The sequence below is a fragment of the Homalodisca vitripennis genome, chromosome 7 (genome assembly GCF_021130785.1).
Source record: "Homalodisca vitripennis isolate AUS2020 chromosome 7, UT_GWSS_2.1, whole genome shotgun sequence".
In the NCBI taxonomy this organism is placed as follows: domain Eukaryota; kingdom Metazoa; phylum Arthropoda; class Insecta; order Hemiptera; family Cicadellidae; genus Homalodisca; species Homalodisca vitripennis.
The window spans coordinates 4,603-76,691 of NC_060213.1; positions in this window are offsets into that span (position 1 = coordinate 4,603).

The following is a 72,089-nucleotide window of genomic DNA, read 5'->3' on the forward strand; positions in this document are numbered from 1 at the left end:
CTCCAAAACTAAAGTTTGCTATAAAGCTGTACGTGACTAAATTCTGTAACAGGACCACAACATTTGAAACATTTATTTTCCAAAACTATTATTCGTTCCTTTATTGTTTATGTGGGAAAAGATTTGCCATATTTTAAAATTATTGTTATTCTTCCTCAAATATAGAAAGGTTCAAAAATTGTCGTAAAGCCGAAAGTAAAGTTTATGAGAGATATTCTACCAGGACCGAAATATCTCTTACAGTTCAATGAGATATTCTTGTGGCTGTGAATTTCGTGCTTAATGGGTACTAAATAGTTCGTTTCAGTTCTCAATTGCGTTGGTGTACTTCAAGTTAATGTCCACTACAGAGCCTAATATCCAATGTTGACGGTTATGTTTTTATTACTTTTGTTAAAAAAAAAAATATATAACAAAAGACTTCTTACAGGCTTGAATCTCCAGAACCCTGCTTGACCTAACAGATAACCGGATAGGAATGTTTAAAACATACTTGTTTGAGTTTCAACTTTGATTTTATACAATCCTTCAAAGTACACACTTTCACACAGAGCCACTTGCACTGGTCAAAGCAAGTTTATAAAGTAAAGGTAAAGGTTTGGAACTTCGAGAAGTTGCTGCGTCATGGTATCCTTATTCCTGTGTTTTGTCACCAGTAATGGAATAAAAAAAGTTTTCTTCCTCTTCTAATTAGTGGATTAGGTCGTGAAAACCTGACACAATCCAACCTAGCCCAGTGGTGTGCTTCGTTTTACTGACGTGAAAGTGATTTTGGTACAAACCTTTGCATAAACCTGTTTCAAATCCAAAAAATGAGTCAAAATGTGATGAACTGACCAACACCAATACCTCAATTTTCACTAATTATTTATGATCTTAATAAATGATCTTAAATGACTACTTGATGCATTTTAAGTGATGCATAAAAATAATATCAGAATGCAATGAAGGAACCTATCTAGACTCCTTCATTGCATGTAAGGATACCAAGGATACCAAATTGTATTGACCTGCAATGTTTATCAGCGCAAATATGTTACTAAACAGCATGGATTTATCATTTTTATATAATATTATTTTTAATATTTTTTTGTAGTTCATTTTCTTTTGTACCTCACTATTTTCTTTTGGATAATGAGAAATGCTCGCGATGAATTTATTTTACCAACAAATTATTTTTATATGTACAAAAAACCTACACAGCCACAAAGGTGGTTTGGACATCTACAGATTTTATTTTGGAACAATTTAGTTTTAGTTGATTACTTTCAGAATGGGGAGCTATATTTTGAGTCTCTTTCGAGGCCAAACCTTCAAAACCTGAAGGGTTCTCAGCCTTCATAGTAAGTACTATTCCATTGGACAGGCCAATTATAACATTGGCAATGGTGCACTTTACGGAAAGTCATAATGAGAAAAAGGAAACATGGGGCAGGGAGTCCAGAACAGGGCCCTTACAGACTCCCATCAAAACGAGCATGAAATGTAATAAATGTCTAAAAATAATTTAAAGTTAAGTAATAATGGTTCTATCTTTATGTTTTAACTCGTAACTGTTTTATAATAAAAAAGTATTTAATATCTGAGGCTCATCTGGCACACATTACCTTATCATCAAGCATTAGCTAGGTAAGATATGTTTAATAGAAGAAATCCCAATCTGGTCGAACTGTATTGTTTTTTCACGTGATATACCTAACATTTGTGGGATCCAATACGGGAGTGATGCACGTAACAAAAATCTAAAGACGGACTTTATTTTCTTTAGTTACTGCAAGAATAAATGTACCTTACAATGTACCTTCATATCCTTCATATAACTAAATCCTCGTGGAATTGCATCGTGCTAATAGGCCCTTATGATTCTAAGAACGGTTTCATCCCTTTAAGAATATATTACTCGTTAAGAACTCAATTTAGACCATATTGGAAATGTTTTAGGTCGTAATGTACAATGCCTCATTCAAAATCTATAGCATTTGTCGAACAATCTATGATCCGCACATTGAAGTTTAATGTACTCATCATAATCTTTTATATTATTCCATTAATTAAATCAAAGCACAGAGGATCAATATACCTGCCAACAAAAGGCACATATTTCAATAACAGCTCTTTGCTTTTGCATAGAAACAGCTGGCTAGAAAGTGACAGGCGGTAACGGTAGGGAGCATGCAACAGCTGCGTCACGTCACGTTACTTTGTGGTTGGCGGTAAGACAGCTGACTGTAAAGTTCCAGCATCAGTCTGGAAGAGGGAAACTTCTTCCAAGTAATGGTTTTGACTTTAACATCAATAGCATATAACAGTGTTGATGTGCATCGTATCTTTAGAATTATAAATTAATATTTAGTGGTGGTTCTAACATTTATAATATTATAATGTTTAAATCCACAATAATGTAAATGCTCTTTACATTTGACACAGAAAGAAATATACTTTACAAAGTATAAAGCTGTTTATTAACGTTAAAGTGGAATAAATATCGAACCATTTAATATCACATAGTATAGTCCACTGGCTCTTTAATGAGAAGCGACCTTTCGCAAAGTAAATAGAGTAGTTATCCAAATGAGGAAGATTTATTGAATTGAAAGCAATATATTTAGTTGAAATATAATGATCTTAAATCCTTAGGTATTGAGTACTTATTAATCGAGGCTAAGATTTGCGCTTGAAAAGTAACAATAATTCTTGATAGAACTTTGACTTCCAATCTCCGAGCAGAAACAAGTTACATAAGATTAACTTAACTCTTCTCTGAAATGCGCATTTTTTATTAGTAAGGGTTTGATTGTTTTTGAAATTTTTAGCATAAAATTTTTACCCATTCGCATTGTTAGGCAAAATCTCAATATATATATATATATATATATATATATATATATATATATATATATATACATTTTTATTATTTGTATATTTTATTGTAAACAACTTAAATTACCTAAGGAAAATATTTCATTCTTTCGCAAATCCTGTCAATATATTGGCATAAATACTTAAAAAAACTACTACATGTTATAACGTGAAGTGATAACTTGCAATTATTTTCTATTAAACTAAAATACTGGCTATTCTTTAATAATAATGTTCAGTTTCACATATATATATATATATATATATATATATATATATATATATATATATATATATATATATATATATAGTATTTTAAGGACTAGATAATTTTAATAATATAAACACAAGTGGTCAAATACTTAGGAACATAAATATATATTTTTAATTCCCTATTTATGGCAACCTATGTTAGTTTTTTCCCTGATTATTGAATTCTCTAGCCTGATATTCATTTGGCTTAATATTAGACGCTTAAATGTAAAATTACTGGTCACACAAGAACTGTAAAACCTGACGCAAGTGCATGTGGCAATATGTTCCTTACCTACCTCGCTGAAGCCGTTGCTACTATGATTGCAATATTCCAACGCCTTACGCAAATCTTTCTCGCGATATTATTCAGACGGAAATGATATTATCAAATTAACTGAATATTTTTACAACTGAACAAGTAGTGCTACTTTCATTACAGCTTAAAAGTAATCATATTGATAAGAACTGAAACCGGGGTTAACTATTTGTGGTTAACGGATAACCTCAAGTTGGTTTGAAAATCGAGGAAAAATATATCTCAGCCATAGTTATATATTACAAAAGTGTAAAACTGGCAATAGTGTTATAGATTTTGTAACATATAACGATGGAAAATATCCAGAATCTTATGAACTTCCAACGTCAATAAAAAAAAATTATGGTTGCCTGTAAAGTCGGTTTTACGGGCGAAGATTTTACGTGACAACGTCTTTTTCTCGGTAGAATATATTTATTGATATGAATATTATTAAATTGCACAATAGGAAACAAGGAATTGGATGAAAATAAGAATTGCACATATTTTAACTATAGAAAATATATTTTGTTTACTAAAACATTGTACATAATTTGACACTTAATTAAAATTTGTTATTGTAAATGGTAAAGTTGAATAAAACATTTACTAAAATTGAAAATTTGAAATTCTTGCTAAACACAGTTAAATTCTAACTCCGCGCGTGGTGATTGGTCGGTTTAGTTCGTTTGTTTGGTCGCACTGTTATGACAGGTTAGAGGTTATAATTTGTTATTTTAAATGTTTGACTAGCAATACGCGCTGTTTCTTCTCAATCGACTGCATTACGATTGATTGCAGAGTGATTTAAACTAATAATTTACTTAACACTATCAACATTTGTCAATAGTATGACATAACCTATAAATTCAGTTTCTCAACTTTTGTGTCAATCTAACAATTAATCAATCAATCATAGTTTCGATAATGAAATATCAGTATACAATTATTTACCTTTATTGTTGTAGTTGTTGTAAATGACGAATCTAAGCACTCCACATTTTCACGAATAAACATAGTTATCTGCTTTATCCCGTGCGGCGGACCACACAGTTATCTGCTTTATCCCGTGCGGATCCCGTGCGGCGGACCCACTGGACGGGCATCGTAACGTTACCAGGCGTTACACTTTTTCATGAGTGACTCAGAGCCGCAACCTAATTTAAGACGTTGTCACGTCAAAAAACTTTAAACAAGGGATGTACCTCAGCTTGTTTTTAATATCCGTTTGATACGTAGCAACAGTTATTAGTTGAATTCTAGAAAATATTGGTTGAGATTTTCACGAGATTTGTGTATTTAGGTAGATGGGTAAAGTCGTGATTTATAGAGGAAAGTGGTGCACTTAAAGCCGAGATAAGAGTAATGTGGGTCAGACTGAGCTTTAGAACGTCACAACTTTGGTTGGGACAATGTATCATGTAAAGTGGAAATTAATCAGTAAGCTTCTAATGAATAGAATCCACATTGAGTGATTTCCCAACTATTTTTGATAAAATAGACGGCAATTTTGAGAATTTCATTGTATGCAAATATTAAAATTCTTGATTCTTTTACCCGTACCCTATAACGTAAAGCTTTTTTGTGCAGTATTTAATATCTGCTATTTATCTATTATAGAATTCGCGGTTTTTGTATTTATAGAGCTCTTAGTATTAAGCACAGATATTAAAAAGTAACTGATTCTATTTATCAGTTAGAAACAAATTTTTACATTCATGCTGGTCCAATGAATTAGAAATATATATATATATATATATATATATATATATATATATATATATATATATATATATATATATATATATATATATATAATTTACCTTCAGAAAAGTAATTAAAACCTGACCTCTCCTAATTATTTTCATATTTATAAATTTGATCTCTTGAAACGGTCTAAAATGACACAGTACAGAACACATTTTTATAATAATGTAGCTCACAATTTGCACTAATATTCTGTACAAAGATTGAATACAATAACTACAGTAACAAAGTTCATAGTTACTGAGATAAAAATATATACATATCTTCATAAAGATTTTTTATTTAGTTTTAGATTTATAGTTCGTAAACATAATATTTCAGGCACCAAGTATCAAGATAGTAACTACATTTCATACATATTCTTAGCCTTATAAATTTCTCCGTACCTTGAAGAGTGTTGTATTTTATTAATAAAAGAATATAAGTGAATTTATAACAGCATTACATAATACATAATAACTATACAATATAAAAAATCGATGCTTTAAGCAGTGATTCTGTAGAAAAATAAATGTTTATCCATTACATGTATTGTAGAACATGGTTAAAACACATAAGCTCCTCATAAACTAATAAGTGATTTGATAAAGAACGGTTTTTTCACTTACATTACACCGGATTTTATTATCTGTTCAGTCTATCTATAGGACAAACGGCTTTTAATAAGAGGGCATTTCTGCATACCGTACGTTCTTTGATCTATGTCGTTCCCAAAATCAATGAAATTGAGTGTTATAAGAATAACCTGCATAAAATCCCCTCGAAAATTCAAGATCTGTCATCCCAATGTAAGTAAACTGATCTTATTAGACATGACACATCTTGTCTTACCTCTGAATACATTTTTAAACAACATTGCCTGTGATGTACTACACATTCATGTTGTAAAGGAACTGATGGAACTCTACAACAATTAAATCTGCTGGAATGGGTTTAGCGATGCTGTCTACAAATAGTGGGTTTACCGCCGCTGTCTACAATAGTAAGTTTAGCGCCGCTGTCTACAATAGTGGGTTTAGCGCCGCTGTCTACAATAGTGGGTGTAGCACTGCTGTCTACAATAGTGGGTTTAGCGCCGCTGTCTACAATAGTGGGTGTAGCACCGCTGTCTACAATAGTGGGTTTAGCGCCGCTGTCTACAATAGTGGGGTGTAGCACTGCTGTCTACAATAGTGGGTTTAGCGCCGCTGTCTACAATAGTGGGTGTAGCACCGCTGTCTACAATAGTGGGTTTAGCGCCGCTGTCTACAATAGTGGGTGTAGCACTGCTGTCTACAATAGTGGGTTTAGCGCCGCTGTCTACAATAGTGGGTGTAGCACCGCTGTCTACAATAGTGGGTGTAGCACTGCTGTCTACAATAGTGGGTTTAGCGCCGCTGTCTACAATAGTGGGTTTAGCGCCGCTGTCCACAATAGTGGGTGTTTAGCGCCGCTGCATTGAAGGTTAGTGGAAACATTGAGGTTAGACTTGGTCTCCACAACCCGTTTCGTGAACAATACTACTCGTTTTAATCACGATTCTTCGTTGAAATACCTGCCGAATACGTCCATTTTGACGTCTTGTCATGATTATTTAACGAATCATCTTTTTACTTTTAATAGTAAATGATCGTTCATAAAAATACAGTAAGTTATTAAATATTTTACTGTCAACAGTATAATTTAATTACTAGACTGTCTATGTTGTGTAGAATTTTTACTTTTTTTGTGACCGCAATTATGGTATTATTTTTACTAAAATTAATTATGTAATTTGGTATTAAAAAGTTCAATTCAGGGACACAAGTACGCGTTGAAAGCACTGTGTTATAACTTAGAGACTAAGTCTTTGGAAATGAAAAAAGCTGGTTGATAATTTTATTGTTGACCCGGCGGACTCTATAGAGTATTAAACTTTTTAAGGAAAAAAATGATCCCTTTTTAAGTTTATTCTGCCTGTCTTTTATGGCCTGTGCGAGAAACTTGTCAAACAGAATAAGTAGGAGACTCCACACAGAATAAGGTCAACCTTACTCATAAGAGGTGAAATTATCAGTCAGGATTTGAATACTGGTATTATTTGTAACTCAACCCTAAACTCCGTCGTCGTATACTGCTTAAAAGCCGTCTCCCACTAAAGTTAGAGAATTTGTTCTATATATTGTATTCCTTCTGTCCGATATAGTTTCCTTATTCATCACTAGACTAATGCTGTGTATGATATTTATTATAAAGACTTACTTAGCCATAAGTCATCCACGTAAGTTCTAAAGTTTTACTTTAGATTGATGACCTAGCATTATTTAATTAGTACAAGAATACACTGAATACTAATCCCGGGGGTACCGTATTCAAAATATAATTCAAATTATATAAAATACTATAACAAATCAATAACGAAATAATTTTAAATCAATACAAAAGTATCATTTAATACAACTAACGTGTGCTATTATTATATAGAGTGACAAAACAATACATTAATTAATATTTTAATGTGTCAAACTTCTTTAGATCCTACACATTTATTAAAATTTTATTAAAAAAGATCTTTGGGTTTTAAGGTATAAAAGGATAACAAAACTAATATCTACCACGATATGCAAAGCATAAATATGCAGGGAAAATAAGGAACTGGAAAATGTAGAGTAAATAAGGCATACATATATAATATTATCAATCGGTTTTATCTGTAACTAAAACAAATAAAAGTGAAAAACACAGAGTAACGTTGTGAGTGATAAAAATACCTCTTTTAACCGGCTGACTTACTTCCCGAGTATAAAAGTAACAAAGCCCGGGTGCACAAGAATCCTTTAAAACTTTGACACTTCATTACACGCTGAAAGAGACAAAGCCGAACAACTTCCGGAGATGATCTTGCATCAGTTTCCGCCTTCCCAGAGACATACTTGTGATCTTGTGTGACATGTTACTTGATACCAACAGCTGTTCACATTTTCCTATATCCTTTGGTGTTTACACAAAAGACCTTCCTCTATACCTATTTTTTGTAAAAAAAGTATTAATTCCTAATCTTTATTGTCGTCAGGGCTTGAGTGATTTGTTCCAATATATGCATTCCAATAAAAATGCAAACTTTTGTTATAACGCAAGTTCCATGATTCAATTTAAAGTGAATAAGCAAATGCAATCCATTACAATATATATGATGCATATTTGTGTAAATACTAGCTAATCTATTGGCTGCTGTGAATTTGTTTTTGTCTTCTACTCGTTATCGAGTGTGGTCAAGTCACTGCATATTGCCTGAAGGACTTATCCTTCTCATGCATTTCTCTTATCGTTGCCTGATCTTATTGTTTTAGGAATCCCAATAGAGATACAGAACTTAAATTCAGTAATAAAAATATTTTAGTTTAATCAAACGTCGTAATAACAATAAGTTGACACTAATTACATCAAGACAATGATTGTACCTTAGAGGTTTTCTTTTGTTTATATTTTTGATAGCAATTACTAGTTTCGATTGCACAAAATTCCATATTCAATCCTTTATTTGTATCTTCACTACTAGACAAATAAGATACCGATACAACAATTTAGAGGTAAACGAAGTTTAAAATAACTTTAGGAGTGAGAGATGTCTTTGTGACGAGTTGTAATATTTTAATATGGGTGTGTTTAGTTATTTTGTTTAATTCTTACCAAAAGATTACTTCTATCCTCGTAATCCTGGAAATGTGAGAAGGTTTATGTTTTCTACACATATTTTTGAATTTTTCACCAAAGGAAGTTCAGGAAATTAAAAAAGGTTAATTAAATATGCTATCATTTGTATGTTTTGTTCAATTTGATTTTGTTCATATCACTAAATATTTAATATGATCGTGTAGGACATTGTAATGAACAATGTAATACTATATTCAGAACTCTATTTCGAGAACTCGAAGTTATAATACTACTCGTAGAAGAATAGACTATTTGCATTCATGTTCTTCTCACTATAAAGCATGTTAAAAATAGAGATAAGAATATTTTAGCATAAAATATACTCGATGTAAACATAGTGTATGGTATATTTGTAGGGTTTGAAGTTGGATTATTAAAATATCATTCAGGTGCGTGTTTTAGTTCGGCCAATGTGTTCAGCGTCTGAATAATAGTTAGTTTGCTGATATGTATAAGTATGAACTTATATAGGTGTATATTATACGTGTATACAAGTATTTTTATACTACTACCAATTTTTCCATGTTTCTGAGCATATATTATGGATAAATTATATTAGTAAAAGTAATGACTACATGTGAGAGGCAATTTAAATAATTTGCAGTTTATTTTACTGGTTTTAAAGGAGTGTGAATTAAACAACAGAACGATTGTAACACAAATATAGCATGACTAAAATTGGCAAAACAAACTGCTTCATCCCATACCCACAAAGAGCTTAACCGTAACCATAGTTGGTAGTGATAATAAACCCATAATTACCCATTGTGGTCTATCAACCATAATGCACCGTACTCATTGACAGCTTACGTCATCACACTATATTTGGTGTTTTACGTGACGTCTATATGTTACAGTCTATACGAAATACTATGCACGGGTTACAATCTTCCTTTGTATATCCAGACGTTAACAGTTTGAATAATTATAAGAATTATTTTAACTTAAATCTAGTAATAGTAAGTAAAGATAACTCTTCTAGTAATCTTTGTTTTAAATACACTTTCAATTATTAAAAGCTCTTTATAATGTATTCCTCCTGGACTGCATAATATAATTGAAACAATTAAAAGTGCTCTCTATATATAATATATATATATTTGTTAAATATAATGTTAGAGTTTCTAACAATTAATTGTTTTTGGTGATATCTTAATGGAACTGATATTTTTTAGAATTATATATATATATGTATATAAATAAATAAATAAATATATATATATATATTTATATATATATATATATATATATATATATATATATATATATATATATATATATATGGCGACAGGTTGTATAGAGTACCTTTTTATGTTGCAATTTTGAAGAAATTAATAGGCAAAATTGCCTATTATAGTAGGTGAGTTACAGTATTTCTCCAATGTAATATTTTCTTTAGAGAGGAAACAAATTGATTAAGACAACGTTTGTCTTCTTATATAAATGTTGTTTCTGGGACTCAAAATGTTCTGCATGAATATTGATGCGCTTAGTTTTAAATTATTACTTATAATTATCTGATTATTTACATCTTATTTTGCCGCTTTTAGAGAAACTATATATTTAAATAAATGCAAACACAATACCCCTATAATATTTTATTCTAATACCTAGTAATTATTATACTGATATAAATCTACGTACATTTTTAACCTTTTCTAATCTGTTTTAACCTATAGTTAAGTTTATTAGGTATTAATGAGTATTAATGCATTATTTATGTTAGAATAATACAAGTACGCCTTAAATTGTCTAAATGTAATGTAAACAGAAAGAAAACTGAGGACTTCAGTTTAGTTTGATTTTAATACCCCTGATTGTGTCTGAAGTGGTATGGGCAATAAAACTACCTAACAAGTCTTAACTGCTTTTATCTGAATCGGAAAATTCGTAAACCTTCAATATGATGAGATTTAAATATTAATCAAATAAAAGTAACATGAGAGTATCTGTTGAAAAAGAATTAAAACAATGACACAGTAGAATGCGTATGAGATGAATATAAACAAAGCAATGAAGAATAATACTCTTGTTATATCAAAGTGGTACAATCCAAACACGCTACATTAAATTAACGCTCTTTGACACGCGTATAAATGGCCAGATTTTAAAACACGCAGTAGGGATTACCCCACGGTCAAAAGGTATTATGACATAAAGGTTAAGGGGACCTGTCAGTGCCTATCTCGCCCATGTTAAATTACACATATTGTGGTACACTTTTCTCAGCAACTAATGCATAAAACCTCATGAAATTTTTAACCTGATGTCGTATAGTTCTTTAAAAAATAATAATAAGGAATATAAATAGTTTTGGTAGCATGGGTTTTTTTTTAATGTCATGTATTTTATATCAAATAAATAAATCAATACAATTAAATTGAAAACTCTTATAAAAACTTCATGTTTATTCAAAATCTTCTAGAAAAAGCTTATTATTGTTGCTAATAATACTATAAATAACTTGTGAAAGTTTCATAAAAAACCAATAAATACTTTAGGAAATATTGGTACCTAAGTAATAAAATACACAACTTTCGGAAATTCAAAAATAAAAAAAAATTATTGATTATAACTCACAATAATCGCACTTATATCCACTAATGAGCACCATATCCATAGTCTGGATCATCGGATACTTGTTCATTGTCTTGAAGTCTTCTTTTTACATTTAGTCTTGCCGCACGAGCCCTTTTTCAATTTCTTTCATAGCCTGTTCAGCTTCGTAGACCCGTTTCAAATCTTGACGTTTTAGTCCCACAATACAGTTTGCACCAGATTTTCCACATACCTTTTTCCATAACTTTTGCCTTTCCTAAAACTCCCTCATTATAAACATATAACAGCATCATACACTCCATTTTTCAATGTTTCTAATCCAACAAAATTATTTTTTGAAACTCGCGTCCAAATCATATTATTGAATGATTCATTCTGATTTTGTGTTTTTCCATGGAACACATTTTTTTAGCAAGGTAGGATTAGCTAAGTCTTGATAGATGGGCTTGATTACTTCCATGATTGTAGATGGTATATTGTTCTTTGGTAATGGTGGTTCAACATTCAATTCTTTACTTCGATTATACTTACACCACGAAGTTGTGCCTGCTGGGCATAGGCCGTGCTGAGGTTTGTCTGCAGTAGACAACTTATGAAAAAAAGTAAGCCCATACTGCTTGTTTCATCTTATCTACATCATCACAGTTCTGTCTAATGGCTGTTCCATAATAAGTTTGTAGCTCTGTTATTATATTATCAGTCAACCTTCCTTTTCCTGATAAAGGCTTGCCATCGGGTAATGTTACACCCTTGTACTTTTCCTTCAGTCTTCGGAGCCTACCACCCATACGTTTCTGGATATGTCCAATACATTCAAGTTTCTGTATTGTAATATCAGGTCCATACGGTTTACTATTGTTTACAAACCTCAAAGGCTTTACTGTCTCCGTTTCGCCTAAGTAATTCACATAACGTGTAGGAATATTAACCTTTGTCAGAGCGCTCATATATTTTGGACAACACCATTTATTTCCATCCCTCCACTGGTTCCTCTATAATTAGCAAGACATCCTTCATGGCTAAGAACTTGCTTACCCTTACAAATATTGCAATACTTAGACATACACTCAACATCAAGTACCTTACTCGTATCTACACTTGTCACGGTGACCCACACCATTCAATGATGAGTGACCTCTCTTCTGCCAGGTTCCGTCGAATATTACGCTAAGATCACTGTTATCGTCATTTTCCAATTTACAGCTTCTCTTTTTTGCAATTTGCATGCTTTCTTTAGCTACTTCAGAAATACATTTACTCAGTTCTGTATTGTAACTATGAAATCTCAAGGGGGGTTGGGGTAAGTTCATTACCGAACAAATGTCTGTGCCGCTGAACGTCCTTTGCCGATACTTCTCATCGCATACACTAACCTAATGTTATTTTCAAAACAACCACTTTCAGTTTTTTCAGAAGTCATAAAATCTACATTAGCATCACAGTTATTGCATATGAGTGATAATCTAGACACTATTCCTTTTCCGTTTTTCTGGATATTCAAACAGTTCTAATGAAAGTTCAGAGAAACCACTGATTACAAACCGCAAATTTTGACAGTTGTTTGTTTAGTATTGAAATATTTACTAAAACATTACCATCCTTGAAAATTATGTCCATAATACTCAGGCTCTTCTGCACATAGTTTTATATTCTTGAGCTTCTTTGCTGAAGAACTTGGTATACTAGGCCTACCTTCATTGACAGGCATAGGCCTATTGCTATGAAAAAGATTCACTGCTAGTAGAGCTACTTACATTATTTGAAGAAGAACAACTATTTACACTATTATTTACAACACTACTATTTACACTATTATTTACAACACTACTATTTGTTTTAGTTTTTGAAATATTACGCCTTTTTCCAAACTTTTTTTTAGTCTAGCCATCTCTCAAAAACACTAAGACAATAAAACAGTAAATATTATTCAAAACAACAATTTGACTTACAATTTTGAGGTTATGTTTGCTAACTGGATTGTAGCTGAAATAAAAACAGCTGATTGCAATGATCCAAAAAATGCTTTATGTAGATTTCATCCATAACACTGTATACTATATGAAGTGGCCAACATATGTTCATTTTCGGCTTCGTGTACTCTTAGTAATATAAACTAATTTTTAATGTGAATAAGTGCACAGAATAACATGTTTTTGGTATCAATGTATTCAGGAAGAGCTACTGAATTAAAATAAGTAAAAAAAATGTTTTGTTTTAAATTTGTTTTTTTTCACTGACAGGTCCCCTTAATCGAATAGTAAATATTTTTTCTGCTATTACACTGTAATGTATGCATCACTATATTTAATATAGTCATTGAAGAAATTAAAAATTACCTAAACAAAATAAATAGAAATTCCAACATATTCTCCGTTACAATTAGTATTGCAACATAACGCGTTGGCGGGGATTCCCTCACATATTTAACACTTTCTAAATTCACAACTCTATCATTAAATTTTGCTCTTTAATACTATAACTACAATTTTAACATAATAAAACATTTTCAGAATCGAAAATCATATAATACGATCGAGGCCTACGATAGTTTTCTAAAGGAAATAGGAATATTGTGTATTTGGTACATTATTATTTCTTTGCTCATAGTTAAGAGGATAGGAAGTCAAGCGAATCGCAAGTCGCTGAATAAAATCGAGGGGATTATAATCCTTAGCTGCATGCTTTAGGACTTTTCGAGACAAGTGTTACCTAGATTAAATCTTACCTCTCGAATCGGTGGCAGTGTGACTGACAAAATGCCTGACTTCAGAATGCTCACTTGTGGTGTACCGCAAGGTTCAATACTGGGATCTCTTTTATTTTTACTTTACGTAATTGACATTTGTACAGTACTTGCATTCAATAGTAATCACATTTACGTAGTCTATTTCAAATTTACGCTCACTGTGAGGTCCATGATCAACATACTACAATACGCAACATTAACTTTGACATTAAAAGGACTTGTAGAAAAGACAAAGAAACAAAGACGGAAGCTTAACGAAAACAAAACGCAAACGATTATCATCTCTCACTAAGGACTTCATAACTGTATAGATACAAATAATACGTCCAAAGTTACTGTAAACAACTTATCTCTTCCGTACTGCGACAAAGTGAAAAAGTTTTGTTTAACTATGATCTCAACTTTTGGATGGCGTGGTGCGTAGAAACCTGTAAGAAGTTGTTTGCTTCAGTACACTCACTCAAGAGGATGTAGAACTTCTTGTCAGAACGTGTGATACTTTTACTGGAAAAACACCGATTTTTCCTAATTTTTCATATTGTAACTCTGTAAAATTAATGACACTATTGTAGATCTGGCTAACAAATTGCAGCGATGCCAAAAGAACTGTTTACGTTTAGTATTTGATCTAAGACGTGACAATCATATCATGCAAATTAATATTCTAAAATTGACCGGTGTGAGATTATTAAAATTCTGAAATTGGTATATTCTTTCTTTCTAGATCTCTGGAGAGGCTAAGTATTATGAGTATCTAATATCACACAGTTATAAAATTTATAAATAAGAACGTACATAATTTTAAGCAGAGTGCAAAATTTCTCTGTTTTTATAAAAATAGTAAAATTTAAATTATCTTCCTATTCAACAGTACCTGTAAAAAGATGTATGGAATTTATATTTAGTTTTTTAGTAGTTTGTATACTATTTATAATTAGTCATAAATTTCTTAAAAACGCTTCTATTATTATACATTCTTATATATTTTAGTATATTGAATTGTATGTATTAGGATTTATAATTGATCATATAAATGTTTTCAATACTGTAGATTTAATTTTTCACAGAAAATAGTTATAAAGCTTCTTTTTTAGCAGTACAAAGTTGTATTACTTGTTAAATTCATGTCTAGTTTGGTAACTAAAGTAAAAAAAATATTATTTTCTTTCACTACAAAACTGTGGGTATGAAATCATAGTAAGTTATGCAACTGTTTGCTTGTATATAGTAAGTTATTTGGTAAACCCACAGAGCAACAAGAGACACAGACCAGTCACAAATCACGAGTATTGAGAGGCCGCGAGAATTCATTTCGGACGTAATTCAATTTCCCTCTTGAGTACTGCAAGCTTTGATTTAACCTTTTCTCCTTTCAATGTGATCATATTGAAATACAGCAGTATTACATAGAAATAAATACATACAGCAATATCAACTGAATGGAACCAAATGATATCTAATGTACATAAAACTAAATCTAGTATATATAAGTACTTAACCTTTTTAAAAAAGATTCAACATATTTATTACCTGTTTCACACACACTTTTGTAAAAAATAAACGTAAGTATCAACTGTGTACAATAATATTAAATATGATTTGTTTCCTCGTAAACACCGATTGATGTCTCTCCACAAGCATGTATACAGGATTATCAACTTGGCCGTTAGTATCGATGATTTAGATATCGAATGTGGCAAGTATTATTTCTCATTAAGATTTGGAAGACTAACAGACTTTCAGTATTGTATTAACAGCCCTAGTTCTTGTTGTTTATTTAAAAACTTTTGTTTACATATTAAATAAAAAATGGTCCATGTCAACTTGTAGTATAGGGAATGAAAATTACCCAACAATGTTTCAGAATAATATATATATATATATAGTTTATATATATATATATATATATATATATATATATATATATATATATATACTAGAACAATGAACATTATTGAATGTTTACGAAGCGGAAAAGATACGTTTGTCAAACGATTTACCAACAACTCTGATTATTTTCAAATTAAAATATATCTTCGCACGGAAAACTTATTTTGAGTTTGTACGATATAGAGAATAAAACTTAAAAATTAAACATGCACTTAAACATATTTAATGCGTAATTGAAAAGAAATAGTTCTTTTACTATAACGTTAAACAATTTAATAAAAAATTTAGAAAAGTTTCAGTAAAAGAGTTATAAATACATACCCTTTAAGAATAACTCATGATTTCATACGAGGCCGTCATCTCTAAATATCAAACTGATGATGAATTACTGGTTTATATAGTTAATTTTCACAACCGTGATAAGACAAAAAGCATTATTGATGGCATTTTAATGTAAAAGTTAGAAATCTATAAATCTTGAAAGTTTGCTAAAAAATTTAAAATATAAGAATTTGAACTTGAACCATTTACAATAATCCGAATATTTCTTAACATTTGAAATTAAAACGGCTCGGTTGAGTACTTGCATAATTTTAAACAGCCACGTCTTGAAAATTTACCGATGTTGATGTTATCGATAAAATAGAAGGAATTTAGACACTGGATTTTAGATTTTAGGATTTTAGACCGCATTTATATATAGAATAAATACTTGTAATAAGGCGGTTGTGCTCGCTTACGCCTTGACGGATTTGGTTGAAACTAGCACAGTTGGAATAGCAATGAAACTTTCCAAATAGTTGGTTTCTAGTAAATGTTTAATAATTATACTGCTTTTCCTATTATTTGACTGTTACAATTTTCAACAGACCCCATTTTGGTAATATTATAGAAAACAACACAATTATGTTATTATTTTCGTCTTAGCTATTCAAACCTATGTGGCAAATTTGGTTTCTTTAGCTTTACTAGTTTTTGAGATAATAATTTGTTGATAATAAATACAAAATGGCGGTTAGCTGCAAAGCGTAGAGGATTGGACAAAAAGTTATTCTTAATTATTAGCATAGAAGTACAGATAATATCTGGCAATGCATAACCAGCTCAACCTCTTTGTTTTACTCTGTATATATATATAATTTATCGAAAATCAAGGAAAAATTAATTACGGAGCCTATAATATAATTTAATCGTTCCAGAAGTGCTCATACAGATAAAAACTCAAAGAAATTGCCTGTGAAACAGCGGGTAACTGCTAGTTAATTTATAAAAAAGCTGTATACAATCTTATTATACTTTAACATGGGACGTAGGAGTCTAATGAAATAAGCTGTGGTTTGAAAATGTGTTTTGTAACTGCAGCGAAGCTAGTTATGCGATACGTGGTGAAGTGTACTTCTACGAACTGGACTAACATGTTTGTATAATATCATAAAGCTGCTTTGTACATATGATGCGTAGTAATGAAATCAGAATATCTTAAATAACATATCTTGAACGAAGAATAAAGCCTGGAAACGATATAAAACAACAGTTATAGTACAAAAAAAGCGATATAAACACAGATGTCGAGCGTTCTCAGCCCTTTGAAAACCTTAATATACTCGTACTACAAAGATACATCAGTCATTGGCTTTGCTGCAAATACAGTTATGTGAGTCCTTTAGGTGAAAGCTAGATTAACCCTTTGAAGTGACACATCTTTCCCAACTATTAACAGTGATTACACAGCTTTAACCGCACCCTGGAATGTGTAATCATTGTAATTACAGAAGCTTGTCTGTAGCACGCTCTGGAACAGCTGTAGGAAGTAAGGTGGATGTAATTAGTAGTAGCTTTGAAATACTGATTATACCAATTATACGTACACTCATGTACCTAATTAGTTCCAGACAATGACTGCTTTGGAAATATTAATACATTTATTAAATGTTAATCACAAAAGGGAAATCTTTCAGGTTGGATAGGGAAGGTGTTGTTGATATGGTGAAAATGTTGTTATAAACAAATCTCAGTTAAAGCGGTAGTTCCACATCCTATGCTGGAATATGAGAAAATAATATACTTTTGGTAGTTTAAAAAAACTTGACCACCACTAAAACTAGCGTGACTTATTTTCAATAAATTTGTTTCCTAAAGGAACTTTCTCTATTGACTTAAAGATCTCTTAAAAGCAAACCTTTTCAAAGAAGTTTACGTCGCCAAATCTCACTAACATGTTTCATTACTTTACAAAAGTCTACTAAACTTGCTTGCAAAAAAGATAGTTTGAACAAAATATGTAACATTGTAGCAGAATAACGCATACGTATTCAAAACCTAAGATACATAATAACAGTGAACACACACACAGATATAATAAGGCAAATTAACAAACTTATAAAGCTATCATTACAAATGTAACTTGTGCTACGTCTCACGCAGTATCATAACCATTTCAGTGATTCCTTTTCCGAAAAATATGCAAATAAATTTATTGGTAACTATTTAATGTTTTCCTACGTCCTACAGTTCTAAAGTATTTTAATTCGTTATGTTTTTAATAAGTGTTTCTGGTTAATAAAATTTAAAACTGTGGACTTTTTAAATCAAACTACATCCAAAATTATAGCCTATAGATCACAACGTATGACACAGGTTTCATATTAAAATATTGTAAATGAAATATACAATAATTTTGTATTGTATGTGAAATAAAGTGTCAGGAAACCGTTTCATTGCATAATACTCAATAAATCATATTTTTGTTTTCTCAAAAAGAGATAAACAGATTATTTATTGGATCTTTTGGAATTACCGTGCAAGGAATGTCATTCTGCAATCCAGATAAGGATTTTATTCCAAAATACTTGCTATGCCGAATATTTTAATTATTGTAGTTTGCTACTAACTAGTAGGTGAAATTGAACATTTTTGCATAACAAAATTTCAGAACTGATGTCTTGTCTAGCAGCACGCATGGTAAAGTAGAACATAGGTACAAGATCCTTTGGAAAACAAGGCTACATAAAAACAGAAGGTTATGGACGTTCATGAATAAATCTTTACCTGGTCTTTATACAGAGAGAAGGAAGTGACTGCGATTTTTACGAATCAATGATGGATGATTTAAAATAAGTCAAAGAAGATGAAAAATATTATCAGCACTAGGTTTTGATTTAAATACATGATATATCTCTTCCTGTTTGAATTACTCTAGCAGCCTACTAAAAGAAACTCACAAAGTACTCTTCCAGCTCAATACATATTATATATATACTAAATATTTATGTGGAATGTTCTTAATGAATACAATATGTTTTTGCAACCTATTTGCAATATTGTTTTTTTAATCTTATGTGTATTTTCAAAATGGCGGCCATTTAAATTATTAAAACCTAAATAACTTGAAAACCAACCGTTCTTTTAATGGCCGCCATTTTGAAAATACACATAAGATTAAAAAAAATTGTTTTACAACTTAAGTTCATGTTTATAATATTTGTGCCAAGTTTCAACAAAAATCGGTAAACCTGTATTAAAAAATAAAATTAATTGTATGTAAAAAACAAAATGGCCGATCTGAGGTAAACGAAGCAAGATAGGACTATACATTATATAACATTTTTCGTTCAGTTTGACCTCCTGAACAATTTGGTGAAGTTTGGTCGTGTCATTTTGGGACACCCAGTATATTGCCTTTAATATTAATTTGTATATAATAGTATTGTATTTCAATATAATCACATGAAAAGAGTATAAATCAAAGCTTTCAGTGCTCAAGAGGGAAATTGGATTACGTCCGAAATGGATTCTCGCTGCCTCTCAATACTCGTGATTTGTGACTGCTCTGTGTCTCTTGTTGCTCTCTGGGTTTACCAAATAACAGTTTCAATATAGTGACACTTGTACATGGCTTTGTTTTATTTTTCAAAATTTATCAATACACAAAGTTGTACGATATCAATACAAAGTTGATAAATTAAATTAAGTAGTATAATGGTTTTGAGAACTGTAGTGTCGTAGCTCAAACTAGATATATACACTGTGTTCACAAAGTCATGCCACACATTTAAATAACTTTATTTGCAAAAGTATATACAGCACAATAATGAGATTAATATAGGAATAAAGAGTGCTTTAAACAGTTTTTGTATGTGAACTCACATGAGCACCATGAATCGGCCTGCAGACGTCCACGCAATCTTTGATCTCCTCTGGTACTTTCAACAGGACGTCTGAGGTTCAATTCAATCGCAACTCTGATTGTTTCCTACAGTGTTCAATACACGAACGTTATTATGATTGATATGAATTTCTAGAAAGGTTAAAGGTAACCTCATTAATAAAAACAATGCGGTTTATAATATTTCAATCCGGTCCATCCTACAGAAAAATCATAAACTTGTTTTATAATTTTATTGTCATTAGATTTTAGAGCATGCAATATTTGAGCTTTATAACTGTATAAATTTAAATACTCTTTCAACATTTATGATATTTAGATGTAGTGATTTAACTCACGACCACGTTTCCACAGAGACTGTTTGGATTTATTATAAAACTGTTTTTAATGTTCTCGACGGTTTCACCTCTTAATTTTTACCCTAACTGTATGTGTTTTGTCCAATAAGCAGCCTGTTTTCTTAAACTTGTGAATTCATCGATACATGCTCCGTCCGTTATCGGGGTTTTCATGAAACATTTGATAATACTCACGATATCACGAAATCACAAAAATTAAATTTTTATATCCACAAAATACAATGGACTTTTATTTGAACAAAATCAATGTTAACTGCTTTTGTAAAAACTAATCACATGTTACTGTCAGGTTTGATTTCTCCTTTCGTTGGTGCATCACAATTAAATAAAAATTTATATAAAAGGTCATACTGTCTGTAAATCAAAACATGCACTGTCTGCTCCCATCACAACAGTCGTATGAAACACAAACAATAGCACAATGTAATCCGGATTCCAAAGACTTCTTACTTTACAGAAATCAGTACTATTTTTAAGGAATGATTAAGGTTATCAATAGTTATCAAAGTATTTTCGTAACATAGTCTAACGAGACAATTTTAGGAATATGAGATTTTCATGGCTTAACAAATCGATTGACAAACTTGATCTCTCGCGCTCAGCTAGCTTTGCTTTCTCGGATTCGTATGCTGTGCAATGCATGATTTCTGGAAGATTTACAATGGATAAACATATTTTTCTATCTGTTTCAATCGTGGTTCTGCCGCTTAGGACCAAATTAATAATAGAGAAAAAAAACTTGAAAGGATTACTTTTATTTTTAATTAAACTTTTAAGCATGTCTTATTAATTATATTGATACGGTTTTTACCTAATTAATTCGCCTTTGTGTAGAATAAAACTGTTCATTGTGCAACATTAAACTATATTTATATGGTCAAAATTATGGTAGAAATAAATTTATATTTACCATTTGTACCGTTATTTAGTCTTACTTCATATAATACATATTTTCGCAACCCAGTTACAGTGTTACTGGTTAGTATAAGTTACATCCGATGTTCTTGGAACTAAATTCTTGGCTGATCGATAACCTAATTGGCACGCGTATTACTTATTTCTCTCATGAACTTCTTAGCTGACGAACCTCGCTACTGAAGCAACACCTCGCGCGCCTTGTCCGTAAGTAAAAATTTATACTTTAGTATCATAAGTTATCCCTTTCATGCGAGACATCTAATTTGAATGTAATGTAAAGTAAAATTATAATTTGTAAAGTAACTTACCTTGAATGTGTTTTATTTGCCAGATCAACTTGGATAATATTTGTGGCGATGTACTTCTGACAAGACTACGTTGTCGTGATTATAATTTGTCTCCATAAATGGCTAATACCGTCGCGATTTTGTTTTTGGCGAGTTGCAGTTCGCTCTTCCAGCTCACTTCTTGAGTTCAGACCCAATTACTTCATGTTTTAAACTTCCAGTCTACTAATCTTCCCCTTTACCGACTACAGCTGCATTGTCGAGCCAAGAATGCTGACGTTCGCGTTTGTGAGACAAGCTCATCGTAAATTGAAGTTAATTTAAAGTTTTAATAATTATTAATTTCGAAGGTACGATCCACAGAACATTGGAATATTTAGGCCCATCCCATGGTATCATATTTTAGTTCATTCATACTCTATTTGGCAGCAACATGGCAATACTTTATTTTATTTTACCAACTTGCTTTTATGTTTATTTGCCAATATTAAACGTATAAACGTATACTTTGAATTTCGAGTATTCATTCCTACGACCTCAGCGGTATCCAACCCCATGTGTATTGTCCATTCGGTACACATTTAATTACATTAATAGGCCATTTATTTGTAAAGTCTTGTATTTATAAGTGTTATCATTTAGTACGCAATCCAAACATTAAACATCTAAACATAATATTATTATTACATAGACGCAATACCTAAATACATTTATTTATATTGATTAAAATATCAACCACATTTACACTTAGAAATTATGAAGTTTGCTCACAAATCAGAAAAATGAAAGTAAATAACAAAATTATTGGGTGGTTGTGGCTGGGTGTTTTTCTCGTACCTATACTAAATTGGGTTGGCTTGACTCCCTTAGCCGAATAATATAATCTTGCCTGCCTTGGTCTTTCCTATTTTGTCCTAGTGTTCCAAGTAGGAGACATAAAAAACGGGATATTTTTTGTAGAACAATATTGATCTAACTCCTTTTAACTATGAGGAGGCAGTGTCAAATACATGTATAATACAGTCTATCCACAACAAAGTCATGTCGCACTTACAATTGTTTATGGCTAGTCTATTATTGATCGCAGGTTTAAGAAAGAGATGTAGATTACTGCGGCTGAGTTTTATTTTCATTAGGTGAGTTATCAATTACTGTCGCAGAGTAATGTGTGGCGCACATATGTGATTATAGCACTTAGCTTAGTTTTTGTTAACATAATAGGCATACAGTCGTCCAAATGTACTTGGTAAATATTTTTCTATCATTTTTTATAAAATTTATATATTTCGATATCAAAAATATAAAACAAGTGATAAATCAAAGCACGGTGGCCTCAGCAAGGAAATTGAAGTAGGTCTGAAATGGGCTGTCTCTTGTTCTTTGCTGTCACGTGATTTGTGACCATGTATTGTGTAGCTATCGAACTTTTGCCATTCTATAGTAATGTTTACTGTTGGAATTTTTATACCTCGTTTTCAAAAATGTATGATTTCACACCAATAGTATGTGACACATTTTAAAGTAATTAAAAAGTCACTTCTATGATAACGTATGATAGTCTTAAATACAATTATTTTGCTTGTATATAATATGCAATAGTAGAACTGGATTTAGTGCAAATTAGTAGGGAACACTTAAATAAGTTTTGAGAGCTTTCCTCGTTTAGATTGTGGAAAATTATATTTTGTTTGACAAAATTAACAGAACACGTAATGAATCAATTAACAGATTTGCTTCAATTTTACAATTGTGTATCCCGGTAAACATTTTAATACTTTATTTCAGTATGTAGCTTTTCGTATTAAAATTAAAGCTCTGGAAACTCTAAAAATGTTGTACCGTTTTACTGGCACACGAGCTTAGAAAATTAAAACAAACTTTTGTGAAGGTTTAAAAATAAAATTAAATCTTCTGAAATAAATAAAGTTCAAACTAAAATAAAACTTCTCCTTAAAATAATTACAGGCAATTAAAATTAAAATAAAAACTTCTTGATGATTTTTAAATTCAAACTTGTAATTTATTCTTCACTCACAAAAATGTACAAAGTTATTACAGCTTTTTTTATTCAATTTTCAAAATTCAAACATTCACACTCTAATCTTATCTGGCAATTCTTCACTTTAATTTATCTTTAAAAATTCAATTTTTATTTTGTTACTAATTTTCTTTACTTTACTTTATAAAATTATTCTTCAGCGTTAGACAATTAAAAATTATTCAGTGTTAGAGATCTAATAAATAAAAAAATTGCTGAAATCATCTGTAACAACCACAAAACCCTTTTAGTATTTTTACATAAAATTTTATATACATGTGCTCACTGCACCAACAAGTTTTATATTGCACAGATCAAAAGTAAAAGTTCCTAAATTCCTATTAAATTTAATTTTTTGCAATATTTATTTCCCAAAATTATTCAAAATAGCTTACAATGAATATTGACTGGACCCTAGTTAAAAAGTTCACTTGCCCGCAGGTTCGATGACGATTAGCAAAAAGATTTACTCTAAACACTATTTAATCTACTCGTTACAATCACTTCCGATGAACTGAGATGGAGGTACGGCACGTCTACCTCACCCCCCACCACTCAATTTCGTTATCAAAAACTGCCATCTGCGATGCGCGCCTCGCCGATAAAAGCCTCTTTGGTATAGTCCAGTCCTTATCATTCATCTGAGCCTACTCCTTCCACCGGTAATCCAGGTACCCCAGAATTATTATTTAATACAATCGGTACAATGTCATTGTACTTATGAATTCTAAGCAATAAAATATCCTACTCATTTTAAAAATAGTATCATAAAACAACATAAATAATGATTAAAAAAGCAAAATTAGTACAAAACCATTTGTAATTATTAAACACATCGGTCTCAAGACATAAATATAAAACATTTGAATTATTTATTACTACATTAAATATGTGTATTGTCTATAAAATGCGCGGAAACTTTAAATAGACACAGTAAAACTTGTTTTCTCACTCTCGGTTCTCAGTGAAGTGAGTTTATCACAATATTGTGTAAAAAGTTTCAGAATGATATATAGTGTAATAAACTGTTATCTGTAAATCTAGTATAAACTGTCTAACAACTAATACAAAATTACTGAAAAATCTTAAAACAAGTTTGATTATCTGGAACAGATTAATATTTTGATAAGATTGGAATAATAAAAATTGATGGAGCGTGGAAGACGCAAAACTAACACGTCTCCTTCACAATCGCTGACAACAGAACAACCTCAATCTACAATAAAAGAAACATCAGCAGCGCGAGAATACCTCAAACACTCCGCCCTCACTTGTTACTTTACATCTGCTGCTTTTACTGCTTTTGCTGACGTTGTTACAGCACACGTCATAGTCTGCTGACTCAGAAATACGTTTTTGTAAGATATTTATAGTGATATATGTTATGCTAAATACAAAAAAAAGAAAAAATGTGGAAAAAAGTAGGATGACGGGCTATGATAGTTATACGAGTTATGTTTTAGGATTATTTGAAGTTGGAAATAATTATTGCCACAATGAAAAGTAAATATACAAAAGCATATAAAGTATACATGGTAACCAAACAAAGGAACGAAAAAGTAGGTATTTTTTTACCCATCAAAAATCATATGCTTTACTTAACACGAATTTTATACATATATTAGTGAGAAATGGGAGATATAACTTAAATAATAGTTTATGTCAGTGTAGAACAACTGTAAAAGCTTGTACATTATTCGTTCGTTACAAGCATTGTGTGTGTGTATATATATATATTTATATATATATATATATATATATATATATATATATATATTATACACACAATGCTTGTAACGAACGAATAATCTATATATAGTCTATATATAGTAATAATCTATATATATATATATTTATATATATACACACATATGTGACAGATACGGCCAAATACAAAATAATTGAATCGGAAAAAAGTAAGCGCTCTGTGGTGTAATGGTAGCACATTCACCGGCAAGTGAGAGATCCGGGTTCGACTCCCGGCGGAGCAAGTACTTTTTTGTGATTCAATGTTTTATTGAAATTAAATAAGGCTATTACCTAAATACCATATAAATATACAGGGTGAATCAGAAATATGGTATACAAATATTCTAAGGCGTGATTTTAGACCTAAAAACAAGAAAAAAATGTTATATAAAAGATAGGTCCGGAAATGCTCCATTAGTGAGTAATGGCTGGCGAAAGATTCTGCTTTGTTTTTCAGTTCAACTGGTGAAATTAAGTGATTCTGACATGTTTTGTTCTTACTTTTTAAATAAAATAAGGTAGATTATAAGTAAAATTACCTGAAAAATCAAATAAAACCACTCTAGAGGTTTGTAGTGTAAACAGTTTTTGAAAAAAACTATGAAATTTGCCAAAAACCTAATAACAAAAATACCGTCTTAAATGTTTGATGTTCAATAACATTGTTAAATGACCAATAAACAAATTGGTTTTTTCTAATACAGATTGTAGAGAATTTAATTTTGAAACAACCATAATAAGCAAAGTTAACTAAATGTGTAAAATAGTTATGAAAATTGACTCCTCACGTATTTACACTACACAGCAAACTTTTGCTGTCTTATAATAAGGAAATGAGTATATGATTGGTAACAACTGGTGAAAAAAAAAACATATTTTTTACAATAGTTCAAAAATTTTATTTTTAAATACAATAAACCTATCTACAATCGCTTTAAAGTCTTACCGCAAGATTAAAGATGATGTTCAAAATGACCTCCGTTGTTCAAAATGCACGCGTTCAGGCGTCTTCTCATCAAGTTTTCGGACCCTTTCAAAAATTCCAGGTGTCTGCTTAATGGTTTCTATTCTATTAGAAATGTTTAATCGGAGTTCTTCAATGGTATCTATTGGGAGAAGAGTAAAAACTAATGTTTTTCAATGTCCCCATAGGTAAAAGTCCAAAGGATTTAAAGTCCGGTGATCTTGCTGGTCATGAAACTGGTCCACCTCGGCCTATACATTGATTTTGTGAAGTTCTCATTTAGGTGTCCACGAACAGCCAGAGAGTAGTGCGCAGGTGCCCCGTCATGCATAAACCACATGTTTTAGCGCAAATGCAGAGGTACATCATCAAGCAGGTTAGGTAGATTGTGTCTTAAAAAGTTCAAGAACACCACGCCATTAAGCCTGGGAGGAAGCATGAATACGACTAAATGATCTGCTACGATTCCAGCCCAAACATTTACTGAAAACTGATGTTGTGGGCGATTAGGTTTGATTACAAGAGGATTTCTGTCTGCCCAAGTGTGGTTGCTATGGAAGTTAATGATAGCATTTCTTGTAAAATGAGCCTCATCGGTAAAACAAATTTGTATTTAAAAAGTTTGGATCAGCACATTTTCCTAGAAGCCATCGACAAAAAGCAACACGTGGAGTGTAAGCCTTGTGGCAAAAGAGTTTTGGACATGCTTGAAGTGGTATGGGTGTAACTCGTACTCGTGTACTATTCTTCGAATACTAGATTGGCTGACATTGAACTGTAGTGACAAATTCTCTAGTGCTCTTTTAAGGATAATCAGAAATTTCATTAAGAACCAACTCTTCTAATGCTCTAATAAATAATTATAAAACGGCAAAAGTTTTGCTGTGTAGTGTAAAACGTGAGGAGTCAATTTCATAACTTTTCCAAACATTTAGATAACTTATTTTATTATGGTTGTTTTCAGAATTAAATTCTCTACAATCTATATTAGGAACAAAAATTTGTTTATTGGTCATTTAACAATGTTTATTGGACATAAAACATTTAAGACGGTAATTTTGTTATTATATTTTTGGCAAATTTCATACTTTTTTCTCAAAAACTGTTCACACTACAACATCTAGAGTGGTTTTATTTGATTTTCAGGTGATTTTACTTATAAATCCAACTTATTTTATTTAAAAAGTAAGAACAAAACATGTCAGAATCACTTAATTTCACCAGTTGAACTGAAAACAAAGCAGAATCTTTCGCCAGCCATTACTCACTAATGGAGCATTTCCTGACTATATCTTTTATATAACATTTTTTTCCTATTTTTAGCTCTACAATCACGTCTTAATATATTTTACCATATTTCTGACTCACCCGTATATATTTATATGATATTGCCTAAACTACAGATTATGTGTAAACAAGAATTTTAGGTGCGAGAATCAAGGCATATCTAAAATAATCCGAAGGTTACAATTTTAATACAGTCAATGCATATGGTCAAATTTCTTTGAGTATGCTATGAGATTTAATGAATCAAATTAATTTGGATTTATTTTGGTATTTATTTTTTGTTATCTAAACTGTAGTTTAGGGAGCTTCAACTCTAATAAGTAAGGTAATAAGTAAGTAAGGACTTTTTAAAGTAAAATAAACAATTATTTGGAAAATTTAAATCTGCCTATCGTGTGTTGTGTGGTATAGAAGTTTAATACTTCGAGAAAGAAAACGATGAAATTAATTTTACATACTTTTATAAAGGTAGAATTTTTAGCTGAAAACATAAACTTTATATATGTATCGGAATATATAGCTCCCTCTACAAGATCTTCTCACTACATTTGTTATTTAAAGACCGATCAGAAAAATCCAGAGAGTATTTTCAAGCAAAAAAGGGGACGTAAGTAGGGGAAGTCAGGACGAAAGAATTAGGATGACAGTGAGATGGTTGATGAAAACAGACGTAGAACAATAGCATAAAACGTGTCCTTAGATTCAAATGTGTCTGTCTGTTCTACTACAGGTACTCCTACTGGTTGAGCCTCATGGAAATTAAAATGAAACCTTACGTTGCGCAGTACTTCATGAAACACCCTCAAAATTAAGACATCTAATTTTTCAAAAAGGCTGTATATTTTTGTAACTAATATTCTATAAAAATAAAACACTTAGATATTTTACACCCTGATAGTCAGTAATAACAAGGGATATATACATTTTGACATAATTCATTACAATAAGAAAGCAAAACAACCGTTTATCTATTGTTATTGTGTTGTGACAGAAAGACTTCTATGTAAGTTTGGATTCTGATGAAAGGTTTACCTAAGAGTGGTTGTTCGCCAACAGAAAGTAAAATTTTAAACTGTTAAACTGATAGAACCAAACCATGCCGTGTTTCGTTCATTGTTTCGTAATGGACTAAATCTTCCAAATATGTTAAATTAAAAAAAAATTGACGCATATCTCTTACATTTATTACTTCTTATAAAATGTAATCTGCAGTTACAGAACAATTACAGTATCACAGCACTGTCCTGCCAGGGAAAACAGGGAGTTTGTTTCAATCTGGCGACAAGATGGAATTGAGATAAATCACTGTGTGGTGGTCGGTAAACAGTTTTAATTTAAAGGCTCCTCCGCTCCTCAGTACACAATCATTACTGTTGTTTGTTCTAGAAGAAACAAAATGTCAATTTTAATGTAACCTGACCGCCATCAACTCTTTGGCGTCTTTTTTTACACAAGGGATATTATATTGATTTAGTGTTATTATGTTTAAACTGAATTTAAAATTTTATTATTGTGGTCATCATTTAATAATAATTGCTTTACTAAAAAATAAATTAATAAATATATTAAAATAATAAATGTATAAATGCGATAGGTAATATTGATCTCGTACAAGTATTTCTATATCCCGTCGAGTTCCCCCCTAACAACTACAGTTGTTTTAAGTCAGAAATTATGAAGTATCTTAACATGAGAAAAGAATATTATAGTAATGTTTCAAAAGAAATGTAAACTGGCCACCTTGCACAAGTGAGTTGATGAAGATTACCAGAACATTGGACATGTGCTTGATCATCACGATGCTTGACGTCTCGTCAACAGGCTAATCTACTTTAGTTCTTTGAGTAATGCTTTAACTCAGTAACGTCACTCCAATTTCAGAGATTTGTAATATATACCAGAAGCATATTACAATTCTAAACCAGTAATAGCCAATTCGTGATATATTTTATTCCTATACAACCAATACGATTTATCTAGTTTTAATTCTAATTTTATTAAATTGGTTATTAAAATTATCTTTATTTTCTACAGTATCGTAAATTTAATAGTATCTATTGCAACAATATAATCTTAACTTATTAACTCATAAGTTCTCATTATCCAATATTGGGGCAGTATAGAACTTTAGAAAGTTGCCGGCTTGTTCTAGGGTCATCTAAGTCTTTGTTATATACAAGTATGAGTTAAAGACAAAGAGGTTTGATAACGTGATTTATAAATGATTTTGAAAATTGAAATTCAAACTGTGTTTCGCTCAAAAATATTAGTAGACATGTATCGTAGTATATAATGACTGGACACTTATCTGTATTGCATTAGATAACTCTTTTCACTTTTATAAACTTTCTGTGTAAAAATCATCTTTCCTGGTATATTTGACTGAGGGAGAGACTCTAGCGAACTTGCAGTTTCATAGGACAGATATTATCACTCAGCTATGTAAAAGGTGGTCAAATACTGCAAACCAATATTCAAGACTTTATTGTTTTATGCGGTTTCAAAACATTTTTTAGTTTAGAAATTATTATCAGTATAAATATAGAACAATATTTATTATTTTATTATAACACCATTTTTATTACAATTTTGGTAATGACGTATTTGTATGCAAATTAAAGCAATATCGACATATTCATTTGAATAACTTTAGCATTTGGAAAGTTGTAATTGTGCATTGCAGTTTTAGTTTTATTGAAGTAGACAGTTATTCTATATCACTTTTAATAGAGCTGCCATCCACTGCAAATGAAAACTTTTGTTAATTGGCTACATAATAATATATTCAAATGTTTTATACCAAAGGTTTGGGTATTACTTGACTGTAGGACTGTATACTATTAGTAATAATCTACGTGAAATCATTAATTTATGTTCTTTTATTCATCTTCTCTCACTTCAACACAGTGTAAGAAATAGGTTAATATGAATGAAGTTTAATCAATGTCTATGTAATCGTAAATTCGCATTAAAAGGAATTCATACATTCAATAGAAGATTATACTGAATCTTCTATTATAATACATTTCTACGTTACAATTTATGCCACCGTAAATGTAATATTCGAAACAAAAGTTTATGCGACACAATTTGTATACGAACCCGGTTTTTATAAAAGAATAAAGAATCAAATTTATTTTTTGAAAATTATTGAAATTGTAATTCGTGTGGTCTTTTAGACTAGATTAATTATTCAACTATTCGATCGTTAATTCGTTAAAAAATTTTTTATAGCAAGCGCAATCGACTCCCTATACATGAGAATGTTCAATAAGCACCGTAGATTAAAATAACAATGGTGGAACATGATGGACACAGAAAAAGAACATAGGAAAGAAAGCTGATCTAGTTAGAAGTATTTGGCTTGATGATACCCGAGATAATATGCAACTCAGTGAATGCCAGCAATATACAAGCAGTTTCTATGATTTTTGATAGTATTTCATATTAAATGGTAATATATTAGACAAGTAGTCTATTTAGTTGAGCCTGGTACGGTAACATTTAGGTGTAAGGTTTAGCACTGGTATGAGCTCTTAGAACAAAGGAAACATACCTACTAAGAAATTTAACAGTCTGAACTAAATTATGCCAGGTTTTTAATTGTAAGGTTAGATAAACACTTTACTACATTATAGCCAATAGCATTCAGAAAATATTATGACTATATAACCCACATGAAACGAATTTAATTCTCACAGAAAGTACCAAAAGTTTCAATAGAGTCTGTGATATTTTCCTTTATGATAGTGTAACTATTCCTATTAATGATTGCACAGGGATATATTTAACACCTCAACTAAACATTATGCACAGAAACATGCTTAAATCGTAGTATTGCATTTTCATACATTAATTGAAGAGTTTCCTATTTAACACTAATACACTATTTACAATGTACTGCATTAAAATATAATACATCTCAAGGTAGAATATTTATGATACCGTACAATGTGACAGTTTAATTATCAACGTTTGCCTGTATAATAAGCTATTCATATATTTATGAATTTTGAGACCTCGTGACTAAATAAATATAATGGTTGTATGCTGTTGCGGCTTTCACAAACATCAGATAGAATATTCTCTATTTACCAACAATCCAATCCTAGATATAGGCATTCCGAGTTCACCTAGTAATGGTATGTACAAAATTCGCACCTGAAAAAATACATTTCAACAACATAACAAACGATCGAGAAAACATAGCAGCTGATCTGGATTGTGGGATTGCGTCACGTCCGGAAAGAATTTCCTCGGTTTCACAGTGATTTGTAAAGCCACGCATCTGTACCTCGAATTTTTACACAAATATTTATTATACATATATTCGTGAATAGCTGTAAACTCCTCTATATAGTCTACTACTAGAGTTATTCAAGATTTAAATACCAGATATAAGTCGAACACCAACAAACGCATATTTAAGGACAACTAAAGCAAAGACGAGAAAAGGTCATTAAAGCCAGGTCAGACAAATTAAACATTAAATGCAACTGGCATGTTGTTCAACTTCAATATAACATTAAAATCAACAGGAGCAGTCTGGAAAAATTAGACTTTAACACCAAAAATGTTTAATTAGTTTTTGTACAAGCTAAGAATACACCTAACAGGTTTTGCCGAGGATGTATGCAAAATAAGTCTATAGCTCCTTTCATTTTCGAGTGTTTTATGAACAGACGATTGTAAGAACAGACGACCGCCAAATGGCAAGAAATTTCTACATCCCCGGAAAAAAAGGAAAGTGTGTCAGCCTACTAAAGTGATAAGGTTCAATAACGATCATCCAAATTCCATGTTTGGACATGCACCATCAGCTATGTAGCAATGAACTTTCATGCTAAACTTCAAGTTTACAGATAAAACCTTTCTTGAGATACCTTGCTAAATTACACATCCACATTTTTGTTCATTGAGTGTTATTGAAATTAATAGAACAGTTTTATTAATAAAAGCCCTGGTGACTTAGGGAGCCGTAAAAAACAAAAGAGTGCACTGAAATCGATTGGTGGTACCGAATATAATATAAAAACTTTACGCTAATAATTCTTCTTTTTTATGTATAAATAAGCTACAAGTGATAATGTATAAGATGTTAAAACCTCATATTAGTGTACTCAGCTTGTTTAAACATGTATGTATGTTTGTCATCATGGCTACCGAGCAAGGAAAATATATTCGCTGATGCTAACCAAATACTATAAAGTGCAACTTAGTTGGATTTTATTTTGCTTATAAACAAATGGAGCTTAATTCCAAAATTGAAATCTATTTGTAGTTTAGTCTTAAGGACAACTTTAGAAAATTAAATTTATCCAGCCCCTCAAATTTAAGTAACGCTCAGCCAGTAATTTTCGCAAGGTAGAATTATTTGGGCTAGTAAAATTTCCAGAACAGCTTACTACACTATACACTGAAGTTACATGCCCGAAGTTACACTGATGAAACGCCAATAAGAACCTAAACGACTAGAAACTGGGAAACGAGAGGAATGCCAAATTAATTCATTAAAATTCACTTCCACAGGTTAAATTCCTTGACTAAAGCAATTGCTTTGCGCACATTACAACTGCGTACGTGAATGGTAATTACAATTACAGCAAGTTGGAGGTGCCTGCGATGTAATTGCTGTGAACTTCTGCGCCCCCTGTACTCCAGTCCTGTTTTCTCGTATTGTAAACCACCTAGAGACAATTGTCATGTAAACGCTATTTATAGCAATACAATTCTTGCAGTTTTCATAGTAAATTACGTGACTCACTTTTCAACACTTCCAAAAGTCTGCGAAGCTCAATAAATTATCCAGTTAGGAAATCATATATAAGAAATAATTTTCTGAAGGTATATGTAGGTCCTACTACAACTAAAAGAACATTTTTAAAATTAGCACTTTAATGTAGGTTGACTCTCTAAATAGATTTTACCATAAATAATTTACTAAATTATTTTATAAATCATCCTTGCCTATTATGGAAGTAAAACTGATCGAAGTATTTTCCTAAATTAATGATAGTATATTTTACATAACTCCATGTAAAAAATATTAGTTTTAAGTGACGAAAATATTCAAGACAATAAGCTTTTATTTCTAGATAATGAGAAAAAACATTAGAACCTTGACTTTTGTAGTTACATATATAGGCTTTCGTAGTTATATATGATTATAATATATATTTTGAAATGTATTTATTTATTTATATATTTCATTAGGTACATTAGCAAAAAGTATATGTTCACTTACTGATATTAAATCAAGAGTTACAGCTAACTCAATTATATACGTCAAAATATTAGTTTTAGTTACCAACTACATACAAATTGGTCTCACACATTTATTACTTAATTATATGTAATTGAAATGTTTTAATTACATGTAGTTTAAATTTTTTTACACTATAAATATGACATGGGTGATATATTTGGTGTATTTATGAAGGAAATGTTAGTGGTTAGTAAAAATTAACAAAAAATAAAATATAAAAACAAATGTTATTCCCCTTTAATGTTTTAAACTGAAGATTAAACAAGTTAGATAACGTTTGAATAAATTCATGCTTTTTCTTCAACTAAATTAGTAAATTAGATTTTTTATATTTGATTGTTTATAGTTTTTAACAAAATATAGTTCATTTTAACGTGTCATTATTATTACAACGTATAAGTGCTGAAATAGAAAATGAATCTATTCCTTTCAAGTGAATAGCCAACCAACTTTTTAGCAGTACACTAACACGTAGGTAGTTCACAAAATTTTATCCCAACTTGGACAGAATTAACTGAAAATCTGGTCTCTTCATACTATATTTCAACAAGGTAGGAATACGCTATACAACGTGTCAGGATTTGCTGGGCTTCTCTATAGCTCATTTCATTCTCCAGATGCCTTAAGGATGAACGTACAACAACACATTATTGTATACCCCCGGTAGACAAAAGATATCTGGCGCCAGCCAATAAGTCTTCAATAACGCTCAGTCAAATTCCATGGTTGGACATGCATCACACAATTTTCATTCTTTTCAAATTCAAAATTAAAAGAAGTTTTATTTAATTAAATAACCTAAGTTACATAGGCACGACTTGCGTTTTTAAATTAAAATACGTGTGTTTATAGACTAATTAGTTATGTAGTTAAAAAAAAAGAAAAATTGAATCAATTCCATGTTGGATTCAATTTTTTTTTAAGTCAATTATGTGCGATAAGGACTGGATTAAAATGGGTAGATTTTGTTTTTCAGTTATTCAAGAAATTCCATCTATACCTGTAGATATTGATAACACGATATATTAGTCAGCACCAAGCAAACCAACTATGTCGTGACCAAAAGTTTCTTCTACCAGGTGACGTATTGATCAAATTCGTTAGCAATAAGGTTTTATACTCTGACCACTGAAGCCTGATTGTTATCAGTAAAGAAATAGCTAGATTTCTTCACATCCTTACTCAAAAATTTTCCAATATATACAAGATTTGCCTGTCGCTCTACTTTTATATTTATTTAACTTATATGGTTAATTAAGGAAAGAATATTTTATTGATATATGCTTATATTTGGTTTCAAACTCAGTAGCTTGTACAATTTGTTTTTGGAAATGTTCTTATTAAATGATCAGATGTACATGGAATTTTATTTTTATCGTTTCAATATTTCTATTAAGTGACTAATATAAAGATAAATTGAAATTATTATAAACATTTCAATGATAAACATTAACATACCGAATCCGTTACCGATGCCTAGTCCTTATCAGCCAGCCGTGTCCTTAGTATTGAATAATCTATAACTTTGATATCTTCGGCCTTGGTTGTGTTAACATTTATGTATTTGAAATTTATAAAAATACCTAAATTGTCAGTTATGTGCAATATTTCTAATGAAAAAAAAAAAAACAAAGCAGATTATATAAAGTAAATTGTAATTATATTTTGAACCGACTTATGAGATGAATTAAAGACGACTGTTATGGCAGATGATCAAGTTCTGGTTGTGGTTTATGAATGCGATTTTTCTGGATAATTTATGCAGACACAAAACGTAGAATTGGAAAATTAAATTATTCTCTGATAATTAAAAAAAAACGTGGTCCTATGTGAGAAATTAAGGGTGGTCATAATAATAACATATTAAAAATTAAGATAAAATTAATAATGCTTTTTTGGTATTTCAGAGTAAGATCTTCAGATGAAATGTTCCAAATTATACTCACCTTTAAATCTTTCCTTTAGAATACATATTACTTCCAGCATACCGTGAATCGTTTTATTTCTAAATGTGTTATTGATTTTTATTAACTCCCCTTAACAACTAAATGTGTACGGGCTTGAAAGGAAAGTTTAATCATCTCATGTAGAGCATAAGATACAAAAGCCTACTAATTGAAAATATATCTGCCTTTTCATAGGTGACCAAACCTCAGCTACTTTGAAGCATACCAGCTTCTCTTCTAGTTATCCAATCCCGCAGCTACTTGAAAGCATATCAGCCCTCTTCCAGTTAGCCAAACTTTCAGCTACTTGAAAGCATACCAGATTCTCTCAAAGATATCCAAATTATAAAGTTAATATTCAAAATATAATAACAACTAAAATAATATATCTAGTACAATATTTATAATTGCCTTATAGGATTACTCAAACTTCAACTTTCATGACGGATGATAAGATTCTGGATATAGATTGTGAATACAATTTCTTGGTCTTATACTCTATGTAGAATAAAACGGGATAGAATTTAGTTACTAAACGATTCCGTATTTTTCAGGTTGTAAAGTTTCAGAGATATATTGTACCATGTCAGAAAGTAAATAATGGTCACAATAAGAACAGTGTGCAAATCAAGCTATAAAAATATTAATGCATTTTTGATGTTACGAAAAAAGGACTACACACGGAATCTCCCTTTATTTTAAATTGGTATTTAAGTTTAGGCCTTGTCTGTTGTATAAATAATACTTCTGGTAGGCCGTGAGTAAATTACTTTAAACATTTTACATATTATCTACATGTATACATGAGTCTCTGTAGTTTACACAAGTTTAATCGTACTTTTGCAGAGCATTCATGTAGTTTGTCAAATACATCTAAATAAATGTTAAATAATACTTGAATTCCAGTATTTTATATGTTCAAACATTGATTGCCAGCATTATGACTGTTAGGATTTTATTTTAGGTTACCTATAAATCATCAAAGGCATACAAATGAATAGAGGCGTGCAGCTAATTAAATGGAAGCTTGATACGTGAATTTACTTTGTAATTTGTCATTCTAGAAACTCACTCCAGAATCATTAATTGGCCTTTGATCGTAATTGTATTCTTTTTAAGCAAGGTAATGATGCATCAAATGTAGCATATGATTGAAGCCTATTGATTCAATTAAACAGTACACCAGTAATATGGAATGGCTGTATCATTTATTGTTTCTATTTATGGGTTTCTGTGTATTTCCATGGCTTTCTCTTAAAGTATTGATTCGTTCCTCAATAATTGAAAATAAAATAGAAAACTACCTCTTCGCTGTCAAAATAATAATTACAATCTACAATAAGAGCTACATTAGCGGTGTAGTCTGTCATTAAAAACAGTTGTGTTGGTGAAGACTAACAGTACAAGCGCTGACAGGTACTAATTCATGACAAACAAAAGAGATGAAAGCAGAATTAATGCACTGAACAACATTCCTAGTTACAAAACTTAACACAAGCAATTGCACAATTATGCAAGAGAATTTGTAATTATAATTGCAACATCAGTTGTAGATTTGCTGTGGGTGGATTTATTTCGTTAATGGTAATGCTGTGGATTAATTCATTAATAGTGTGGATATTTTCTGAGCAGTTTTAGGAAAGTAATTTACTAAACGGAATAATTTTGTTTTAAGCAAAAAATATTTATTTTGTATTATTTAAGCATTTAAACAGTTAGATGGCACCATTCCTTCCAACGCTTTCCGCTAGTATAACTGCAATGCTATTAAAACATATCTAAAGAAGTGAGTAGTACGCCACTCCATAGTTGTTGTCGTAACATGCTTCGCTAAGTTTTGATTGCCAATGCACAACTTTAAATACTATTTCATTATTGCATTTAGTTTCATATGTTACTAGAACATTATCTAGAAATAAAATGTTCACTCCGTCAGCTGATGAAAGAGAAATTGTACTAGCCTACTGAGTGAAAAGCTTCAATGACACTTAACACATTCAAATAACTCATTCTTGTCTATGTAGAGTTGAAATTTTATTCAAAATCTAAAGTCTATTAGTGAAATCTTCCTTGATATATCTTGCAAACAATTAAGCTACATATGTACATTCACACGATAAACTGTCATGGTTGTACTAGGTGAGTTAACAAATTTATTTATTTTACTTGAAGCTTCATGTAATATAGGGCAGTATGTTTTGAAAAATTTTTAAAACTCAATGAGTGATAAGCAGTACAAACGCTTAGCCAATTACACTAATCAACTATAAAAATTCAATTACACTAATGGTTTTCCGACTAGGTCAGTTTTTTAAGGATGGCAACGAATGTCACTTGCAGAACATTTGGACCCAAAATATGAGTTAATAGCGGTGTGTTATAAATGGCATGTCCAAAACGTAACCTAACAATCTTTGACATAATTTGACAGTCCGGAAACACGCAGCGATGTACCTTTTCAACACAGTAGCCTTACGAATATAACAAAAATGCTCTTTAAATCAATATTTATTAAATTATTATTTTTGTGAAATGGGCAATAGGGCAATACAAAAATAATACTCCAACAAAATAATACTTCACTGCAGGGATTAAAGTAATGGAGTTCTTCAAGCCCCAAGGGGATGCACACGATTACGCCAATGCCTGCCCAATGTTTCGCGTGAGTCACCCTATTTAATGTGGTGGCATTTATAACATTTATTTTAATTATGATCTAATGATGCCAAAAGACTAAAAATACACTCAGTGTCTATACATTTCTTTATACTTCTTTAGTAATTGCTTAACGTTTTAGGAGTGTAGTAATCTACAATGTCTACAGTTCAATAAAATGCCGAACAGGAAACGAAGGTCACAACAACTACTTCGTAAGCTTACGTGGACGGAATAAGGCTTTTAAATCGCTTACAAAAACATTTATTACAAATGTAATGCACTGTTTATAACTTACTGTGGAGTATCCCATTTTAGTAAAAAAATGTAACTGTAAATCTGTACTCCATTTTATATTTTAAGATAATCGCCAGAAATTTACGAAATCTATTTTTCTACCGATGTCATGTAAAGTAAAATTATTTTTTGGCAATAAAACGTTTATGCCATCTGGATCTCGGTTTTACTATCATGAACTTATGACGTCTACGAAGTAATATAATGAAGGACTTTATGTTATAGATAACTGTTAATTGGTATACTTCTAGGAATCTACTTGCAAATTATATCCTAAGTATTTTGTAGGAGGTTTGGACTTTGTTTTACTATTGTCGCCTAAAAAATTATCGGAGAGTACATTACGAGAAGAATTAGTTTACACCAGTACACTTTTCAGTACTTTACGAGTATTTGGAATGATGTATAATTGAGTGATTACTGCGTACTACAAAATCACAAAGGTTGAATAATGTCATTATTACATTTCTTGTTAAGTTCATTCACAAAGTGAGAATGCAGCTGGAAGAGAATACACGCATTTAACCAATCAAAAGCAAATGAGAATTTGCTTTGTCATCGGCTTTCAGATTCAATTCTGAACCATGATTGGCCATTGATTGTTGTGTTTATACTATTATGTCACTGTGATCTCAATCATAATGGTTTGTTAGTAATAAAATTAATATACACCAAAGCGCATTCATTAAACTATGCAATATTTTAAAGGAACTTGACATGATTACATATAGTTAATAAATACAATCTTTTTAGACTTAAATATTAAATATTTTCATATTGCTATATTACTTAGTAAATAATTTGCTTGTGAATACGTAGATAATTCCAATCATATCCAAAACAGTGTTGGATATGATTGGAAGTTTTCAGTGAAATACAGGATATGGACCCGTATTTTAATATTTCTTACCTAAATTTTATAGCCTTCTAACCTGGGTCCACAGGATTACAAAGGTGTTAAATTAGCCTTTACCAATGTTTCGTTAGTTAAAAATACTTTTTTAAAGAAATTTATTACATCAATCGTGACTTTTATTTATGACCGATTATAAAATAGAATACAGTTAATGAAAAAATTATTATTTTGTACATTATCAAAAAGTCTTTTTCTATTCCAATAAATGTTACTAAAGGTTCTAAAACACACAGCAAGATTCCAATTATTGAGTGAAAATTTATATACCTTGATACATAATTCTATAAATAATATGCAGCAGAGTTGCGCAATCAGTATGTGTACCGAATGACGATAACACATGGGGTGGTGACTTCTGAGGTCATAGTAATAAATAATCGAATTGCAAAATTTACTTATAAGTTCAATTTAGTTAATGAAACTTACAAGCACCACTTTTAGTTGGTAAATTAAATGTATAACTTGCCACGTTGCTGCCAATTAGAGTACAAGAACTAAAAATGTATATCTGATAGGTGGGCCTAAAATATCCAATGTTTTATGGAATTATGCCTACGATATTTTACTTTATAAAACTTTAAGATTTTACTTCCCTTCGCAATATGTAGACTCACAACCCGGGCTTCGGCGTCTTGGCACGAGACATTGAAGCTGTAGTCTAAGAAGGGTTATTTCTAAAAAGGTAATTACTAGAAGAGGAGTAGAAGTTATGAAAGTGGTAGTCATCTACTCAAATAATACGTGAGCTCGCCTAAAACGAATTCGCGACGGTATTAGCCATTTAATGAAACAAAAAACTTATCACGACAACGTGCTCGTCAGAAGGACGACGCCACAACTTGTATCCATTTCAATCAAGCAAATAAAAGATCTGCAATTGTAAGTTACTTTACTATTTACAACTTTACTTTACGTTACATTCATTTTTATATGTTTGGCATCAAAGGGCTAATTTTATAATACGAAAATATAAATTTTACTTACGGACATAGCGCGCGAGGTGAAATCGGTCACGTAGTTGACTGCTACGAAGGGTTACAATAAAATATTCATACGCGTGCCAATTAGGTAGCTAGTCCGTCGATAATTTAGTTCCGGAACATTGGATAAAAATAATATAAGTTGTACTGGCTAACTAGGTTATGAAATGTTGCATTATATAAAATGGAACTAACTAACGGTACACCTCTAACATCTGTAAACAGCAGGAGACAGTTCAGAAAAAAATATTATTTTGTACATAATCAAAGAGTCTTTTTCTTTTCAAATAAATTTTACTAAAGGTCCTCAAACACACAGCAAGATTCCAATGGCTATCGTTCACAATTATTGAGTGAAAATTTATATACCTTGATAATTAATTCTATACATAATATGTGTATGTTTGTATTTATATTCTGGTTTAACCAGCTGCCATTTAGTACAATATAAATGAAAAATAGATGCAAAGAAACGGATGTGGACACTAGATTGCAGGAGTCATGTCTGTGAAATTGTCTGATTTCTTAGCGGAACCAGAAATGGAGCTAGACAAAGAAATTTTAATTTGTATTTTATTAAATAAAAAAAGTTTAGTCTAAAATTACTATAAGGTATGCTATTCTAGGCCATTAGTATGACGAAATCCATAATGCGCTTAAAAGCTAACTTGTATCAAATTTATATATTCTATAAAGTTGATACTCTGATTGCTTCTAGCATCAAATAAGAGATAATAATGTGTTATACAAGTCCTCTTTGATTTTCAAGCTGGAGATGTAAAACTATTGTTCCTTGTTTAGTATAAGGGAGGTGAAGTGGAGGGATGAGGATGGGAATAATGTGCTTTTGATAACTCCTGTGAGCCCAAAATTTCTCTTGAGAGATAAAACGAAGTCACTTTGGATACACTGGTTTGTCCAAAACTGATCTCATATATAGTTATGGATATTGGAGGCAGCGCATCATCAACATTACAGTTCCCTAATTGAACGGAAGCTTTTTACAACTAGAATAAATATAATCTTAGTCCGTGAAATTTATTTCTAAATATAACTGATTGATAAAGTGATAATTTTTATATTTCACACAGTTTAAAATCTTCTTTTAAAACTATAGTTCTAATTAATTATGTCCGTTAAGTTTAGGCTATCGAGTTGACAGACCAATAAAAGATTTTCAAATCAGCTCTTTTAATAGTATTTATAAATTGTATGGTAGGTCACAGTACGATTTCTGGAAACAAAGCAGAACACTCATACACTGTATCCGCAAGTTATTCAAGCCCAAGCCTCTCCCACAAAATGTAACATCTGCCGCCTGTGTACATTTCCATTTTCTCCCTTTGTAAAACAACAGATGGGTGGTATTTTCAGAGTTCAGAAGTGAAATGACGTTTCATTACAGTAACACTTTAAACCTCATGATATTAATAAATTATAATAGTTTATAACAATAAATTACTAATGTATTGACTAATACACATTTTTTTATTTATTCGTTGCCGTCATAATTACTCGTAAGACGTATAAAAACGTTAACTAACGCTAAGCCAGATTCCATGGAGTGAAATGCAACACCAGGAGTTCGACGTGCCTTATATAGAAATGGAGCTCAATGCGTTATTGTAAGTCTATAGTAAGCACCAAGTACGTTCTTGATATACCGTGTGGGCTGCCATACGTAGAAACAGAAATAAGACTTTTCCAGGTTTTTGCTAGCGTTAAGCCAATAAAAAACCGATTTTGAATTGCCCAACTTGTTGGTCATAAATATTGTAAATTCATATTACTGGTAATGGTTCGCATATAACCCATAACATATCGCCTGTTTACCTTCAGACTATACAGCTTCTGTTGCGGCTTCCTGGGCTTGCTATGCGGAAAGCTATGATGGACACAAAATTTCTGTCCCAGCTTCTAAATCTGCGAATTGTTTGCCAGGCGCCACTTCCGAACAAGCTACCAGTACTTCTGCACCATCCTAAGGCTAATAAAAATTGCTTTTAAACACACACACACACGCACACACATTGAATCACAAAAGTACTTGCTCCGCCGGGAGTCGAAACCGGTTCTCTCACTTGCCGGGTGAATGTGCTACCATTAAACCACAGAGCGCTTACTTTTTTCCGATTCAATTATTTTTTATTTGGCCGTATCTGCCACATATGCGTTTAAATAAGCAAACTAACACATGATCGGAAGACTAAATACCTGTCAAACGACTTTTATTTACATTAAATTGTATAAAGGGCAATAGCCTTATTTAATTTATATATAAAAATTTTATATATAACAACATATATATATATATATGTTGTTGTTTGATGTCTAACGTTTTTAGTACTCGTAATTTTATATTTGCTGATATTAGAGTAGTATATCGTTATTTTCAAACTTGATTTATTATAAATAACTTGTTATTAATATTTTCGCATTTGCACGCTAGCATAATATACCGTTATCATATATATCTCTTGATGCTCTATGTTATAATGTATTCAACTATGTTTGGTATTTTTATAAACAAATTAACTATCTATTATATTTTTCTTTGTTTTCTTTTTTTGTTGAATGGTGCTATGTGGCATGTATATCAATCAATAAAAATAAAAATATTTTATATAAAAGAAAACAACTATATTATAACTAGAGAATTATACAACTAGAGTACAATATACGTAGAAACCGAGTAAGCGAGTGAATATAGAATTCACTATATTCAATACCGAATACCAAAAACTGTCCGGCAGTGCTTGCTTCAAAATTTGATATTTTATCACTTTAGAATACATAATGTACATAGCATACATCCAGCTGGTGTCGAGGGCACTTGTTTATACAGAACACTGCTTCATTATCTGTAGAACTACACTTCCTAAAAGTGCACAGCTGGGAATATCACGTAACATGTTTTTGTGTGGACATAAATTTGACTGTTAAATAGGCAAACGCAGGAATTACAGATATGTTAGAAAATTCAACTATTCTGTTATACAATTATTATAAACATTTTCGTGTAATTTATGAATAATTACATTAAAAATAAAAATTACAGTTTTCAATTATGAAAAATGTGGATTGGTATGCTCCACCATCGAACTCAATGTTGCTTAAAAAATTTAAAATCTCATGCAATATTAAAAATCTCTAGACGCGTTCGATCTCGAGATCTTGCAGACAACAAAGAAAATTGGCAAATATGATACTTAGACAATTTGCCGTAGATTGTAAATGCCTTTCACATACAAGCTTTTATTTTCCTAATTATTTATTTATTAAAAGCCATCTGTATTTATTGACATCAACCAAAAATATCAATGAGAATAATCACAATTAAAAATGTTACGCAGTTTATGAGAACAGCTTCAATAGGCTCAAATCATTTTTAGCGACACTGAGTGTATTGTTCGTACCATATCTTAATTGAACACTCCTGGTTATCTTTCCAGAGCATATTCCATCACCACAAGATTTATGTATCCTCAATTAATGTAATTCGAGGAAAACCAATATTCAGAATTGAATCAATACGAACATCCCGTATTCATATGCAGTTTAATGCACGTTGGGGTCAAATATATATATATATATATATGTATACAACCATGCTTGTACTAATAGGCTCTAGTTTGTATCAATAAAGTTAAGACTTACGAATTAATGTAATATACCTATTCATTGAATTATTAAAAAAAGAAATTTGTCTTCCAGTTGAAACGTTTATATTTTTTCATCACGAATCATTTTTAAATAATCCTATATGTTATCATGTACTGTAATTGTTTCAGTGGGAATCATAAAACATCACGTTAAAAGGAGAAAGTGTATTCTATACGGTGGCCTGCAGTTCAGAATACATTTAAGTAATAATTTTCCGATTGCATGAGAATATTTGTTAATCAATGAAATGTATCATTTCAGGCAAAATATAAAGTAGAAACATGTTTTTGAACCCCCTGTATGTATTGTTGCACTTTGAAGTGTGCCCTAATTATGCATACTTGGAGCTCTAGGATGAAAGGTCAAAGCATTATTTTAAAACTGTCTATTAAAAACGCAGTGATACAAATTCAGTATCTATGAAATATTTGTTAGTTATTGACTTGGTTTGTTATTTTACTTCTCCTTCAGAAAGTCTCAATACACAAATGTGTACACCTAATTGTGCATTTACAAGTACTGTGCTAAAATTACACGGAAAAACTGAGATAAGGAATATGGCTATTTATTAAAGTGAATTGTTTCCTTTCTCCCAGTTTTGAAAAGAAAAAGCCATTACAAGAGAATTTAAATAACATACATTCATTATACAACATATAAAACCGTACAAAGTTAATTTATTACTGTTAGTTACAGTCGAGTAAATGCCAACAAAGGCGAGCAAAGTTTACTTTTCATACCGCGCTGTTGTAGAAAAACAATCTCTCTTTTCTGTGACAATAATGCCTAAAATTTGCATCTACTTTGGTACGTTCTTATAAAATTAAATGTTCTCTGCGTGGCGCTCAGTTTAATTAAATAAATTCCTAAAGGTGAAATAAGGCGTAACATTCCTTTTCCTTGTGTTCACACCTTGTAAATATTCACATAGTTCCGAAAAAATCAAAATTATTGATACGTGCAATATAAGTAATATTATAGTGATATATTCATAGTTTAAATGAGACGAATATTTTACAAAAAGTGTTGATTGAATTTGACTGAAATAAGAGCTGGAAAAAAAATACAGATCACCCAATTGAACAGTTTATTAACATTGTATTGTCTAATTTGTCAAATCCGGAATTTCAAAACTCTTTAAATAAGAAGAATAACTTATCCCAAAATGAAATTCGAGCCATTAAATCACTGAAAAACAATCGCAATATAATCATTCTCCCGGCTGATAAAGGAAGTAAGATTGTTATTTCAAATTTAAAAGATTACATTGAAGAAGCTACCACACAGTTATCTGATACAAATACATACAAGCCTCTGGAGGAAGATCCTACAGATAAATTTAACGAAGTTATCAAAAACTACCTCAAAGATTATGGTCCCAATCAAGGTTTGTCTTCAAAGAATATTGAATTATTAAGTCCAAAATAGCCCCGAACACCAATATTTTATACACTCCCAAAAATCCATAAACCCATTCGTCCTCCACCTGGTAGACCTATTGTTTCTAGCTATGGGAGTCCAACAGAAAGAATTTCAGCTTATATTGATGATCAACTGCAACCTTTTGTAAAATCATTACCATCCTATATAAAAAATTCTACTGACTTCATTGAAAAAAATTACTACTGTTAAACAACCAATTCCTGAAAATTCAATTCTAGTAACAGTAGATGTAAATTCTCTATACACAAACATACCACATAAAGAGGGTCTGCAGGCTGTAGAGAGTGTTCTAGACGCTAGAAAAAATAATGTTATTCCATCGACCAACTTTTTGATTAATTTAATGCAATTCGTCCTTACAATGAACAATTTTAAATTTAACGACAAAAATTATCTACAAATTTCGGGTACAGCTATGGGCACCAGGATGGCTCCCTCATATGCTAACCTATTCATGGGCGAATTCGAGAAGAAATTTCTAGCCTCACAAAATCTTCAACCATTAAAATGGGTACGTTTCATCGATGATATATTTTTCATATGGCATCATGGACTGGAATCTTTGCAAGAATTTTTGAAGAATCTTCAAGAGTTCTCTCCTTTGAAGTTTACATGGAACTATTCTGATGTTATAATAACTTTTTTAGATTTAGACATTTTCTTAGAATCAGGCTACATCGAAACAAAATTGCATGTTAAAACAACAATCACAGTGAACTATCTAAATTTTTCAAGTTGACATCCAATATATATAAAAAAGTCTATTCCAAAAAGTTTATCTATACGAGCCAAGAAGCTATGCAGCAATGATATAGACTTCCTAAATTACATTGAAAAATTAAGCAACACTTTTAAACATTTAAATTACCCAGACAAAATTTTAAAAAATCAAATAAACAAACCAAAACATCCAGCAAGCTTCAATTATAAAACACAACCAAAGTTTATTACACAGTTTTTTCCTGGACTACACAAAATTAACAGTATTATGAAAATTGCCCATAATGTCCTACTTTCCTCTCCAGATACCCAAACTTTTATGTCTAAAGCACCTAGAGTAATATTTCGAAAACCTCCAAATTTGAAAAACAAACTTGTCCAACCTAAACTACCTAAATTACACCAACCCGTTACTAATGGATGTGAACCGTGCAACAAACCACGTTGCGGTTCTTGCAAAATTATGAAAAACTCTAGGGAATTCAAAAGTAACGTAACAGGTTTAACTTATCCCATCATTGGCAAAGTAAACTGTGACTCTAAGAATGTAATTTACCAAAATTAATTGTAAATTTTTGTGACAAACAATACATTGGACAAACATCTAACCACCTTAGAGTCAGAATAACGGGGCACAGATTTGATATTTTCCATAAAGACAAGGAGAAGCCATTGGCCAAACATGCTGCTGAGCACAAAAAAGACAAAATTGAAGAATGTTATAACCTTAAAGGAATTAATAAGGTCTTCCCTTGTCATGAAGACAATTTAAATAGATTAAAATTAAAAAATCTGGAACAAGCACATCAATTACTTTTAAAATCAAAATACCCAAATGGTCTAAATTTAAGATAATTTTAACTTTTCCAAATTTCCATCTGTGCTATTAATGATATATCAGCTGGGTTTTTGAATGTTTTAGTTGCGTATTTACATTTTTGGTTATTTTATTTGTTGTGTTTCTTGTTTCTTGTTTTCTTGATTTATATTATGCTTCCTGAAGATGTAGGTATTAAATCCCACGAAATATATAGAAGCCTTGTAATCTTCGTTTTTCATTTCAATAAGTGAAATAGTATATATATATATATATATATATATATATATATATAATATTTTATTATATGTATTTGTATTAACGTTTGTACCTTTAAATTACGTACCCACAATTTTTAATATAACTGAGATATTCCGATAAGTTTATACTTAGGCCTACTTTTCTGTTACGCTTTTTGCTTTAAATGCAAATTTAAAATCCAAGGCTTTTTATTACTGTATAGAACTATTTTAATTTTTATGAACAGGATTACACAAATGTAGCATCCATGTTAGCAAATTTTACTGTGAAAGCTTGATATCAGAAAATAGACTGTATGACAATATGTCACAGGCTTGTGTTTAGTATGGCTTAGGGCGCATGTGGTAATGGTTTTTTACCGGCCCTGTCATTGTTACTGCCCGCTCGTACACACAGATGGATGGTCATTCACGCATCTTCCTCAACGTACTGTATGTTCTCCAGATATCGTGCGGTCGGTTCGAATGTGATAGGGTTCGTTAATGATCACATTAATGTATTGGTGCTATCATGATAATAGCAACGAGAAAATGGATTAGTAAACAAACTGAGTAAAATCATGTGAGATGTTAACACATGACATAATAACATAATATGCATATTACTCATGTATTAAAAGAAAACACATAATAGAGTGGAACTTCAATGTTAAAATTAGATGACCAGATTTGGTTTAGTGAGATCTTGCGCTGTAATGCGGTACCTACTTCTAGTAACTTTTTAAAAGAAAATGTTTAATATGGCGAGGTATCTCGAGAAAAACTATATGTAAATTTCAAAACTTACATTCTGCATTAAAGTCTATTTCTACATCGACAAGAACACGTTCTAAGATGGTGCTGTCTAACGCATGATTTTGGCTGAGCATCTTTGAAGTTTATCACTCAGTAGCGTGACACAGTTTCCCTTTTGTATAGAATAACATAAGATCCAGATTTTCAATTTCACATCCAACCTCAACGAATCCTTTGAAATGGTGTGGCATGTACCTTGTCATATAAAATAGATTGAAGCCCTTTATAGAAAAACAACTAATTTAATTAGGTAGAAAGTAAAATGAAAGTTATTTATGCTATAACTTATTGTATATTTTTTAAGACATATTTTTGGACTTTCATCATAACCTTTGCACACTTAGAGTATTCGTGAAAAAACTAAGTAGTACCTTATCATACATCGCAATACTGTAGTGCCATAATACCCATAACAACATCTTCAAGTATGACGGAGAAGGATGTTATTTCACCTTGATATGGCAATATGGAACACATGAGAAACATATTTCTCGGCGAACTCCTACATTCTACCCATATCGGTTATCATGAACAAAATACATTTTCCTTACTCTTCAGAGTAATGCATGCAAAATTAGACGAAGAAGCACTTTTTGAAAGTAAATTTAAACATTGTTCTCTTAAAACGTATACATTTGTAAAATTGCTTTTCATATCTATTTATTTCATTATCAACTATATATCTTATATATCCGTTACATTACAGAGATCAATATAAAAAATTTTAAAAAAATCAATAAAAAATTCTAAACCACACGTTCTTCTTGAAAAATAATTCGAGTTTTGAGCGAAGTTCTGAATAGCTTATGACAGGGAATATTTAAGAAGGGATAACTGTGATGGATGGCGGCAAAAAATATAACACAATTAAAAAAAAGTTGTTGTGAAACAATTGAAAAATGTATAAGTTTCAATTATTTGGATGTTTTAGTAGATTTACAGAAGAGTACGCTACATTTAAAAGTATAAAACATAAAATTTACTAGTTTGTTCTTAAATTATAATAATAATGACGTAAGGATCTTTCTCAGATTATAAAAATTTTATTGACTAACTTCACTTTATAAAAGTACACACTTGTAGTGACTAAATAACACATTATCTCAATGAATTATCACGGTAAATAATTCAGAAGGTACAGTTTTTACAGGTGGACACATACAATTACATAAATCTGCTTTGTATACTATCGAACTCCAATTATGAACCAGGAGGAACATATGAAAGCAGAGGATGTGAGGTACACTATCTAGTGCACACCATTAGTTTTAGAACTTGTATGAAGGTTTTCGTGAATGGCACTATTTCCAGACCCAACTTCCTACCACATTCAAAGAGATAGTTATGAATACAAGTTATATAATTAGTTCCACTTTGTCTGATTCACGAAAGTCGGTACCTTTGAGAACGGCCTGGTGATTAAAGCACACACTTAAGCTTTAAACATTACTAATTATTCCGTAAAATCCCTTATTAAGAAACTGTTAATTTTCAATCAAAATAATTTGGTCTTTCAATTTATTCAAATAACTTTCGGCAAATATAAGTCATTTTGTTTATATAACTGAAACTGATTTTGGATTTACCAACGAAAATATTAGTTACTTGAGGAAAAAGTATTTGTAAACAAAATTAAACTATAGGAAAAGCACAAAAGATAATAGCTTTTTTATTCTTTGCAATTAATTGTAGCAGTTGATTTGTGAGACCAATGAAGAAAGTGTATACAACCAATTTTTACTGGTTAGGTAAACTAACTTCCTTGGAAACTCTAATATTGGGCAATCTTTTATCATTTACATTATTTAATCCGCTTTGCTGGGAAATTAGAAGCTGCCAGTGCATCTGCCCACAAGTTAGTTTCAAACTTGATTTAACAACGCAGAAATAGTTATTGAGTTTAAGTCTTTCGGAAAAAAATTTACCTAAACTTATGCATAGATTTAATTTAATGATTTCTATGCGTTTGAACTATTTGTCAAAGATAATTATGTATGTATGGCATACACTGTGAATCCAGTATAACGCAGTAACGTCAGCTGATATATAACTGTCTAAGCGTAGCGAAATCTGTCACTGGAAGTGCTAGAAACATTTTATTCGTGTCTCTCTGTCTGTCTGTCTCTCCGCAAGATATCTCGAAAACGATCTGACCTTTCAACTTGAAATTCTGGTGGCACTTAATATAATGATGGTGCACGTCAGTCCTTGGAATTTAGCTGAGCAATAGCGAATATTGTTACATCGGTATTAAAGTTAACCTTGACAGGTAATTTTACATTTCACTGCAATTTCTAATCGTGGGTATGGGAAAACTTTTGTCCCTATGGTAATTTGTCTGTCTGTCCTTACGATATCTGAAAAATAAACTGACCTTTAGAGATGAAATAGTTCTAGAAATTTTATTTATTTTGTATATGAGAAACATTGAGTACAATGATGGTGCATGCCAATATATGGGATTTTACTGAACGTTATCCTCCTTTTCATTATGTTTACATTGGTCTTACATGTAACACAATTTTCAACACGTTTGTTGATGGCTATTCCAGCTGTTAAAATAAAAAAAATCACGCTTTTTTCTGATCAAAAGATTTTTTATTACTGTTTTTATATCAGGTACAGTATAATATCTCTGAAATTTTCATACATTGAATTCTAGAAAGCATGACTAAAAAGCGTAAAAGCTACGACAAAATAGTAATAACGAATGATTTATATTCGCTGGTACAAAAATACATCACGGCTAGCTACGCCTTTAACAGATTTTATTAATAACACTTACATTAAATAACACTAATTGGAATTACTTACTTACCCCGCTGCACTAAGAGGAAAGTAAACTGCAGCTAAACTCAACATTCGTATTGAAACTAGCTTTCAATCCATAGCTACGTTAAATCTAATTTATTTCAACTTCTTAGTTAAGGTATACTTCCATTAAATATTTTTGAGTGTTGGCGAGGTTTATTGACCATCATCTTACGGAGTTGAAAGTGCCATTAAAAGATAAAAACGAGTTTTCAAACATAACATTTTAAGTGCATATTTTTACTTAATATAAGTATATAAATAAATTATTTAATACAAAAATTTCTTGAAAATCATCCATAACAAGAAATTTTAAGATGTTGTAAGCTCTTAATTACGTCCTCGGTGGAAAATAATTAATACAGGATTATGTAAAGAATGTACCGTGACGGTGTCAAGTAGCTGCTGGAAAGTTTCCACCAGAGCTAATTATTATAATTTTAACTTCGTTACATTTTTGACGAAATTCCAGTTTGATCTAAGAATTTTCCATTAATGGCATTTCATTTATTTCATAATAAGTTTATCTCGAACACACATTAAAAGGTTTTTTAAAGTATATGTTAGAGAATCTCAAATCATTAAGGCAACTTAGTTAAATTACTTAAAGTTACTTTTATTACGAAATTTTATACAAGAGACCACATTGCTTTTAATATTTGTTATGTTCGTATATTATTCCAATACATATTCATACTATAACTTATTTTCTTATTTTTTTATAAGTTATTTTCGACAAATAAAATTTATACTTCATGTTAGTATTTAAAAAATTGTTACATGACTACAACCTAAAATGTACCATCACATGGTCAATGATACTGCTCACTAAACATGTTAATAAACTAGTTATGATTTAGTATTGAAATTAAATTAGCGTTTACTACTAAAGATTTTTACTGTTTTTGTGTACTTTATTGACAAAGCTTTCGTGAAGTCTGAAATTTTACTTTTAACTGAAATTTTCCAATCGTTAGACTAGAAAAACTTTTGGCCATTTGCTAATGTGTCTGTTTGTCCTCACGATACCGCGAAAACGAATTGAACTTTGGCGACGAAATAGTGCCAAATATGAAGAACACTGAGTCCAATGATGGTGGATGACATTCTGTGGGATTTTGCTAAGCGTTAGCCACGTCCTTTTACTATGTTTACATTGGTCTGTCTATAAGTGACCAAAATTCCAACGAGAACTTTTCAGAATAAACAATTTCGTAAAAAAACTATTCACCCACGGCAGAGTCTAAATTTAACTTTTAAAAAACGTTTATTGATGGCTTTTACCTGCTGTTAAAATGAAAATCACGAGATTTTCATGATCAGTAGTTTTTATGAATATTGTTTTGTTCCTTACAGTATTATATCTCTGCAATTTGCCATACATTTCATTCTTGGTAGTACATAACTGATCGTAATATCTATGAAAAAATAGTAACACCGCATATCCCTTGATCCAAACTTAATATTTAGTTGATATTATTACTTAGTTTGATCTAATAATTTTTCAATACAGGCATTTAAATTATTTTTAATAAATTTATACCGATCACACATTAAAAGATTATTAAAGTATATGTTAGAGAAACTCAAAGCATTAGAACAATTTATTTGATTAAATTATAGTTACTTTTAAAACGAAATTTTATGCAAGAGACCAAATTACTTCTAATATTTGTTATGTTCGTATATTATGTCAATACATATGCACACTATAACTTTGGTTACCTTCTATACAGAAAATTGATACTTCATCCTATCCGTTAAATTCCAGTCTGATGATTAAGCGTACACTAAGGAGTTGAACGCTACTAACTATTCGGTTTTAAAAGCTCTTTCACTTCTTATCACAGGTACTTATGAAACTTTTGAGTTTTAAAGTTAAATTAATTAATCCTCTCCCGCTTTATAAAGCTATTCAATTGAGTTTGTAAAAAGTTTAATTCATTTCATTATAAAATTGTCACAATAAATTTAATTTGCTTTGTTTTACAATACAAAGACTATGCTGTATATTTTTAAAATTAGAAATATTTCGATATCAAAGACTGTTGTCAGAGAGAACAGCTGTTGCTGCCTTTCATTTTCTCAGCCATATTAACAGATGTCTGAATACAAAACAAACAAACACTACTTTCTTTTATCCACTCTCTGTTGCATAGTCAGTCAGCCTATTGCATAAGAAGCAATTTAAAACGGTAACAATAATTTAAATATTTTTCTAATAAATGCTTATTGCTAAGTAACTATGTACAGGTAGTGTCTAGTAAGCGTTAATCACAAAATATTATCTTAATTATTAAATAAACGAATGAGCAAGAGTAAGAATGTCATACAAGCGGGAAAGACAGTACTGTAGGAAAGGCACGCTTGACTGTCGGATCAGAAATAAGAACATTTCATCACATCTCTGATACCAGAAGATAAAGTTCTCTTATTTTACACCTACTTTCCATTTCATTGCCTTGTCCAAATACTCAAACCTTATGAGAGGCGTGAAAAGCCATTACTCTAGAATACCTTGGCAGAAGATTTAGGTCATCAAAATTCCCTTCTCTATAGATCCTAAGTAATCGATTAAGAATGGGATATCTTGAACCATAAATGGTAAAGTCGATGTCATGACTGAACTTGTTTTGAACTGTAATTTTGCCTCTTTTTTCATTGGCTTAGACCCGGGCTTTGCTGAGAACTGTGTTTCAATTCTTCTTCTAAAATGTTTGATGTTGTGGAATAATTTTACATTGCTAACTTTATGATACAGACTGGAGTTCACCTGGGCATTGGGAGTGCATAATAATCATCTGAGTTAATACCAGTACATCGAATATTTCAAGTAGAGTAGATCTGAATGAAATGAACATGAATTAATTTAAAGGCGGAGATATAACCCTCTCTTCCTCTCAGGATCGTGAAGATAAAAATGAATCAAGAGGAAGGAGAATAAAGGAGAATTGTTCGAGATTTCAAACTTAGAGGATTTAGGCAAATATGTAATTTTGTTAAAAAAGGTAATAAAATAATAAGGTAAGCTAATTATAAGAACGAAAAGGTAATGAATTAGACATTGATTAAGACATTTTATAAAGATTTTGAAACTTAACAGTAAACATGACGTTAATAACCAGAGTAATATTCCGAAACGTGTAGCTGAAGACAGGACAAACCCCTAAAAATTAATTAGACGTTATCTTTTGATTGTGATGGAATCATTCTTCCGGTTTGATATTTTCTAAGTATAAGGAGTTTAAACATTTTGAGAAAGGAAGAATATTGAGAGGAAATAAAAGGAATTAGTGTCCCAAATAATTGTATGAGCGTTAGTGAAGCCTATCGCTGAAAGAGGTGAGAAAATTATTATTTAGTGCACGTATATTGTGATATAAAACTGAAATGTTACATAAATTAAAGAAAAAATTTAAATTTTTTTCATTTTAACGACAATTTTTAAAATATTACTGGTAACCATGGTAACAAAATAGAATATTGCAGAACAATCGATATGTAAATGAACTGAGTAAAATCGTATAAAAACAGAAAATTGTAGCATAGATTAAAATTTAGCCATAATGAAATGTAATATAAAATTTGTGTCCAAGCGACGTCTGTCACTACACAACAATAGGTGTGGCGTCCTCTCGCCTTGGTTTAGGACAACAAGTATAGTTTGAAATTCGTTGGTAGGGTCACAGAAAATGTCCTAATTTATTTTAATGGTATTTATTTTACTAATAAGAGAAATTAATTTGGAAAATATTATAAATACATTCGGTAATTTGACCTAAAGATTAACTATAGCCATACCATTGGGATGAATATTACTGCTATGAAATATTTAGCCTCATTGTGGAATCTCATCTTCAGTTAACAGATGATAAAACTCCTAAAAATACACACTGATCTTTACATGTGAAAGGGTGGAGATTCGACTGCAAACTATGGACTTAAAAACAGTGATTCATATGGGTTATTGATTCATCATATGATCCCAGTTCTCAGATAACTTTACACTATCTTTTTCTGCTAATGTTATTATTATTTTCTTCTAAGGTTATTTTAACAATAATGAAATGTGGACATGTTCTTTCATGATTATTTTTAGCATTTTGTTTTTCATGTTAAACTTTACACTCAGTCATCGAATAATAATATTTTTCTTAACATCGAATGTTAGAAAATGTATAATTCTTATGTAAAATATAAATAAATACGACACTGGTTAGGAACTCTAAGAGTAAAGTACCTAAGCTCTGATAAACCAAAATCCCTTAAAAGCTTGAAACATTCTTAAAGCTGGTCTACTCTAGGCTCATGATCTCAGTGCACTATCTGCCTTACTAACTGTTATTGCCACTGGTTAAAATATTATAATATTAAACTTTGTACTGAATGTGTATAAACATATAAGTATAATATTTATAGTATGTATAATAAAAGTGTGAAATATATGTATGTATATATATATATATATATATATATATATATACATTGTACAATAATTTAAGTTGATGTAGTAGTTAATGAAGTTAAAAATGTTATATTTTTGAAGGAAAAAGCTTATTTAATGCGCTTACAAGAGTTTTTATTTGGACAATAGTATACAACAGACAGAATAATATGTGACTGGAAACACAATTAAATGTTCTATACACATCAATTTCAACATATTATGATTTAATAAATATTTCATTAAGACATTTAAAAAATAGTAACGATGCAAAACTATCATGGTCAAATATAACTACGATTTTCCGTGTACTTAAAGTAATAGATGTCTTCTGGCACATTTGTAACTTGATTTAAAAAATAAGTTCTAATATACTATAATATACATGTAAGTGTTTGTTATTTCGTATGTTTATAATACGAATGAATACAACTATGAACGCATAAGGGCTTTCATCATACAGATTTAATTTAAAAGTATTTTGCTTTAATTTTATCTGAAGGCATATCCTATCTGTAATTTCCGCTGAGCTATTTCATTTAAACGTCTTTAATAGATTTTTTTAGCCCCAATACGAATTTATGAACAAATAAATAAAATTTTACCATACATTTTTATTTTAATGAATAGAAAAAACTTAAGTACTTATTTAAATAGAAATGATTATAAAATTATATTGTAAACTATGCAACAACTTTGAAACTATATATATATATATATATATATATATATATTAAAATATATATTTTTATAATATAGGTATACTAATATATATACTTTTAATATATATATATATACATACATATATATATATATATATATATATATATATATATATATATAACATTTCTAAGTGTAGAACCAACCTTGAGCTCAACCTTATACAACAACATTTGATACTTATAAATATATATGATTGCATTTATTGATATAATATCAAATACTTGTGTATACGTCAGATCCATAATTCAATTATTAAGATGACAATATTTATTTACTTTTTTAATAATATTCGAAATTATTAGTTTAAAATTAATGTGGGACTTCATTAAAAGCTTTTTATAAAATTTTAATTTTATTTTGTTTTATATACGAGGAAATTTAATAAATTAAAATAGTTTACTTTTACTGAAATATAACTGTATATGATTTGAATTAAATATAATTTAAACTTTGATGTTTTATTGACACTCACCGGATGTTAGCACCTAATTATAACCTTTTTTAAAATTAAATGCACTTAACACAACACGAAATAAATTTAAAATTAATAAACATCATATAATATTTACCAGCGGACGTTCCGAAAATTTTATTTATAACAATAATTGATCATCACTCTAGTAATAAAGAAGGTATTAGATTTATCTTCATTGGACAGTTTAAGAATAAATTATAAATATAAAATTTTCGATTCCGTAGCCGACTGGGATTTCCACAGCTGACTGGATAACTGGCTGGCTTTCCTGCATTTTAATACTCGAATCTAGTTCTTTGGAAGCCAAGGATTGTTTGTATTGTTAGTAAATCAATTTATTTAGTAGAACGAAACCTAAATTTGCCTTTTTTTTATTAAATAACGTAAAAATAACTATACTCTCCTAAAGTTAATGGTTAACATCATAAACAATAAAGTGAATTCTTAACCACAGCTGCACATTTTAAGAAATTCTTCGTCATGTTAATTTTATGATATTGAAATCATAAATTAATGACGAATCATTATAATACAACCCTGGTATTTTTATTAGATACACTCTTTACTCTTTTGTACCTAATTAAAAAAAATAATGTTATATGATCTTTATTTACCAACGGATTATAAAGCTTTAAAAAGTGTTATAATTTTATCTTTTGTTAATGTATATAGAGCGAATAAAAAATCGAAAAGTTTAGTTACAAGATTTTATGCATTCAAATTTAAATATATATATTTTTTACTTATTTATTTTTTTAGTATGTGTATACTATCTAATCACACTCAAGTAACACAGTCTGTGCAATAATAATGTCAATACCAAGCTGTATTCACTTTCTCAATCCAATAAGCTAAATTTTATCGTATAAAGAGGGTACTTTAGTTGCACAGAGCTATAAACAATTATTATGAACAAAATCAAGACTTCAGTTTGGCCTTTTGTTTTTCCGGAAAAATTTTTAATCGAAGTTAAATGTTTAGTGGACTTGATTTGAACGTTAGAGCTAAAAACTAAGTCTAAATGCCCAGCCTACTTCAATGTCGCTTCTCAAACAATGAAGCTTCCATCATCTAGTAATTTTAAAGTGTTCAATGACTAGTCTTCCTGAAAAATACTAGTAGCCACGAACTTCTCATCCCTGACTGTACATAGACAAGTTCGAGTTCTATGATAGCGCATGTTCCTCCTAGGGATTTAGGCTAAACAACGAATATATCTCTAGAACATAGTTTGAGAATTTGTTTTGAAACGTTGCATATATCACTAATAGAAACTGCCAAAACTATTATTTTGTCTGTTTTCTCCGGGATAAGTTGATAACAGATTGAAATATTAACTTGAACTGTGGCATAAAAGTTAATTTCACATGAATAAAATTTTTTGGGGGGTAAATTATATCTGTATATTAGAAAAGTAATACTGACCTTATTGTAAATAAACTATTTGCAAATGTAGTTCATATTTGATATATTTTTTGATTAATTCACAATTTTGTAAGTTTGTTATCTGTGATTTAATGTCCTATAACACTTTTTGGAGCCAGTCTATTAAACTAGCCTTGGGTCACGAGTGTTCAAAGGTGATTTAAATTTTCTAAGGATGACTGAGTCGTTTGAAGTGACGAAGAGACTCAAATTAAAAAGAATTGAGTTTACAATGAAACTTTATTACTCCAAGGAGTGTTATGTTTACCACAGAGAAGTGTTCTAAGAAGTTTCCGAAGGGATATGAGAGCTCAAAGAAAATGTTAGCTTTCTGGCAAGACTAGGTTGTTCCAAAGAGAGAATTTCTACAACGAACATTGACTACTAAAAGAAAACTAGTCTGAGAATAAGTTTGAGGCTTAGTACAAGTTTATGATCTCATTGTGTAAGTTAAATGAAGAAAGTCGCACTGAAATAATAACTCTATTGATTAAGTTATATTAAATGTAAAAATATAATTTGTGAAGTAACATTATATATCCCACGGTTAATGAAAGTCGTAAAAATTGAATTTGTGTTTTATATCCATTGCGTGATAGTTATTTTATATTTGTATTTAGTTCAATTTTACGGATAAATGTCAGATTCTTTCAATTACTGCTTTTACAGACAAAGCTTTGGTACCCAGTTTCAGCTCAAACAAGAGTCCTTATGTCGAGAGGTACCAAGTTGTGTAGAACAACGACGTATTATCATATATATTGTGGCTTTGTCACTGTCCTCTCCTTGGTAGATTCACTTCTGATAACGCTATAAGTCAACGCTATATTAACGTAAGGTTAATTACGAACTACGTGAGTTAATTTTTTGTCATTTATCAGTGAGGTATACTGTACTTTTATAAATCAAAGTATCAATTGTATTGCTATTGTATTAGATTCTTTTGTGTTATCGTTTGGATGTAATCACAAGTGATTATCCATTCATTATTACAATTTCTTAAATATAACAAAAATATAACTATTAAGAATTACAACATATTACATACAATAATTATTTCCGTTTCATTGGACTACTGAGCTGATTTCCATTTGAATGAATCTTAACTACTAATCTAAGATTTATTGCAGTACAAGTTTGAGTTTAATTTATAAAAGTACTAGTTTACTTTACTACTGGTTGACAAGTAAGTGACGTTTAGTGGTTCGTATTAAACCTAAAGCTAAGGTAATGTCTGTTGTTCACACATTAATTGATACTTAACACGATAAATTTAACCGATCAATTAGTTATAAGGAAGCAAACTTAGTTCTTGCTCATTAATTGATTTTATGAATAAGATAATATTAATTACGCTATACTAAGTGTCAAGGGGGGTTACATGAGAAATTTCAAGTCAACAGCTAATTTACTCCTGAAGACATCCTGCTGACTGACAGTGGCATATAAGTAAGTATTCCGGTTCTTCGCGAAGTACTAATATTCGTTAACAGTCTGTCAGCAATAAAAAACATAAAATGTTACATTCACTAAGGGACACTCTGAAAGAGAATTCATTTCTAAACATGTTTTTAGTTTTAAGTATTTCTATGCTTACCTTTTTAGCCTTATATGATTCTAATTACTGGCTTTTTTTACAAACTGCTACTACATTTGTCAGTACAATTAGTTGTAAACGTTTTACTCAGTACCCATGGTATGTTAGCCTAAAGACAAATAAGATATATATATCACGTATTATCAAAATTAGTTAAAAATAAAATAAAATACATTTTTGAAAGAAAACTAGAACATGGCCCAAACCATGGTTGAACTAAGAATATGTTAATGTGACTAGAGAGCAACGAAATTCGAGATGTAAAGGTTAAAGACCTGTCTTCTTATCGCCACGGCGCATTCAAAATTATTAACCACAATCTACTAGAAGAACAAAAATATCTGTCTAATGCGTCATTAATGGAAGTTATACTGGTAAAGACTGTTTACACTGTCTTACCTACCGGCAGCACAAGACAACGAATAAATATTAGAGCAGAATTAATTCACTGAAAATTTCCCACCTGTTAAATAGCTAGACGAAAACAATTACACAACCACCAAACTAAATGTTTAATTATAATTACTGCATCTTCCGTTGTACATTTGCTAGGGGCGGGTGTAATTTCTTTAACTGTTAACGGGTGTGGTTTAAACTGCTGTCTGTTCACAGTTCCACACACACACACACACACACACACACACACACACACACACACACACACACACACACACACACACACACACACACACACACACACACACACACACACACACACACACACACACACACACACACACAACTCGAGATGATGTATTATATTTATGAAACACATTATGCAACATCAAATTGTCCTTTACTTAAACGAATTTCCAACCCACAGTTAACAAAGCTAAAAGGGTTATTTAAGTATTTAATATAGGTTATAACCGCCAACTAGAATACCTCTATCAGGTTTTATAGGATTGTGTTCGAAATATATTATAGGCCTCTTTTATTTGAAGTTATACTCTTGAGAACGCAACTATGATTGAAGAGTCTAGTATAAGAGGAATGACCGTTTACTAGTATAGGATCCTTAAAATGTTACTAGTCATTGGAATCACGTAGAATGATACTAAACACTGCGTATTTCAAAATTACAAAGTTTGACTACTTTAAGATTCACCACAATCACACTTCTATTTTAATTTCTGTACAAAGTGAGCATGGAACTGAAATTGAATAGGCGCATTAAACCAACGAAATGGAACGTTGCAATGAGAAATTACATTGTCATTGGCTTTGAGAGTGACCTCTGAACCGTGGTTTGGACATTGATTGTTATTGTGTTTATACTATTGTCACTGTGACCTAAGACATAGTATAATGGTTTGTCAGTAATATAATTAATCAATGCAAAAGCACAATACATCAAATCAATTACTAATTTAATTGAACAAGATGTGATTGTGTATGATTAATAAATGAAAAATAAATAAATAAATTTCTTTAATACTAAGCTGGTACTTAATAAAAAATATGTTTATGAATATGGAGATCGTTTAACAAAACGGTAGTTTTCCAAACCGTGTTGAATTTAAAAGATTATATTATCATATTTCTTCCAGTAAAAGAGAATTATGAACATGTTTTCTAATTCAAGCATTGTTACATTTCTTTTAAATTGCATCAAAATGTATTTTTTAACTCATGTCATACGACAAGTTTATTATACATACCCTATTTTATTGAATGAGGCCTTCTAAATACTTTCATAACTACAGTATAATTCAGTCCATATTTGAACATTTCCTATCAAACAAATACTCGTTCTATTTTGAAAAGCTGAAATTAAACAGAAAAATTTACGTTTTTAAGGATAAAATATACTTTAATGCGAGAATGGAAGCAAATATACATCACAGCATTCTAAAAATACCAGACATCTGTTGCTTTACAAACAAAGCAAATGAAAAGGTTGCCCCGACCGCAGATGTTGTAACATTTTTTTTTGTGAACTTTAAATTTTATAACAGAGAGTAAGAGTTAGATTTTATTAACTTTGGCAGACAGGCCTGATCAACCTGGAAAATCCATATCAGCTGGCTATTAAACAGCTGCAGCTCCAGCTGGCCAAACAACAATTGACTCCTACTTCCTGTTGGACTTTGTTACTGACTGTCAGGCTTCACGAGGCTTATTCTCTCTCTCTCATGGCGATAGTTTGAAGATTGTTCAGTTGGAAATTTGAGTCTCCACGAGGTTATCTATAATGTCTTTACCTACATTGCTCCCTTCCTGGCCCATTACTGGATTGTTGCCAAGGTGAGGTATTTTAATATTCTTTTAAGTCAAATAATGTGTGCTACCAAGAAATTATAAATACTTTTGAATACAGATACTTGGAATTAATTTTTCTTTTCTCAACCAACCAGAATAAATATATTAGTGAAATTAAGAAGCAGAAATTACTTGAGCCTTTATTAATTTGTAAGTTGTACTCATAAATATAAATCCTTTCAGATTGTAAATATTATCATAGTGTATTAATGGTTCATATTTTCTTAGATCCAAACATATGTTGTTGCAATGGTTAGAACTTTTATTTTAAATAATGCATTTGAAATAACAACAAAATGTACTTTAGGTAATAAATAGTGTTGTGTGGCCTATAAGTTAAAAATTATCTGTTAGTCTGTTTTATTTTTGCTGTTGTTTGTAAATTCAGGATAATAAATGTTGGTAATTTATGCTACGTGCTTTGTCAAAATGTAAGTAAGAAAAGGCATTTGTAGAATAGTAAACAAATATGAAAAGATGTTTTCAAGTGAATTCTATTTAAAGCTTATTTTAGTTAATAATTTTATTTTTGGAATTTAATTAACTAAATCTCATTATATTGACTACTGTAGATTGAGTAATTGACTAATAGTTAATTTTTGGGGTTATTTACATTACAAACCGATTATATATCTCTCAAAATACTTCATGTTAAGATTATTTCACGGAATATTTAGGTTTCATTGTTATTATTGTTAACATAAAATTTTACGTGCTATTCTGAAGCAACTATTATACATCTTTTAGTATCAAATATTTTTGTAGATTCTATTGTCTGAATTGTGCTCAGGGATTTGTTCGGGAGCGGTTTGTGTGCCTCCACATAGGTCTGCGTACCACTACCTACCCAGTGCCCGTGCCATACCTGCTACTGTGCCTTCCTCCCTGACCGTGAGCCCTTACGGAGGCGTATGGTTGTGATCTACGTAGTTGAATAGTTACTTATAAATATCTTTCTTTATTGGATAAATATTGATGTTTAATGTGCTTTGTGTAAATATGTGTCTAGTTTATGTAAGTATTGTTTGATTGATATCTATGGGTAAAATACCAGAAGTACTAGTGGCCGGCCAAGGTAATGATGTTTAGTGTATAATTACTGGTGTTTAGGGTATATTGTGTTGTTAAATCTAAGGGTTACCTGCACCTTCAGACTGTTGAGACCCAAATACAGAAATGGTAATCCAACCTTTTTCCATTATGTGAAATGTAAAATTACATAATTTTAATAAATATTTCATTTGATAAATGTTTCTTGTGCAATAAAAAAAAAACAGGCTCTTAGAATTTTTCTAAACTTAATGATTACATTGAATGAGTTTAGCTTTCTTACATGTATTTCCTTTTCTTAAATTTACCTTGTATTTAACTCACTCTTACTTTGGTTGGTTATAAGGTCATTAATTTTATAACATCATTCAGTAACGGGTCTTTTCCTTGTTCTGACTCCGTTCTCCTACCACACTACTACTGGAAACAAGGTGGCGCCCTCGGATAGTACCGTTAACAGTTAACTCTACTACGCCGTTAACTTGTGAAAACCACACCTACCCTTCCCACCCCCTAGACTGAGCTAACTGGGACCGCTACAATGTTACATGTTGTGGGAGAGGCTTGGACTGGAATAACTTGTGAATGAAACGGGATGAGGTTTGCGTCATATGTACATTTAAGTAAAAATTTATTTTAGAAACGTGCTACTATATAACTTGTGGTATACTATTTTTTATACAATTTTCGAATGTATTTCTGGAATTCGTATGTAAATTAAACAACTCAAGTCTTCAAGACGATTACTATTCGGATATTAATATTTTTTATTGATGTCATCATTACCACAATCCGAATTATTTCATTTTAACTGGTAAGAGAAACCACCTTGTTGGAAATATCACAGAAAATCTGGACTTAATAATAATTATTATGTATTATCTGATCATGCTAAGCATTAGTTTTTGAATTTATGAACGGAACCTGAGAATAAGATAAGGAGATAACCTCGTATCTGATAAAGAATTTTATCATGACATTTAAAAAAAACTGTTTTGGTACGAATTTTTTTACTGTTTTTGAAAATATAGATACATTTATTTTATATCCTGTGCTCATGCGGTCGCTGTGGGAGTAATATATAACACCTATTTTTGTTGAAACAATTAACATTTATCTTACACTTCCTAGTAATGTTTTTAAATAAATGAACACGGGCTTAAATTAAATTGACAACTACTATCAATATATTAAATTCATTTATGAGATGCTACGTAGAAATTGTATGCTTAGTCGTTTTCAACAGTAATGTTTTCTTAAATAATTGTAATCTATAAAACAATCTCAAGTTTTATTGTGGCAGTCATATTGTCAAATTATTAATACCCCTTCAAGCTGAACCATGTATGAACACGTGTCTTAAATATTTCTAATAATCAAATGTTTTAGTCTATTCTCCTATATCCTAGATCCAGCATAGACGCATAAAATCTAAAATTCCTATAAAAAATCTGAACTCTGATCATGTTAAATGTTTATAGGAATAGTTAAATCTCAACTTATATAATATCTACTCATTCAGCATTCGATATAATCTAAAATATTTTTTAGTACGGGTGTATTTTGTTTGATGTCAAAACGATTGAAAGAATTCGTTTATAGGTTTTACATAACCGAATATTTTAAATCTCATTAGACAAACGTGACTCCAGACACCAGGAGTCTAGTATGTGTCAAAATCAGAATACATACGCAGCTTTAAGATGAACCTGAACGGGATATAATTGTAAAAATCACACATATCGTTTATCATTCCTTAAAGTAACAGTTAATGCGTGTTACCCAACAATTTTCTTTTTTAATTTAGTTTATAAAGTAATTCCTGTTGATTTATTTTAATACAATGACTTGCTTCGTAACGTTCGATTACTACATATTAATTATTTCGAATGTTATCATCGATTATTCTGGAGATATATTTTGCGGTAAAGAATATTTTACCAGAAAGCTGTAAAAAATTAAACCGGAAGGCTTTAATATTTTAAATTATGCATTGTTTAAAAACCTCATTTTCTTGGGTTCAAAAAATTATAAAAATTATGAGAAATTTCATAATTTGAGCGTTAAAGGAGTGCATAATAACAGTTACTATACTCGCAGACGTCTTTTGTTAATAGAATCCAGGCTTTATTGGCAACACAGACTCTATTGTTCGTATCTTAATTGAACACTCCTCGTTATAGTTCCTGATTGTGTTCCATAGCAAATAGCTTTATTTACCTTTGTATTAAGACAAATCTCAATTAATAAAGGCATAAATTAATCTTTAGGACAATTTTGTAATTTACGAATTTAGTACATAGTAACATCCCACATTTAAATACAATTTAATTTATGTTGTAAATTGTTAATTATTCCAAATGTCCACAGATGTATGCATCACTGAATAATGTTGTATAGAATAATATCGCTTCTTGAAAATAAATTAACACAGAAATATTTATTATTTAAATAAACAAATTTCATTAATTAAATATTTTATTTATATATTCATTATTATTTGCTATAAATAAAGAACCTATTCACGGAAGTATATTATAGGAATGAAAGCTGTCTTAGAGTGCAACATTCATATACAAAAATATAGGACGGTTTTAAAATATACCATATGTAAAAAACGGTTTAGATTGCTTTCCGGAAACCATAACAATTCAAAGTATAAGTTAAAAGCCTGCTTTTTACAACGGCCTAATCGTATGCCATAATTTTTTTGATTGCATGAGAAATTATATTTTGAGCACCCTGCATATAATAGTGTACTTTTAAGCATTCCAAACTGTTATTATGATCTTAATTATGGATTAGAAAAGTATAATTGTTAGTAATTGACTTGCTATAGATTATGTGTTATCTTGTGTAGGTGCTTTATTAAATAATGAAAAGTACAAGTGTTGGCAATAAGAATCGTATTAAACTTTTTTTTTGTTTAAGATCTAACAGAAAAACTAACAAATCAATTAAAAAGACATTTAAAAATATTTCTTTCTTTCACAACGTGAAAGAACAGTACTGTAATACTTTAAAAAATTAATTTATTCATATTATTTACAGTAGATGAAATGCCAAGGAACAATAAGATAAAGAAAGTTTTAACAAAAGTTAACTTTTAATACCGCGCTGATGTATAAAAACAATCTCTTTTCAGTGAAAATGATGTAACAATTTGCATGTACTTTGGTCTGTTATTTTAAAATAAATTTTTCTTTGTATGCCGCACATTCTAATTAAATAATTACCTAAGGTGAGATAAGGCTTGATATTCCTTTCTTGCTTTCATGCCTTGAAAATAGTTACACAGTTTTGAATACGTACGTTATTTTGCGCTGAAACTTTAAACATAATTTGATAACTTCACAGAAGAAAGTAAACGAAATGGATTTCATTAGAAGATACATTAAACATTAGATTATTTTATTACTGGGCCTAAATATTTGATATGTTGATTAGGCAGGTTATGGACAATTAATAAGATAATTTTCGGGTTAGTTGAAAGAAGCACTAATGAGTTATGATGAGAACCTTGCGTGTGCATCCATTCTTCATTTTGCACAGTTACGTGATCTACCGGTAATTGTCCTATTTTGTAGAAGACTGAATGCATCATAATATTTAAATTTTTATCTTACTTTTTTTATTACATTCTTCTATAAATACTGGAAAATTGACCAAAAATAAATCAGAGGATTATTGTATACCTCAGATCACGTGTGTGTTCGTGTATAAGTTTTTGTGTGTGTACGTCCATGTGTGAGTGTGGTAGAAAAAAGAGAATGATTGAAGTGGAAGTTACAGGCAGTGACCCTGGATCGTCGGCCAAACAACCCATGAGAACGTTGATATATCAATTGTATCCAGCATTATAACTTTATAAAAAACCATAGTTTTACAGCCAGTGTTTTTATGATCAGTTTCTTTTTAATAATAAAAAATCAAGTAATTCAAATTTTTAAAGATTTCATAGATAAGTACCAGAGGAGTAAAATGTTGAAACGTTTTCAAAATACGGGTAAAGTGAAAGAAAGTGTAAAATATTGACTGAAGTTATAATCAAACTAGTTAACTACAGCTAAATCCGAAATAAAGTTATTAAATTATCATTACAGGCAAATATATGCTTTAGTGTATACTTTTATTAAATTATTATTCTCCTATATTGTGCATATATGACAATAAGGCGTATTTGAGAAATTCAGAAGTGCATAAATCATCTTTTTTTAGATATTTTTCGTCTTATAAAACCAAAAAAGTAATTTAACTTATTCAATAGCAAAAGGATTTTTTTATGTAGAAACGTGTTTTAGACCTATAAGATTTTAAATATATTTCACGAGCAACAGTAAAAAAAAACACATTTAAAACGAATAGTAGCCACTTGTCCTTTGAAAGCTTTATATCCGAAAATAGACTGGACGACAATATATCACAGGGTTGTGTTTAGTATGGCTTACGGCGAATGTGGTAATGGTTTTTTACCGGCCCAGTTATTGTTACTGCCTGCTCGTACACACAGATGGATGAACGTTCAAGCATCTACCCCTCTGTGGAGTTCATCGGTGTATTGTTTAAAGCTACCTTCTATACATCGTGTATTTACACAATTTTAATTTTTTTTTAACTTTCATTAAAAGTTTTCGTGGAGTTAAATATTTAAAACTTACCTTCTAGCCACATTCAATGTTATGTAATTATGGAGCTTTGTTAGAGGAATACCACTTTGTACGATCCACTAAAGAAGGCTACTTCGAGAATCCTGCCGGTGATTTAGTGTAAATTTAAGCCTTAAACGCTATAAATTATTCTGTTTTAAAAGCTCTTTACTTCTTATCACCGCTACTCAAGAAACTTTTAATTATCGATGAAACTAATTTAGTCCTCTTTACGTTCATTAGATTATATTTGGGAAAAACTTCAATGGTTCTGTTCATAAAACTCTAAAACTGACTGTGAGTTCTGAAACTTTTGATCATATTGGTGTGAAAAATATATATAAATTAAAGACTACCGGAAGAACAACAAATCTTTTGATTATCTTTCCCTAACATATCATACTCTATACAGTTATTTATACTCAAAAAAGGAACAAATATCTTTAATTTCCCGGATTCAATGCGAGGATTAATTTCTAGGCCGAAGTAGGATGTGTAGAAACCATAATTTTTATGGGTCCCACAATACACCTCCCTTGGAATCCATCTTCTGTTTAACAGTACTTTATCTCTCTAATAGTTTACACAGTTTTGCCGGTAAAGTAAAATCGGAAAAGTTGATTTCAGTAATATTGTTTGTGTACCAGTCCACAAGTAATTTTTTAAATTAGGTTTCCTATTGAAAAAACAGTTGTTGATGTTATGATTACTTTACGCTCTTTTCAAAGTTAACTACATATGTTTAGCACACAGCAGAGATGTATCCTTCGCACATGTGTCAATTTATAAAGAGTTGCTTGTAATGTTCATTTATTTATGTATTAATAAAATAATGAAATATTGAGAGGGCAAAATTTCTCTTGGACCCTATTGACTCCTAATATTTTGTTCCAAATGATTCTGTCTTAATAATGCCGTTAAGAGGAAATACTTTTTTATAATGCTATTTTTAACACATATTTTAAAATAGCACAGTTTATCAAATCGTACAAGAATTGATTCTCAAATTAATGATGTAACATAACTAGTTAAGCAATTTACAATATTAAATGTGTGTTACATCTTTAGAGACTTAGCACTTACTACTAAGGCTTCATACTGTTTTCTATACAATTCTTTACAGTTAATTATATAGTTCATTTATGAAAATACCATGGTATTTTTAAATTTAGTTACGTATTATAAACTGTTATTTTATGGAGGAAGCAGATTGACTCTTTTAAAATCTTTATACATAGTACTCAACAGATGTTACAGATTAAAATCACGGGTTATTTTTTTGTCACATTGTTTTTTAAGACTGTTTTTTTATACTATTTATCGCATACTGCTCTATGGCACTTAGACCTTAAACCCTAGTTATTACTAACTGTAAGTAAAATCTAGAAAAAAATTAGCAACACCGCATGATGTTTATTAGATGGTCCAAGGATGCGTCATGCGCAAGGTACACCTTCAATGGACTTCATATTATATAACACTAATTGAAATTGGTCGATTATTAGTCATTCATATGTGCAATGATACTAAAACATGTTTCTCTCTTAATTTTAAATTGCTAGTACTTTTAATTTTAGCTCATATCGCACTTACAACTAACATTCATAGCACAGACGTGCGATCGTTTTTCCATTTACTACAATGGTTTCTGATCAGTATACAAACTTCAGTTTTCCAAATTGTAAGATTTGTCCGCAAATTTTCTAATTCCTTTTCCATAGGTCATAAGCTTATTTAGACCTCCAGTACATTTTTACAAATGTAATGATTTCAGATGTGCATAATATTATAACACTTCTATTATTGACTTGTGTTTTATTTATCAGTGTGTTTTATGTAGCTTCCTGGAGTAATACAAATGATATTATGCCCAAACCAATATGTAACATGTGACCAATATTATTAAAAACTTTACAAACTGTGAACATGAATTATCCCATTTTAATAACTCTTAATATAACATTATACTTACTATAACATTTTAGTTTAGTAAATGTTTTATGTTTTGGGCAGTTAGTGAGGTTTATTGTTACTATTGTCTTAAAAAGTTGGTCGTGACGGTCATCAAAAAAAGGGGAAGAAATATCAAATACAAATTACACAACATATTGAAACCTAGAAATATAAGTGGATAAATAAGGAATTAAATACAAAAGTTAGTTATCAAACATGTGCCAACACCCATAACGTGAAATTTTTACAAGTTATAAGAATTATGCCCTCAGTAGTAGATAATTAGTACAGGATTATGTAAGGAATGTACCGAGACGGTGTCAAATAGCTGCAGGAAAGTTTCCATCAGAACTAATTATCATAATCTTAACATCGTTAAATTTTCAACGAAATTCCAGTTTTCTGTAACAGTTTTTCATTTAGGTCAAACAATTTATCTCGTAATAAATTTATCTGTAACGCTGATTATCATATTTTATAAAGTATATATTATACAACTTCCAAATATTACAATTCAGGTACTTTTTGTGTGGTTTTGTACAGGAAATGTTGAAATAATTTTAGCGTTTAATCGTATTACGCAATTATGAACAGTATGAACAAAGAAAGAAAGAATTATCTTCAAAACATGTTTGCTGCTACCTGAATTTTGTAATTAGAAAAATAATTAGTCCACTGTACTTTAATACTTTTTGTTCGTATATTATGTCACTAAATTTCTAAACTGTAACATAGTTGCGTACGAGTGACACATCTTGAATAATAATAAGGAATTTCATCTAATCCATTAACGTCTTTTCAATAATGTCTTATACATTAAAGTAGGAGAATACATAATAAAGGAAAATCAGGAATGAGTTGTTCACGTAACGAATGGGAGAAAACCTACTGAGCTAGAAGAATAATATAGTACTACGTAGAAGTAAACAAAACTATGAGTCGTGTATTAAACAGGCTTGACTACAGTTAAATGCAGTATATATAGACTAAAGGTCATATACATTTGGACACAGACTGAAAATCATACAAAAACATTTTATATCCCCCTGGCAGACAAAAGAGAAATTGTGCGAGTTTACTGATTAATGCTAAGCCAAATCCCACGGATTTAAATGATGGTGCATTAGTATTTTTTTTCTTGTCCTAACGAGTAAAATGTAAAGTGTCATATTTTAAAATGTCGTATGATTGTTCTTAGTTTATTTACTCTCCAATTTCCCGCCTAAAATTATCACCAGTAAGGACCAATAAAAATATTTTCGCTATCTTCTGTCACATCTCATGGAACGATGCTTCACCCTCACACCCAATGTTAGCTATACAGAAAGAAACCATGCAAAGTTTGAAGTGTATAGGTGAGAACCATTTTCGACAAACAGTGCAGATATACAAAACATATACTTTAAGATTCCCCGATTAACAAACTTTTCTAACGTTAAGCTAAAAATACTATTTATTAATTAGTTAAGGAAATTGTACCTAATCAAGTAAAATTAGCAGGTATGATTTCAGTCTGATGATTACTTCTCCGCTAAATGGTTAAACGCCCACTAATTACGCTGCGTAAAAGCCTTATAACGTCTTTCACTTTTTTATCACAAGTACTTACGAAACTTTTGAATTTTAAAGTTTCCTAATTAATCCTCTTCTCCTCTTTAATGCTATTCCGTTCAGTTTGTCAGAAGTTTAATAGATTGAATTCTACTACTTTGAAAGTAAATTTGAATTTGTTTACGTTTTACAATACAAAGACTTTTCTGTACAATTGTTTACACATGAAATATTCTGACATTAAAGACTGCCTACAGAACGAACAGCTGTTGCCGCTTTTATTTTCTCAGCCATATTCCATCAACTGTCTGAATACAGAACAAACAAAGCTTTCTTGTTCTCCATACTCCATTGTAAAGCCAGTCTTTCGCTTCACTGTATGAAGCCATTTGAGGCAGGAAAATCAGCATAATCTTTTTTTAATACGCCTTACATGCAAAGTGACTATGAACTGGTAGCGCCATTCAGGAAATGTTGATTTTATAGATGAATGAACGCTAATCAAAAGGTCATTAGACAAAAAGGGCAGTGCTACAAGCAGAAAGGCATTATGGTGGGGTCAAAAGCAGGAAAATTTCATCTTAT